The sequence below is a fragment of the Cannabis sativa genome, chromosome 6 (assembly GCF_029168945.1).
Source record: "Cannabis sativa cultivar Pink pepper isolate KNU-18-1 chromosome 6, ASM2916894v1, whole genome shotgun sequence".
Classification (NCBI taxonomy): Eukaryota; Viridiplantae; Streptophyta; class Magnoliopsida; order Rosales; family Cannabaceae; genus Cannabis; species Cannabis sativa.
In genome coordinates this window covers 56,115,145-56,187,233 of record NC_083606.1, presented here as the reverse complement: position 1 = coordinate 56,187,233, position 72,089 = coordinate 56,115,145, and the positions used below count along the sequence as shown (strand labels likewise).

The window sequence follows — 72,089 nt, the reverse complement described above, 5'->3', positions numbered from 1 at the left end:
CAATACTATAATCTTAGCAAATTCATATGTTCTGGACTTAAAAAGAATTCATACATTATATACATATAATTATGAAATAAATCATGTGAACCATGCAACATAAAATGTTATTTCTGATCTTTATTAATAAGTAATTCTGATTATATTGAAATGAGTTTTATTTAGGGCATAAAACCCAACATCAACATGATTGAGTAATGAGTTGATCTAACACAAATCATCACCCACTTAACAAACTTTACAAATCATCAGCTTCTTTTTTTCTTCTTTATTTTTTTATGTTTTTGAGGGAGAGAGAGAAAGTAAAACTTGGTTAATAAAAAGACAACTATATATATATACAAGTAAACACAAATCAAGGTGGCCAAATACAGTCTCACTCAAATGGCACACTTTATAGTTAGCAACTAATATTTTCATTAATTTATCACCATTCTTATACTTCCTAGGTGTGGTATAGATCCTACAAATGAAAAAGTCTACCCAATCGTCTTTTCTAGAAGTTTGTCGCACACGGATGCCAGTCTCGGAAGGAGTCTTCTAGGATGATAGTCGAGTCCAGAAGGGAGTTCCCGGATGTCTACTATGTCCTCTCTGGGTTCAGTCTTCAGGATAGCTAGCCTTCCCCTGGAAAGGAGTTCCAGATGGCTAGTTAGCCCTCCTGGAATGTGAGATCCAGATAGTCGACTCCAGCAGACTATATCCTATCTGGAAGCCTCATCGGCGAGTGTCCGTGGTCTGTGAGTCCGGGAGCTCATATACGTTTTCGGAGGCTCTGGTACTTAAGCTAACGAGTGTACTATGCTAAATGAGGAGTTGGTTAAGTTAGTCATTTCTAACTAACTTAACAACCTCATTTCTTGCAACCACCAACTTTAGGATCTTGATCCTAAAACTATAAATACCACCTTGACTAGTTATTTTGTAATAGAAGAACATGGACTGGAAATACACGATTGAGATACATGAGTTTGAGAATTTTGTTCAGATGAGATTAAGAGGTAGAGATAAAGGTGAAGAGAAAAGAGAGATCGGGTTTGGGTTTTGTAATAATAATCTTCTGTAGATGAAGAAGATTCTTGGGTGTAAAGTGTCAGAGTTGAAATAATTTGAGAGAACTCAACAGATAATCTCGTCTCGACTGTATTGTACCTATTCTTGCTTAATCAATAAAGGAAGATTACGGCGGTATTCTAGAACTGGAGTAGAGCCATAGATCATATCAATCTATAAGACTTGAACCAGTATATTTCTTAGTGTTGATTTCTTTATTTTATGCAGTTATTGTTTTTTGGTTTTTACATACTCTGTTTGCCCTTGTTTTACTGTCGGTTGTTGTTCTCGATTTGATAATCTTGTTATTGCTAATTGTTTGATTGTTTAATGTTTTGATCATCTTGTATCCGCACCATTAGTCATAATTTTTCCATAAATTAGAGCTTGGTAATCGATCAAGATCGCAGAATCAAGATTCTTTTGGCTGTAATTCTTGAAGAAACTTTGAATGTCATCAATGGCGAGATTCGAATTGGAGAAGTTCGTTGGAACTATGGACTTTGCACTATGGATAGAAAGTCTAAAAGGAATCGTAGTGTACTAGAAAGTTTCAAAGTTTCTTGGAGACGAAAAGTTGTCGGCAGAAAAGAAGCCAGAGGAAAGGCAGAAATAGAGGAGATGGCGTACTACACGATCATCATGTATCTATCAAACATTGTTCGAGGGAAAATCATCGCAGAGAAGACAACAAAAGGTGTTTGGAATAAACTAGAAGAATTATACTTGAAACCATCGATTGCTAGCAAGATTTATTTGCTACAAAGGTTATTCGATTTTAGAATGATTTCTTCCCTTTCTTTAGATGAGAATATTGATTGACTTAATGAGATTATTGTAGGTTTGGCTAACATAAATCACAAGGTTGATAAAGAAAGCAAGCCCATCATCTTGTTGAGATCACTTCTAATAGCATATTACGAAGTCAAGGCAGCCATCAAGTATGGCACTGATGTTATTGCTGCACTCTTGTCAATAGATTTCAAGTTACAATTGGAGAAGGAATCCAAGAAAGAAGAAGTGTACTTGGAAAGAGGAAGATCGCGCAAGAAAGGAAGTTCGAAGAGTAAACTGTTGGGTTTTATACCCTAAATAAAACTCCAATTCAATGTAATCCAATTCATTCAACATCAATAAAGAAACAGAAGTATTTTTCATTCATTTGTGTATGTTTTGGTTCACCTTATCAATTGTTTGTCTATTTGATTTATAAATTCATCTGATATCCTTTTCACATACTTGATCCTGTTTATTGTGTTGTCAACACATTGGAAAGTAAACATGACTATGTGAATAAAGATTCCTAGATTTATCAGAACACGGGGTTTTACTAATATGACAATATACAAAAGAGTTTACTTGCATTTGGTATAATGCTATGTTCTTTCCAGAGCATTGGTTAAAGTAAAGATCAAGTTGGGTGCATGGAGTATGTATCGGAAGGGACCGATATTGAACTTTGACTTAGATTTATTAAACTTACCGTAATATCTATTCAAGTCAATATCGCCTAGTTGATCCAAGATCAAATGATCTAAATCCTGATATGAATAGGCTCAATCTAAAGAGTGTTATTCGTGTTCTTTGATTTGTTAGTTAAGCCTACTTTTGGGTCAGGGTGATACGTACATTTTGGGAACACGGTAGTGCAATTGAGTGGGAGCGCTAACATAAATATAGAGTCTATCGCTTCTATCTGGCGAATAGAAAGTAAATGATGATTTCCTTCGAGCTTGACCAAACAAAAATAATGGTGGAGTACTCATTTCACATAGCTGAAATATCATTTATACGGGGTTAAGTGTTTTAAGGATAAAATACATTGTAAGGTGTCACGGTAATCTAATCCCTTTACAGTGTAGATCATTCAAACAGAGGATCATTGATCAAATTAGGATTATAACAATGGATAACTAATGACGTTTCTATATGGTGGAACATATAGAGCGTTCTATATACTGAGAGTGCAATTCTAAGTTCTATGGGTGGTTTCAACGAAGAATTAATAAGTCTGTGAATTTAGGTTATAAATTCTTGATCTGCTTATTGGAAGCTCGGTTATATAGACCCATGGTCCCCCAACTAGTTGAGATAATATTACTTATAAGACTCATTTAATTGGTTTTGATTAATCAATTATAATTCTCACATTAGACTATGTCTATTTGTGAATTTTTCACTAAGTAAGGGCGAAATTGTAAAGAAAGAGTTTTTAGGGCATATTTATTAATTATGATACTTTATATGGTTCAATTAATAAATATGATAAATGACAATATTATTTAATAATTATTTATAGTTATTAATGTTGGGTTTTATGCCCTAAATAAAACTCATTTCAATATAATCAGATTTACTTATTAATATAGATCAGAAATAACATTTAATGTTGCATGGTTCACATGATTTATTTCATGATTATATGTACATAATGTATAAATTCATCTGAAACCCTTTTCACATTCTTGATCCAGTTTATTGTGTCGTCAACACATTGGAAAGTAAACATGACTATGTGAATAAAGTTTCCTAGATTTATCAGACACAAGGTTTTACTGATATGATAATCTACAACAGAGTTTACTTGCATTTGGAGAAGTGCTATGTTCTTTCCAGAGCATTGGTTAAAGTAAAGCTCAGGTTGGATGCATGGAGTATGCATCGGAAGGGACCGATATTTAACTTTGACTTAGATTTATTAAACTTACCGTAATATCTATTCAAGTCAATATCGCCTAGTTGATCCTAGATCAAATGATCTTAATCCTGTTATGATTAGGCTCAATCTTGAAAGGCTATTCGTGTTCTTTGATTTGTTAATTAAGCCTACTTTTAGGTCAGGGTGATACGCACATTTTGGGAACACGATAGTGCAATTGAGTGGGAGCGCTAACATAAACATGGAATCCATAGCTTCTATCTGGCGAATAGTAAGCAAAGGGTGATCTCCTTCGAGCTTGACCAAACGAACATAAATGGTGGAGTACTCATTTCACATAAGCTGAAATATCATTTATACGGGGTCAAGTGTTTTAAGGAATAAATACATTGTAGGGTGTAACGGTAATTTAATCCCTTTTACAGTGTCGATCATTCATATAGAGGATCAGTGATCAAATTAGGATTATAACAATGGATAACTAATGATGTGTCTATATGGTGGAACATATAGAGCATTCTATATAACTGAGAGTGCAATTCTAAGTTCTATGCGTGGATTCAACGAAGAATTAATAAGTTACTAAATTTTAGTGCTAAATTCTTGATCTACTTATTGGAAGCTCGATTATATAGACCCATGGTCCCCGCACTAGTTATAATAATATTGCTTGTAAGACTCGTGTAATTGGTTTTGATTAATCAATTATAATTCTCAAATTAGACTATGTCTATTTGTGAATTTTTCACTAAGTAAGGGCGAAATTGTAAAGAAAGAGTTTATGGGGGCATATTTGTTAATTATGATACTTTTTATGGTTCAATTAATAAATATGATAAATGACAATATTATTTAATAATTATTTATAGTTATTAAATAGTTAGAATTGACATTTAAATGGTTGAATTAGAAAATTGGCATTTTTGAGAAAATCAGATGCAGAAAAGATAAAACTACAAAATTGCAAAAAGTGAGGCCCAAATCCACTAAGTAGGGCCGGCCACTTTTGTAGGGTTTTTCCCTCTGATATTTTCATTATTTTAATGCCAAATAATTCAAACCTAACCCTAGTGGAATGCTATAAATAGATAGTGAAGGCTTCAGGAAAATTACACTTTTCTTCTGACACTTCTGATTCAGAAAAAACAGAGCCTTCTCTCTCCCTATCTGGCCGACCACTCCCTCTCTCTTTCTTCCCTCTCAAATTTCGAAATTCTTAGTGTATGAGTAGTGCTCACACACAGCAAGTGATACCTCAACCATAGTGAGGAAGATCGTGAAGAAAGACTTTCAGCAAGAAGGAGTTTCAGCATCAAAGATTCAGAGAAAGAGATCCAAGTTCAGATATTGATAATGCTCTGCTACAGAAAGGAATCAAGGGCTAGATATCTGAACGGAAGGAGTCATATTATTCAGCTGCACCCAATGTAAGGTTTACTAAACTTTATACGTGTTTATTTCATCGTTTTAGAAAGTTCATATTTAGGATGTTAATCAACATACTTGTGATGTGAGTAGATCTAAGATCCTGGTAAAATAAATTCCAACAATTAAATAGTTAGAATTGGAATTTAAATGGTTGAATTTGAAAATTGGCGTTTTTGGGAAAAAGAGATGCAGAAATGATAAAACTTCAAAATTGCAAAAAGTGAGGCCGAAATCCATATAGCCATGGCCGGCCACTTTTATAGGCATTATCATCTGATATTTTCATTATTTTAATGCCAAATAATTCAAACCTAACCCTATGTGGAATGCTATAAATATATAGTGAAGGCTTCAGGAAATATAGACTTTCGCATCTTGTTTCCTTCAGAGAAAACCTGAGCCTTCTCTCTCTATACCGATCCGCCACCTTCTTCTCTCTCTTCTTCATTCTAAATTTTGAACCCCTTAATGATAGAGTAGTGTCCACACACAAGCAAGTGATACCTCAATCATAGTGAGGAAGATCGTGAAGAAAGACATTCAACAAGAAGGAGATTCAACACTAAAGAAAGGAGAGAAAGAGATCCAGGTTCGCATCTTGATAATACTCTGCGACAGAAAGGATACAAGGGTTAGAGATCTGAACAGAAGGAGACATTTTATTCTGCTGCACCCAATGTAAGGTTTCTCATACTTTATATGTGTTTAATTTATAATCATTTTAGAAGTTCATATTTAGGGTGTTAATAAGCATACTTGTGAGTAGATCTAAGATCCTGGTAAAATAATTTCCAACAACTGGCCTCAGAGCCATGGCAATTGATTTTCTTGCAAGAAATTTGGACTTAAAACGATTTGTTTGTGTTTTGGATGGAATCATGTTGTTTTGTGTTGTATGATGATTGGTTGATGTTTGTGAATTTTTTGTGAAAAACGATTGAATATCCGTTTTTGGAATTATTTTTATTCGATATTATGGAAAAAATTCAGCAATTTACTTTTTTACAGAACTCAATTTTGATTTAATTTGAATTAGTTATGATTTTTTGAAGTTTCGAAAAATATGAGGGAGGTGTCCCTCACCTACGCGCACGCATGAGGGGTTTCCCTCAAACAACACGCGCGCGGACAACATTTCTGTCTGAGAAACGCCCCTACGCGCGTGGAATAGGCTGCATGCAGCATCCTGCGCCGGCATTTCTCGGTCCATTCCCCTGATGAGCGCGCGTGGACAGTATGCAATGCATACTGTCCGTACAGCTCGCAATTTTTTCGTTTTTCTTCATTTTTTCATGTTATTTCATGGAATTAACTTCCGAATTTTTGTGTAGTTTTGTATTTTGATTTTTACTTTTCAATTTTCAAATCTAATATCAGAAATAAATTAATTTGAATTTTTTAAATTTAATTTTAGATATTAGTGTAATTTGAATTTGAAAACAAGTAAAAATCTTTCTTTTTGCTTGATTTTATATCTTATTTTTAAATTTGATTATTTTATCTTATTTTAAAATTTAAAGGTCAGATATTAAATTTTTTTAAATTAATTTTTTTAAGAAAATTATTTGACCTTATTTAAATTTAAAATAAGATTACTATAATCATGTAATTTTAAATAGAAGTAAGATATTTTGCTAACTTTTAAATTTTGTTATTTTTATTTAAATTAAATTATAAAACCTGAAAAATATTTGTTTTTTTTTATTTTATATTTAATTTATAAAATAACTTTAAAAATTCAAAAGGTGGTTAGCAATTTTTTTTGAAATAATATTTAGGTTTGTTGAAACCTATTTTTCAAAAATTGTAGGTTTAATTTTAATTTTTTTTTATTTTATTTCAATAAAACCGAAATTTTTTTAATATTTAAATATTTTCGAAAATCTTTATTTAAAATTAAATAATTCCTACATTTAACTATCCAATTTCATCTTGTTGCAGGAGTATGTGTTTTAGCTTGTTTGTAAGTTTTATAAAACCTATTATTGCTTGATCTGAATTGTCGTGGTTAACTTGTTGACAGATCCAATGATCTCATTTTAACCCATGGTTCAATTGTCAATAGGTCAAGTAAATAATTTGTAACAGGTAAATTTTACAATCTTCTTTCATCTGTGTATGACCTAGCAACATGATAGGATCCATCCAAATGTGTGCCTGTGTGAGCCTATATGTTTAATTTTGTTATAGATGCATATAGGTTGTTGCTAAATAAAATATCATAGTTTTTGATAGATTTTATTTAGGCCCATTTAGTTTTTTAATAACAGTTGTTCATTTTAAGGTTAAATTCCTCTCTTTTGGGCCTTGTGTGAGAGTTGGGGGCCATAGAAGTGGGTACGACATACTGAACCCAGCTCCCCCTCACATGAACTACCCCAATTGTGAAGGCCCATTTTCCTCATTTGGATAACTGTACTAGGTTAATTAAATTAGTTTAACCTAATAAAATTGATTAGCAACATAATTAATTTCATTTATTTTGAAGTTAATTTAAGAAAAACATAGTGTAATGAATTATATTCTAAGCTAAACTATATGTATTTTCTTGTATTTAATTAAATATAGAATTATAACCAACTAGATTCTTTCTGAAGCTTAATTTAAATTTTTCATTAAATATTCCGATTTAAGTTGAAAATTAGTTATCTCTAACTAATCAGCTTAAATCTGAATATCTTTTGAATTTCAAATTTCAAAATTAAGTTGAGGAATTTTAGGAATTGGTTATTAAGATTCTTTAGATATTTTTTTCAGTTGATATTTTTTTCAAATATTAACTTAAAATGGAATATTTTCAAATTAACTGGTTACAACTTAATTTTATATTTAATTAAATCTAATTTGAAAGATATTTAAGTTGATATTTTAAATTCTTCTAAACAACTTAAACAAGATTTTTTCAAATTTGTTCCATTATTTTCGAATTTATTTTTCGAATTTAAATAATAATTGAAATTTAATTAAAGTTGATGTTTTATTTAAACCAACTTTAATTTGTAATTTTTCATTATTATAATATAGAATAAATGATAAAATAAAATACATATTTTAAAATAATGAGCTTTAATCAAAAGATATTCGATCTCCATTGTTGGTCTCACAATAGTTAAATTTTTTCAATATAACCTCGAGACGCTAGACTTCGTCCCCCTTATGGATGGTTATTCGTTGAAAACTTTTAACACCGTAAGATCTCATTTGATAAGTGTTTTGTGAGTTTTCGTCTCTATTAGACTCTCCCCTACGGTGACTACTTAGAGATAAACTCATAAAACATGAAACAATGGTGGAAGCTCATAAAATGAGAATAACCTTGACTCTCGCCTACCAGGACAACGTTGGATTCTCATTTTGATCGAATAAAAGGTTGCTAAAATGGTTTTATTTTAGATGAGCTGACTACTCTATTCGAATAATGTTATCTTTGACTCTCGCCTACCGGGACACTGTATTTCATTATGTTGGAAACCTTGGAAAATAAATATGTTAAATTTAGTATTTTTATAACATAAGTGATTATTCGTTATTTTCTGAACTTGTGTATGAATTTGAACCAAAACCTTACTTGTGTTTTATTGATATATTGTAGTGCCAATAACCCTCATCCCAATCCACCCCTAGTTAATATCTTAGCAAATGAACTTGAAGATATGAATAAAACTCCTGGTCAGAGTAATACTTCAAATGTGCTCATGATGAACATGAAATTCCAGAAAGCAGGTAAGCTTGGAATTGTTCACTCTGAAGAGCAAATAGTTCATAACTCCATAAATCCTACTATTTCAAGCTTAGTTAAGAATATAAGAGAAAGTGATTCCACTTCCTCAAGTTATACTTCACAACAAAATGAACCAGCAAGAACAACAATTCACAAACGAATAAGCAATGATGCTTTAGTCTTCGAATCATGTGTTTTAGAGAATGATAAATCCATTTGGATTCTTGATTCTGGGTTTACAAACCATGTAAGTTGTTCATTGCAATTGCTTGAGAAATGGAATTATTTGAAATCTGGAGAGTTGCAACTTCAGGTTGGTAATGGCGAAATGGTTTTGGTTAGAGCTAGAGGAAAATCCAAACTCAAGTTTCAAAACAAAATTTTGGAATTAGACAATGTCTGATATATTCCAAATTTCAGTAGAAACTTGGTTTCTGTTTCATGCTTACAATTGCAACAATACAAATTAGATTTTTCGAGTTCTGGTTCTACTATTTCTCGAAATGACATTCATATTTGTGTTGCATCCATGGAACAGGGGCTTTATGTTCTTAGACCAGAAACATCATTTGCCCTACATAACAAACTTTTTAAAGAAGTTAAACCTAGAAACCACAAAAAGCAAAAGATTGATGATGATAATGAAACATATCTATGGCATTTACGTTTGGGTCACATAGGCTATGACCGACTAAATAGGCTAATGAAAGACGGTCCATTGAAAAATGTCGTCTTAGGTGAATTACCTGTTTGCGAGTCTTGCCTAGAAGGAAAGATGACCAAATGTTCTTTCTCTGCAAAGGGAGAGCGTGCCAAACAACCCCTAGGGTTAGTGCATTCAGATGTTTGCGGACCTTTGAATGTAAAAGCCCGAGGTGGTTATTAGTACTTTGTCACTTTCATTGATGATTACTCTAAATATAGACATATTTACCTTATGCATAAGAAATCTGAAACGTTTGAAAAGTTTCAAGAATTTCATGCTTTGGCTCAAAACCAATTAGGTAAAACATTAAAGATCTTGCGAACTGATAGGGGTGGAGAATATATGGATATGCAGTTCAAAGATCATTTAATTGAACTTGGAATTGAATCCCAATTTATCGCCCCTAGCACTCCACAGCAAAATGGAGTTGCAGAAAGACGGAATCGCACGCTTTTGGAAATGGTTAGGTCCATGCTTAGTTATTCAACTCTACCTACGTCCTTCTGGGGATATGCAATTCAGATGGCAACGGACATTCTAAATGTTGTTCCATCTAAATCAATCCCTAAGACACCTTTAGAACTATGGAATGGTCGTACACCTAGTATACGCCATTACAAAATCTGGGGTTGCCCTGCTCATGCCTTAAGAAAGAAAGACGACAAACTTGAATCACGAACCGAAGTTTAAATGTTTGTCGAAAATTCTAAAGAGACTAGGGGTGGACTATTTTATAGTCACAAGAATGATAAAGTGTTTGTTTCCACAAACGCCACTTTCCTTGAAGATGACTATATTAGGAATTTCAAACCACAAAGTAAAGTAGTGTTGGAGGAAATGCTTTCAGATATAATTCCTTCCAATGTTCCGTCCTCTTCCACTCGAGAAGAGGACAATCCCACTCCCTCAGTCGAACAAACTGAGAAAACTACTGCTAAAGTTCCTGTTCAGAAGATCACCGCTCCTCGTCGTAGTGGGAGGGTTTCAACAAAACCAGCTCGTTATGGCTTGGATGGTGAAATCAATATGGTCGTTGGTGACGGTATTGATGACGACCCATTTGTTGGGTTTTATGCCCTAAATAAAACTCATTTCATATAATCATATTTACTTATTAATAAAGATCAGAAATAACATTTTATGTTGCATGGTTCACATGATTTATTTCATGATTATAGGTATATAATGTATGAATTCTTTTTAAGTCCAGAACATATGAGTTGGTTAGAGATTATAGTGTTGTCAGCACAGTGGAATATAATCTTTATTATATGTTCAAAAGTTTATTCCCTGATTTGTCAGAACACTAAATTTAGACTGACATGGTATAATCAGCGATAGGTATTCTTACACCTTGGAAAAGTGTTATGTCCTTTCCAGAACATTGGCAAAGTTTACCAGTATCGGATGTATGGAGTATACATCGGAAGGGACCGATATTGAACTTTGATTAGATATGTTAAAATTTACTGTAATATCTATTCAATTCAATATCACCTGTTGATCCTAGATCACATGATCAAAATCCTGATATGGTTAGGCTCAATTTCAAGAGTGTTACTCGTGTTCTTTGATTTGTTAGTTAAGCCTAGTTTTGTATCAGGGTGATACGTACATTTTGGGAACACGGTAATGCAATTGAGTGGGAGCGCTAACATAAATATAGAATCTATAGCTTCTATTTGGCAAATAGAGGTAAAGGATGATTTCCTTTGAGCTTAACCAAACGAAGATAAATGGTGGAGATCTCATTTCACTTAGGTGAAATATCATTTATACAGGGTTAAGTGTTTTAAGGATAAAATACATTGTAGGGTGTTACGGTAATTTAATCCCTTTACAGTGTAAATCATCTATATAGAGGATCATTGATCACATTAGGGTTATAACAATGGATAACTAATGACGTGTCTATATCGTGGAACATATAAAGCGTTTCTATATGACTGAGAGTGCAATTCCAAGTTCTAAGTGTGGATTCAATGAGGAATTAATAAGTTGGAAGCTCGGTTATATAGACCCATGGTCCCCATACTAGTTGAGACCATACTTCTTGTAAGACTCAGTTAATTGATTTTAATTAATCAATTATAATTCTAAAAGTTAGACTATGTCTACTTTATGAATTCTCACAGTTTAAGGATGAAATCGTAAAGAAAAGGGTTTCTAGGTTTAATTATTAATTAAGAGACTTTGTATGTCTAATTAATAATTATTTTAAATGACAATATTATTTAATAATATATTTTAGTTATTAAATAATTAGTTTTAGCATTTAAATGATTAGAATTGGAAAAATGGCATTTTTGGAGAAATTGAAATAAAATTGAGGAAACTGCAAAATCCAAGTGAGGCCCATTTCACCCTATGGCCGGCACCTCTTTGTGTGTTTCCCAATTATTATTTTCAATTTTAATTGCCATGTGATTGCTAATCAAAGCCTAGCAAAAATAGAAGAGTGGTGGATCACACTAAATAAGGCAGTTAATTGATTACACAGTAATTAAGCAAACTGTTTTATTTGGAAAGTTGTGCTCTCCCTTCTCCCTATATAAAGCAACCTTTGTTCTCTTCTCTTGTAAGCCATAAGCCACGAAATTGAGAGAGAAAAATAGAGAGAAATTTCGAAATCCTTGTGAGATGAGTAGTGCCCACACACATCAAGTGGTATCTCAATCATAGTATGGAAGACTATGAAATTTCTGCATCAAAGAAGAAGAAAAGAAGATCCAGGTTCAGATCTTGGTGATGCTCTGCTACAGAAAGGAATCAAGGGCTAGAGATCTGAACGGAAGGAGTCATATTATTCCGCTGCACCCACTGTAAGGTATTCTAACTTTATATGTGTTTATTTTCATTGTTTTAGAATTCATATTAGGGTGTTAATCCACCATACTTGTTAGTAAATCTAGATCCTGGTAAAATAATTTCCAACAACTGGTATCAGAGCCATGGTAATGATTTACTTTCATGTAATATGAATTAAAACGATTATTGATATGTTCTGTGTTGATTTGGATGGTTTCATGTTGGTTTATATGTTAGTTGATGAATGTTGATGTTGTACAGTTTAGTTTTCCATGAAAAATATTTTTTCAATTTTTGAAAATATTTTATTTGGATTCTTTGTGAAAACTTGAGCAATTTTCGTTTTTACGGAACTCGATTTCGATGAAAAACGAAAAAGTTATGATTTTTGGAAAAATCGAATTTTGGGTATGCATGGGTGCTCAATCGCACGCGTGGGCTGTGCATCCAGCCCGTGTGCACCCTGCACCTCCGCCCGTGCGCACCCTGCAGCTGACCGAGTTTTCTCGGTCAGGCATGCTGCAGGCACCGAAGATCCTCGGCGTGAGCCCCTCCTCCGCGCGCGTAAGGGGCTGCTGGCAGCCTCCTGGGCTGCTGCATGCAGCCTCCTGGGTAGCAGTTTCCCAAAATTGCGATTTTTGGGGTTTCCCTCAAACAACACGCGCGCGGACAACATTTCTGTCTGAGAAACGCCCCTACGCGCGTGGAATAGGCTGCATGCAGCATCCTGCGCCGGCATTTCTCGGTCCATTCCCCTGATGAGCGCGCGTGGACAGTATGCAATGCATACTGTCCGTACAGCTCGCAATTTTTTCGTTTTTCTTCATTTTTTCATGTTATTTCATGGAATTAACTTCCGAATTTTTGTGTAGTTTTGTATTTTGATTTTTACTTTTCAATTTTCAAATCTAATATCAGAAATAAATTAATTTGAATTTTTTAAATTTAATTTTAGATATTAGTGTAATTTGAATTTGAAAACAAGTAAAAATCTTTCTTTTTGCTTGATTTTATATCTTATTTTTAAATTTGATTATTTTATCTTATTTTAAAATTTAAAGGTCAGATATTAAATTTTTTTAAATTAATTTTTTTAAGAAAATTATTTGACCTTATTTAAATTTAAAATAAGATTACTATAATCATGTAATTTTAAATAGAAGTAAGATATTTTGCTAACTTTTAAATTTTGTTATTTTTATTTAAATTAAATTATAAAACCTGAAAAATATTTGTTTTTTTTTATTTTATATTTAATTTATAAAATAACTTTAAAAATTCAAAAGGTGGTTAGCAATTTTTTTTGAAATAATATTTAGGTTTGTTGAAACCTATTTTTCAAAAATTGTAGGTTTAATTTTATTTTTTTTTTATTTTATTTCAATAAAACCGAAATTTTTTTAATATTTAAATATTTTCGAAAATCTTTATTTAAAATTAAATAATTCCTACATTTAACTATCCAATTTCATCTTGTTGCAGGAGTATGTGTTTTAGCTTGTTTGTAAGTTTTATAAAACCTATTATTGCTTGATCTGAATTGTCGTGGTTAACTTGTTGACAGATCCAATGATCTCATTTTAACCCATGGTTCAATTGTCAATAGGTCAAGTAAATAATTTGTAACAGGTAAATTTTACAATCTTCTTTCATCGGTGTATGACCTAGCAACATGATAGGATCCATCCAAATGTGTGCCTGTGTGAGCCTATATGTTTAATTTTGTTATAGATGCATATAGGTTGTTGCTAAATAAAATATCATAGTTTTTGATAGATTTTATTTAGGCCCATTTAGTTTTTTAATAACAGTTGTTCATTTTAAGGTTAAATTCCTCTCTTTTGGGCCTTGTGTGAGAGTTGGGGGCCATAGAAGTGGGTACGACATACTGAACCCAGCTCCCCCTCACATGAACTACCCCAATTGTGAAGGCCCATTTTCCTCATTTGGATAACTGTACTAGGTTAATTAAATTAGTTTAACCTAATAAAATTGATTAGCAACATAATTAATTTCATTTATTTTGAAGTTAATTTAAGAAAAACATAGTGTAATGAATTATATTCTAAGCTAAACTATATGTATTTTCTTGTATTTAATTAAATATAGAATTATAACCAACTAGATTCTTTCTGAAGCTTAATTTAAATTTTTCATTAAATATTCCGATTTAAGTTGAAAATTAGTTATCTCTAACTAATCAGCTTAAATCTGAATATCTTTTGAATTTCAAATTTCAAAATTAAGTTGAGGAATTTTAGGAATTGGTTATTAAGATTCTTTAGATATTTTTTTCAGTTGATATTTTTTTCAAATATTAACTTAAAATGGAATATTTTCAAATTAACTGGTTACAACTTAATTTTATATTTAATTAAATCTAATTTGAAAGATATTTAAGTTGATATTTTAGATTCTTCTAAACAACTTAAACAAGATTTTTTCAAATTTGTTCCATTATTTTCGAATTTATTTTTCGAATTTAAATAATAATTGAAATTTAATTAAAGTTGATGTTTTATTTAAACCAACTTTAATTTGTAATTTTTCATTATTATAATATAGAATAAATGATAAAATAAAATACATATTTTAAAATAATGAGCTTTAATCAAAAGATATTCGATCTCCATTGTTGGTCTTACAATAGTTAAATTTTTTCAATATAACCTCGAGACGCTAGACTTCGTCCCCCTTATGGATGGTTATTCGTTGAAAACTTTTAACACCGTAAGATCTCATTTGATAAGTGTTTTGTGAGTTTTCGTCTCTATTAGACTCTCCCCTACGGTGACTACTTAGAGATAAACTCATAAAACATGAAACAATGGTGGAAGCTCATAAAATGAGAATAACCTTGACTCTCGCCTACCAGGACAACGTTGGATTCTCATTTTGATCGAATAAAAGGTTGCTAAAATGGTTTTATTTTAGATGAGCTGACTACTCTATTCGAATAATGTTATCTTTGACTCTCGCCTACCGGGACACTGTATTTCATTATGTTGGAAACCTTGGAAAATAAATATGTTAAATTTAGTATTTTTATAACATAAGTGATTATTCGTTATTTTTTGAACTTGTGTATGAATTTGAACCAAAACCTTACTTGTGTTTTATTGATATATTGTAGTGCCAATAACCCTCATCCCAATCCACCCCTAGTTAATATCTTAACAAATGAACTTGAAGATATGAATAAAACTCCTGGTCAGAGTAATACTTCAAATGTGCTCATGATGAACATGAAATTCCAGAAAGCAGGTAAGCTTGGAATTGTTCACTCTGAAGAGCAAATAGTTCATAACTCCATAAATCCTACTATTTCAAGCTTAGTTAAGAATATAAGAGAAAGTGATTCCACTTCCTCAAGTTATACTTCACAACAAAATGAACCAGCAAGAACAACAATTCACAAACGAATAAGCAATGATGCTTTAGTCTTCGAATCATGTGTTTTAGAGAATGATAAATCCATTTGGATTCTTGATTCTGGGTTTACAAACCATGTAAGTTGTTCATTGCAATTGCTTGAGAAATGGAATTATTTGAAATCTGGAGAGTTGCAACTTCAGGTTGGTAATGGCGAAATGGTTTTGGTTAGAGCTAGAGGAAAATCCAAACTCAAGTTTCAAAACAAAATTTTGGAATTAGACAATGTCTGATATATTCCAAATTTCAGTAGAAACTTGGTTTCTGTTTCATGCTTACAATTGCAACAATACAAATTAGATTTTTCGAGTTCTGGTTCTACTATTTCTCGAAATGACATTCATATTTGTGTTGCATCCATGGAACAGGGGCTTTATGTTCTTAGACCAGAAACATCATTTGCCCTACATAACAAACTTTTTAAAGAAGTTAAACCTAGAAACCACAAAAAGCAAAAGATCGATGATGATAATGAAACATATCTATGGCATTTACGTTTGGGTCACATAGGCTATGACCGACTAAATAGGCTAATGAAAGACGGTCCATTGAAAAATGTCGTCTTAGGTGAATTACCTGTTTGCGAGTCTTGCCTAGAAGGAAAGATGACCAAACGTTCTTTCTCTGCAAAGGGAGAGCGTGCCAAACAACCCCTAGGGTTAGTGCATTCAGATGTTTGCGGACCTTTGAATGTAAAAGCCCGAGGTGGTTATTAGTACTTTGTCACTTTCATTGATGATTACTCTAAATATAGACATATTTACCTTATGCATAAGAAATCTGAAACGTTTGAAAAGTTTCAAGAATTTCATGCTTTGGCTCAAAACCAATTAGGTAAAACATTAAAGATCTTGCGAACTGATAGGGGTGGAGAATATATGGATATGCAGTTCAAAGATCATTTAATTGAACTTGGAATTGAATCCCAATTTATCGCCCCTAGCACTCCACAGCAAAATGGAGTTGCAGAAAGACGGAATCGCACGCTTTTGGAAATGGTTAGGTCCATGCTTAGTTATTCAACTCTACCTACGTCCTTCTGGGGATATGCAATTCAGATGGCAACGGACATTCTAAATGTTGTTCCATCTAAATCAATCCCTAAGACACCTTTAGAACTATGGAATGGTCGTACACCTAGTATACGCCATTACAAAATCTGGGGTTGCCCTGCTCATGCCTTAAGAAAGAAAGACGACAAACTTGAATCACGAACCGAAGTTTAAATGTTTGTCGAAAATTCTAAAGAGACTAGGGGTGGACTATTTTATAGTCACAAGAATGATAAAGTGTTTGTTTCCACAAACGCCACTTTCCTTGAAGATGACTATATTAGGAATTTCAAACCACAAAGTAAAGTAGTGTTGGAGGAAATGCTTTCAGATATAATTCCTTCCAATGTTCCGTCCTCTTCCACTCGAGAAGAGGACAATCCCACTCCCTCAGTCGAACAAACTGAGAAAATTACTGCTAAAGTTCCTGTTCAGAAGATCACCGCTCCTCGTCGTAGTGGGAGGGTTTCAACAAAACCAGCTCGTTATGGCTTGGATGGTGAAATCAATATGGTCGTTGGTGACGGTATTGATGACGACCCATTTGTTGGGTTTTATGCCCTAAATAAAACTCATTTCATATAATCATATTTACTTATTAATAAAGATCAGAAATAACATTTTATGTTGCATGGTTCACATGATTTATTTCATGATTATAGGTATATAATGTATGAATTCTTTTTAAGTCCAGAACATATGAGTTGGTTAGAGATTATAGTGTTGTCAGCACAGTGGAATATAATCTTTATTATATGTTCAAAAGTTTATTCCCTGATTTGTCAGAACACTAAATTTAGACTGACATGGTATAATCAGCGATAGGTATTCTTACACCTTGGAAAAGTGTTATGTCCTTTCCAGAACATTGGCAAAGTTTACCAGTATCGGATGTATGGAGTATACATCGGAAGGGACCGATATTGAACTTTGATTAGATATGTTAAAATTTACTGTAATATCTATTCAATTCAATATCACCTGTTGATCCTAGATCACATGATCAAAATCCTGATATGGTTAGGCTCAATTTCAAGAGTGTTACTCGTGTTCTTTGATTTGTTAGTTAAGCCTAGTTTTGTATCAGGGTGATACGTACATTTTGGGAACACGGTAATGCAATTGAGTGGGAGCGCTAACATAAATATAGAATCTATATCTTCTATTTGGCAAATAGAGGTAAAGGATGATTTCCTTTGAGCTTAACCAAACGAAGATAAATGGTGGAGATCTCATTTCACTTAGGTGAAATATCATTTATACAGGGTTAAGTGTTTTAAGGATAAAATACATTGTAGGGTGTTACGGTAATTTAATCCCTTTACAGTGTAAATCATCTATATAGAGGATCATTGATCACATTAGGGTTATAACAATGGATAACTAATGACGTGTCTATATCGTGGAACATATAAAGCGTTTCTATATGACTGAGAGTGCAATTCCAAGTTCTAAGTGTGGATTCAATGAGGAATTAATAAGTTGGAAGCTCGGTTATATAGACCCATGGTCCCCATACTAGTTGAGACCATACTTCTTGTAAGACTCAGTTAATTGATTTTAATTAATCAATTATAATTCTAAAAGTTAGACTATGTCTACTTTATGAATTCTCACAGTTTAAGGATGAAATCGTAAAGAAAAGGGTTTCTAGGTTTAATTATTAATTAAGAGACTTTGTATGTCTAATTAATAATTATTTTAAATGACAATATTATTTAATAATATATTTTAGTTATTAAATAATTAGTTTTAGCATTTAAATGATTAGAATTGGAAAAATGGCATTTTTGGAGAAATTGAAATAAAATTGAGGAAACTGCAAAATCCAAGTGAGGCCCATTTCACCCTATGGCCGGCACCTCTTTGTGTGTTTCCCAATTATTATTTTCAATTTTAATTGCCATGTGATTGCTAATCAAAGCCTAGCAAAAATAGAAGAGTGGTGGATCACACTAAATAAGGCAGTTAATTGATTACACAGTAATTAAGCAAACTGTTTTATTTGGAAAGTTGTGCTCTCCCTTCTCCCTATATAAAGCAACCTTTGTTCTCTTCTCTTGTAAGCCATAAGCCACGAAATTGAGAGAGAAAAATAGAGAGAAATTTCGAAATCCTTGTGAGATGAGTAGTGCCCACACACATCAAGTGGTATCTCAATCATAGTATGGAAGACTATGAAATTTCTGCATCAAAGAAGGAGAAAAGAAGATCCAGGTTCAGATCTTGGTGATGCTCTGCTACAGAAAGGAATCAAGGGCTAGAGATCTGAACGGAAGGAGTCATATTATTCCGCTGCACCCACTGTAAGGTATTCTAACTTTATATGTGTTTATTTTCATTGTTTTAGAATTCATATTAGGGTGTTAATCCACCATACTTGTTAGTAAATCTAGATCCTGGTAAAATAATTTCCAACAACTGGTATCAGAGCCATGGTAATGATTTACTTTCATGTAATATGAATTAAAACGATTATTGATATGTTCTGTGTTGATTTGGATGGTTTCATGTTGGTTTATGTGTTAGTTGATGAATGTTGATGTTGTACAGTTTAGTTTTCCATGAAAAATATTTTTTCAATTTTTGAAAATATTTTATTTGGATTCTTTGTGAAAACTTGAGCAATTTTCGTTTTTACGGAACTCGATTTCGATGAAAAACGAAAAAGTTATGATTTTTGGAAAAATCGAATTTTGGGTATGCATGGGTGCTCAATCGCACGCGTGGGCTGTGCATCCAGCCCGTGTGCACCCTGCACCTCCGCCCGTGCGCACCCTGCAGCTGACCGAGTTTTCTCGGTCAGGCATGCTGCAGGCACCGAAGATCCTCGGCGTGAGCCCCTCCTCCGCGCGCGTAAGGGGCTGCTGGCAGCCTCCTGGGCTGCTGCATGCAGCCTCCTGGGTAGCAGTTTCCCAAAATTGCGATTTTTGGGGTTTTTCCCCAAAAAATCCAATTTTTTCATGGGATTGTTCCCAAAATTCATTTTTCCTATTTTAAATATTTCTAAATTGAAATGTTTCCAATTTTAAATATTTTCAATTTGGAACTTTTCCAATTTTTAAATATTTCTATTTTGGAATGTTTCCAATTTTAAATATTTCCTATTATGGTCAGATTTAAAAATTTGTTAACTTTTTTAATATTTATTTATTATTTAATTATAAGATTAGATATTTTGATATTTAAGATATTTTAAATTAAAAGATAACTTTGTCTTTTTATTTAAAATATTATATTAAAATTATCTTATATGACAAATTAAATAATTAATAAATTTAAAATTAACATAGATATTTTTATAGATATACTTACCATTATGTTTTTCAAATTCAAAAATTTGTTATTTTGTTAAATATTTAATCATTTATAAATTATAAGTATAAAATGATATTTTTTCTATATATATATCATTTTTCCTTATTAGAAATTTATAAATCCTATCTTAAATATTTAAATAACATAGATATTTTTGTAGAGATTTGAATATTGTTTAATTTGAGATATTTTGACATATAATTATGGTAATTATTATTTATTTATTATTTTATTCCTAAAATAATAATTATCTAACCAAATCTATTTTAAAGTTGGTTTATTTTATTAAATTATAATATCTGAAAGTGATATTGAAGATTATTTCCTTTCAAATCATTGATCTTATTAGATATTTAATTTAATTTGATTCAAATAAACCTAGATATTTTAAAATTAGTTTCCTTTATTTGGTTAGTTTAAGAATAATAATTTAATTATATTAATATCTTATTTTCAAATCTGTTACATGAACAATGTTTGTTTATTTATATTGTTTATTCAAAACTTTTTAACAAACCTATTATTTATCTGATCTAAATTGATATGATTAACTTGTTGACAGATCATGATCCAATGATCTGATTTTAATCATATTCCAATTGACGATAGATCTTATAAATAATTTGTAACAGGTAAATTTTGTACTTCTTTCATCTGTGTAAACCTAGTAACATGATAGGGTCCATCCAAATCATTTGACCTGTGTGAGCCTATATGTTTGCTTTTGGGCTTAGATGCATATAGGAAGCCCATTTAAGTTTTAACTAAGTAAATGAACTAGGTTGCTAAAATAAATTTTGACATAAGGAAATTTATTTAGGCCCAATTAGAGTTGGGATTATTCAATGAATAACAATTGTTTATTTTAAGGGTAAATTCCTCTCTTTTGGGCCTTGTGTGAGAGTTGGGGGCCATAGAAGTGGGTACGACATACTGAACCCAGCTCCCCCTCACATGAACTACCCCAATTGTGAAGGCCCATTTGCCTTATTTAAATAATTGTATTAGGTTAATTATATTAGTCTAACCTAATTAAAATTGAATTAGCAACATAATTAACTTTTAAAATATATGAAATTTATTTTTCATGTAATATTTTAAAGTTAATTTTAGAAAAACACTTAGTCAATGATATATTCTAGATAGTTATTTCTAGTACTAGTTATTATTTCTAATATTAAATAGGAAAATATCATTGATTGTGAAATTAATTGTCTCATAATTAATTTTGGTACAATCTAAGTTTAGTATATTTTCCTAGTATTAAACTAGAATTGATAATTAAGTTTCCTCTTTACTTAATTATTTATTTCTTGAATTTAATACATTTAATTAAATTGAAAATTTCAATATCTAAGTTGATTTTCATCATGATACTTTAATATTGTTATTTTCATGTTATTTAATTAAAGTTGAAAATTATTTTAAGTTTGGAATCTTATTTCAGAATAACTTAAGTTTGAATAATTTTCAAAATATATTTTATTTTATTTTATTAATCATTTCCCAAAATTTTGAAATTGCATTTCTTTAATGCAGAAATTTTGAATTTTATTTGAAAAATAGATTAAAGTTGAAAATTATTTATTTAATTTTGGACCAACTTAAATCAATGACTTTTTCATTTAATGGTTAATTAAAATAAATGAACTAAAATATATTATAATTAGAAATTGAATTAATTAGTCTATGAAAGTCTAGATAGATATTATCTGTTTTGCTTGAAGTATTTTTCTAGTGTATTTAATTACATAGAAAATTAATATTTAAGTTGATTTTTAAACATGATACTTAAATATTTGAAATTTTTCTTAGATATTTAATTAAATAAGAGAATTATAATTTTTTGTTGAAAATTAATTTTTATTAATTTTGGGCCAACATAAAATTAGAGTAATTTTCCAGGATTTATTTTTATTTTATTTTAAAGCACTTTCGAAAGTAGTATTCTAATACAGTTCATTTTTCGAAAATGCAATATATATTTATAGAAAATTAAATTTAAGTTGTAAATTAATTCAAATTAATTTTGAAACAACTTAAATTGAATAATTTTCTAAATATTTATGGAAATTATTACTAAGATTGAAATAATTCACGTTATTTTCATATCCATCTAAGTATAATTTATAAATATTAAATTAAAATTTATATTTGGAATTTTTCATTCTAAATTGGAAATGTCAATTAAATAAATATATATTTAAAATAAATGGATTAAAATAAATATTAGAAGAAAATACAACCCTTCATTAAATATTGAGCTTTATTATTATTAGGATATTCGATCTCCATTGTTGGTTTTACATAGCTATTGTTTTAGTGAGTAATCCTCCCTAATGGAGGAACGTTCATTAGCAAGTTAGCACCGTTTAATCTCGAAAGATAAGTAATCTTGTAAGTTTTTTTTTATATAGTTTATGCTCACCCTAATGGTGGCGACTGTATAAGACTTGCAAGAATATGAAACAATGGTGGAAGCTCATAAGATAGAATAGCCTTGACTCTCGCCTAAACGGGACAACGCGGATTCACATCTTGATCGAATAAAAGGTTGCTAGAATGTTTGACATTTTAGATGAGCTGACAACTCGGTTCAATGAATGGTAGCTTTGACTCTCGCCTAAACGGGACACTGATATCAGTTTGTTGAAAACCTTGGAAATTATTTAGGATTGTATGTTTTAGTATTTTCACTTGTCATTCCTACTTGCTATGTGCTTGATAATTTCTGAATTGTGTAGGAATTTGTATTGAACTATGTTATTTTCTGTTATTAAATTGTAGTTTAATTTCGAATCTTCATTGTTGGTCTAACTTGACTTGTTTTTCTAATGAGATAAATCCCTAATGGATTTTCACCATTAGACTAACATAATAGTGTTAGATCTCGAAAGATAAATATTGTATATGCAACATCTAGCTGTTCATCAATTGATGACACCTTAGACTAGTGTTTTACAATATGAAACAAGAAGATTGTATAAATAAGATTACTTTGACTCTCGCTAATCGGAGCATCGTTGGATTCTTATTTAAAACGAAATTATCCTAATTCCTCTTAGCTTATTCATTTCGAATTAGCTTAATGACATATCATTGGATGAATGGTCTATAAATCATATAAAGTCTTATTTTCTCTTAAGAAATTAGATGATGCATATGATTACATTCCCTGAATTCTATCCCAAAATGATATAAATCCTCAATCTTAGATATCTCCTACTTGTATAGGCAAATCATAGAGTTAGATTAGAAGTGGTGGTCCAAGAAAGAATTACTAATTATACAGTTACACTTTCACAAGTGTTTCATGACCATTTTCTTTCAATAGATTCAAACTGTATGAGTTTAGTATTCTGTGACCAGAATCCACTTGCACTATTCTAAGAACTCTTTGATGTAACTAACCTAAGTCATCAAAAGATACAACCACATATTTTATAAATCTAAGGCATTTGTATCTTGTTCATAATGGTTTTGACAAGATCATTCTCTGCAAAGAGTTAATATGCCTATATCCACTGAAAGTAATTTCATCTCATTCGCAGATGGATGTACATTCAGGGGTGGATATGAGTTTTCGTTGTATTCTTAAAACGATCACTCTAGATTTTACCTTATGCAAAAGAAATTTGAAATGTTTGAAAAATTTCATAAATTTCTAGCAATGGTGAAGGTAAGTGGTTAAAGATCTTGCGAACTGATAGGGGTGGAGAAAAAGTTAGTAGATATGCAGTTCAAAGATCATTAATTTGATTTTGAATAATATCCAAACTTACCTCCCCAGAAATTCGAGTTGCATATTGATGATTAGTTACTAGTCGTTGCCTAAATCCTTCTATGGTAATAAAATTTCAAAATGATGCAATGGTTGTATACTTAATGTAAATCATTACTAGATTCATGGATGACCTAATCGAAATCTTAAGAAAAGCTAGAACTGCTAACCATGGTTTGCATGTTTGTTAGCTATTCTAAGTGATTAGGGGTGGAGCATCCCATAGTCATTAGATAAGAAAGTATTTGTTTAAACAAATACTACTTCTCTAAGAAAATGACTAAGTCTGAAAATAAAGTAGCAAATAAAAGAGATATTTTTTTTTCTTGATTCTAAAAGTGTTCTATCATCTTATTTTACATGATGATCCCACTGCCTCTGTTGTCTTAACACAACTGAAGTGGTCTATACCATTTAGTTTTCTTTGACATAGTTCACGGTACCTTGTTGTAGTGGGAGAGTTTCTAGGAACTCACCTTCTTATAACTTGGAAGACACTAGTGATTAAAATCCATTGTGAGTTTAAACAAGTAATGGATTGTCAAGATAAGAAACTAAGAAGAAAGCCAAGAGAACTATGGTTTGATCCATTCACATGGAGTAACCTAAAGTTTTCTATTACAAGGACATGAAAGGAAATTTTCGTTCATAAGTCTATTCAATGGACTTAACAAAATTTCCTGTTCCTAGTATTGTAGGTTCATAAGATGCTGAAGCATTTTCTTTCCAATGGAAATCTATAGAAGCTTCACAACTTCTTAGATACAGATTTTATTTATCTAAGGAAAAGTCTCAACTATTCCAGAGAAGATAAAGCCATGAAAGAATTTCTTAAATCAACAGTGAGAGGTCTTAGATATGCTTTTGTATGCCTTAGACCAGACACCTGCTGTTGAGTGGGAGTAATGAGTAAGTATCAGATTAATCCAGGAGAAGAACAATGGAAGACAATCAAGTAAATTTTAAGATTAAGAAGAGGAACTATATGTTAGTCAATAAGGGTGGTTTTGAAACTCTTAGACTACACCACATCAGTTTTCGAGACTTGCCTATGTGCTAGAAAGTCTGCTGATGAGATGGTGATTACTTTGGGGGTGGAGTAGTGATTTTGGAGAAGTGTAAAAACCTATCTGAAATCTCTTGGTCTACCAGAGAGAGACTGAATGTTAATAGTTGCAGGAAAGATACTTATTCAGTCTAAGGAAAGTTCTATACATTTGTGGCACTGTTCCAACTTGCCTTAACTACTAGGGTTACTTCTTGTATAACCAAAGAGTAGTTGCCCAAAAAGTATAGAATCCAGTATCCCAAGAGAGTAGACATATAGAGAGGAATTTCACATTATCATGGATTTTGTGATTAAGGAAGAGTAATGGTGGAGAAAAGGTTGTGTTTAATTCAACCTGTCAGATCCCATTACGAGGAGTTTACTACTATTACACTTGATTGGTGTATCAACGTGTTAATGATTATTTGAAATGCACTTTTTGTTTTATATTAGTGCAAGTGGGAGTTTGTTCGGTTTTATGCCCTAAATAAAACTCATTTCATATAATCAGATTTACTTATTAATAAAGATCAGAAATAACATTTTATATTGCATGGTTCACATGATTTATTTCATGATTATAGGTATATAATGTATGAATTATTTTTAAGTCCAGAACATATGAGTTGGTTAAAGATTATAGTGTTGTCAGCACAGTGGAATATAATCTTTATTATATGTTCAAAAGTTTATTCCCTGATTTGTCAGAACACTGGATTTAGACTAACATGGTATAATCAGTGATAGGTATTCTTACACCTTGGAAAAGTGTTATGTCCTTTCCAGGACATTGGCAAAGTTTACCAGTATCGGATGTATGGAGTATACATCGGAAGGGACCGATATTGAACTTTGATTAGATATGTTAAAATTTACCGTAATATCTATTCAATTCAATATCACCTGTTGATCCTAGATCCCATGATCGAAATCTTGATATGGTTAGGCTCAATTTCAAGAGTGTTACTCGTGTTCTTTGATTTGTTAGTTAAGCCTAGTTTTGTATCAGGGTGATACGTACATTTTGGGAACACGGTAATGCAATTGAGTGGGAGCGCTAACATAAATATGGAATCTATAGCTTTTATTTGGCAAATAGAAGTAAAGGATGATTTCCTTCGAGCTTAACCAAACGAAGATAAATGGTGGAGATCTCATTTCACTTAGGTGAAATATCATTTATACAGGGTTAAGTGTTTTAAGGATAAAATACATTGTAGGGTGTTACGGTAATTTAATCCCTTTACAGTGTAAATCATCTATATAGAGGATCCTTGATCACATTAGGGTTATAACAATGGATAACTAATGACGTGTCTATATCGTGGAACATATAGAGCGTTTCTATATGACTGAGAGTGCAATTCCAAGTTCTAAGTGTGGATTCAATGAGGAATTAATAAGTTAGGGAATTTACTTGGTAAATTCGGTTTGACTTATTGGAAACTCGGTTATATAGACCCATGGTCCCCATACTAGTTGAGACCATAGTGCTTGTAAGACTCAGTTAATTGATTTTAATTAATCAATTATAATTCTAAAAGTTAGACTATGTCTACTTTATGAATTCTCACAGTTTAAGGATGAAATCGTAAAGAAAAGGGTTTCTAGGTTTAATTATTAATTAAGAGACTTTGTATGTCTAATTAATAATTATTTTAAATGACAATATTATTTAATAATCTATTTTAGTTATTAAAGAATTAGTTTTGGCATTTACATGATTAGACTTGGAAAAATGGCATTTTTGGAGAATTTGAAATAAAATTGAGGAAACTGCAAAATCCAAGTGAGGCCCTTTTCACCCTATGGTCGGCACCTCTTTGTGTGTTTCCCAATTATTATTTTCAATTTTAATTGCCATGTGATTGCTAATCAAAGCCTAGCAAAAATAGAAGAGTGGTGGATCACACTAAATAAGGCAGTTAATTGATTACACAGTAATTAAGGAAACTGTTTTATTTGGAAATTTGTGCTCTCCCTTCTCCCTATATAAAGCAACCTTTGTTCTCTTCTCTTGTAAGCCATAAGCCACGAAATTGAGAGCGAAAAATAGAGAGAAATTTCGAAATCCTTGTGAGATGAGTATTGCCCACACACATCAAGTGGTATCTCAATCATAGTATGGAAGACTATGGAATTTTTGCATCAAAGAAGGAGAAAAGAAGATCTAGGTTCAGATCTTGGTGATGCTCTGCTACAGAAAGGAATCAAGGGCTAGAGATCTGAACGGAATGAACATATTATTCCGCTGCACCCACTGTAAGGTTTTCTAACTTTATATGTGTTTATTTTCATTGTTTTAGAATTCATATTAGGTTGTTAATCCAACATACTTGTTAGTAAATCTAGGTCCTGGTAAAATAATTTCCAACACCATTAACCTATAAACAGGCAATGGCTAGTCCGGAATGGAAACGATGGTCAGCCGGCATGGATTCAGAAATGGATTCCATGAAAAAGAACAAAGTCTGGGAATATGTAGACGCACCTGATGACTATCATCCAATCGGATATAAGTGGGTTTACAAGAAGAAAAGAGGCACTGGAGGCTAAGTCAAAACTTTTAAAGCTAGACTTGTAGCCAAGGGTTATGCCCAAAGAGAAGGTGTGTACTATGAGGAAACTTTTAGTCCTGTTGCCATGCTCAAATCCATCTGAATTCTTCTCTCCATAGCTGCTGCTTTCGATTATGAAATCTGGCAAATGGATGTCAAGACTGCCTTCCTTAATGGTACTGGAAGAAACCATCTATATGGAGCAACCGGAAGGCTATGTTCTTCCAGGGAAAGAAAAGAAAGTTTGCAAATTAAATAAGTCTATCTATGGACTAAAGCAAGCTTCTCGCTCATGGAACAAAAGGTTTGATGAAATCATCAAGACCTACGGCTTTCTGTAGAATGAAGATGAACTTTGTGTTTACTAACTCAAGGAAGACCAAGTAGTAGTATTCCTGGTCCTTTATGATTACAACATTTTTATTATTGGAAATAATATCAAGGAAATGACTAACATCAAGGAATGGCTTAACACTCAATTCGATATGAAAGATTTGGGTGAGGCAGCCTATGTTCTTGGTATTCAGATTATCAGAAACCGGAAGAACAGATCTCTTGCTCTCTCTCAAACAACCTATATTGACAAAGTCTTAGAGAGATTCTCCATGAACAACACTAATGGGGCGAACATGCCTTCTAGATATGGTATTCGTCTATCTAAGCAACAGTCTCCTACTGATCCTCAAGAGATAGAGGACATGGCAAAAATTCCTTATCCTTCTGCAGTTGAAAGTCTAATGTATGGAATGTTATGCACTAGACCTGACATCTGCTATGCAGTTGGAATCGTGAGCACATGTATCAATCAAATCCAGGACAACAACATTGGAATGCAGTTAAGTATATTCTGAAATACTTAAAGAGTACAAGAAATCTTGTATTAGTCTATAAGTGTGGTGCTTTAAATCCCATAGGCTATACTGATTCAGATTTCCAGGCATGTGTTCAAGACAGGAAATCTACATCTGGGATGGTGTTTACTCTTGGGGGTGGAGCAGCGGTTTGGAGAAGTGTTAAACAAACCGCGATATCGAACTCGAAGATGGAAGCAGAATACACAGCTGCAGCATAAGCTGCTAAAGAGCTTGTCTGGCTAAGAAAGTTCTTCACCAGTATCGGTGTCGTGCCTGGAATGGAAAAGCCTCTGGTCCTACTTTGTGATAATAATTGAGCAATAGCCAATAGTAAGGAACCTCGAAGTCACAAGAGAAGCAAACACATAGAAAGAAAGTATCACATCATCAGCGAATATGTAGCAAGAGGGGATGTACTGGTTGAGAAAGTGGACACAGAAGACAACTTAGCTGATCCATTCACCAAAGTCTTGGCCGTAACTGCATTTGAAAAGCACCGTCAGAATTTAGGATTAATTGATATGTACTGATTAGTTTTATATTAGTGCAAGTGGGAGTTCGTTGGGTTTTATGCCCTAAATAAAACTCAAATTCAATGTAATCCAATTCATTCAACATCAATAAAGAAACAGAAGTATTTTTCATTCATTTGTGTATGTTTTGGTTCACCTTATCAATTGCATGTCTATTTGATTTATAAATTCATCTGAAACCCTTTTCACATACTTGATCCTGTTTATTGTGTTGTCAACACATTGGAAAGTAAACATGACTATGTGAATAAAGATTCTTAGATTTATCAGAACACGGGGTTTTACTGATATGACAATCTACAACAGAGTTTACTTGCATTTGGTATAATGCTATGTTTTTACCAGACCATTGGTTAAAGTAAAGCTCAGGTTGGGTGCATGGAGTATGCATCGGAAGGGAACAATATTGAACTTTGACTTAGATTTATTAAACTTACCGTAATATTTATTCAAGTCAATATCGCCTAGTTGATCCTAGATCAAATGATCTAAATCCTCATATGATTAGGCTCAATCTCAAGAGTGTTATTCGTGTTCTTTGATTTGTTAGTTAAGCCTACTTTTGGGTCAGGGTGATACGTACATTTTGGGAACACGGTAGTGCAATTGAGTGGGAGCGCTAACATAAATATGGAGTCTATAGCTTCTATCTAGCGAGTAGAAAGTAAAGAATGATTTCCTTCGAGCTTGACCAAACGAAAATAAATGGTGGAGTACTCATTTCACATAGGTGAAATATCATTTATACGGGGTTAAGTGTTTTAAGGATAAATACATTGTATGGTGTCACGGTAATCTAATCCCTTTACCGTGTAGATCATTCATATAGAGGATCATTGATCAAATTAGGATTATAACAATGGATAACTAATGACGTGTCTCTCTGGTGCAACATATAGAGCGTTCTATATACTGAGAGTGCAATTCTAAGTTCTATGCGTGGATTCAACGAAGAATTAATAAGTCAGTGAATTTACGCTATAAATTCTTGATCTGCTTATTGGAAGCTCGGTTATATAGACCCATGGTCCCCCCACTAGTTGAGATAATATTACTTGTAAGACTCATTTAGTTGGTTTTGATTAATCAATTATAATTCTCAAATTAGACTATGTCTATCTGTGAATTTTTCACTAAGTAAGGGCGAAATTGTAAAGTAAGTGTTTTTAGGGCATATTTGTTAATTATGATACTTTATATGGTTCAATTAATAAATATGATAAATGACAATATTATTTAATAATTATTTATAGTTATTAAATAGTTAGAATTGGCATTTAAATGGTTGAATTTGAAAATTAGCGTTTTTGGGAAAATGAGATGCTGAAATGATAAAACTGCAAAATTGCAAAAAGTGAGCCCCAAATCCATATATCCATGGCCGACCACTTTTATAGGCATTATCATCTGATATTTTCATTATTTTGATGCCAAATAATTCAAACCTAACCTTATGTGGAGTGCTATAAATAGATAGTGAAGGCTTCAAGAAATATAGACTTTCGCATCTTGTTTCCTTCAGAGAAAACCTGAGCCTTCTCTCTCTATACCTAGCCGCCACCTTCTTCTCTCTCTTCTTCATTCTAAATTTCGAACCTCTTAGTGATAGAGTAGTGTCCACACACAGCAAGTGATAGCTCAATCATAGTGAGGAAGATTGTGAAGAAAGACATTCAACAAGAAGGAGATTCAACACTAAAGAAAGGAGAGAAAGAGATCCAGGTTCAGATCTTGATAATACTATGCGACAAAAAGGATACAAAGGTTAGAGATCTAAACAGAAGGAGACATTTTATTCCGCTGCACCCAATGTAAGGTTTCTAATACTTTATATGTGTTTAATTTATAATCGTTTTAGAAGTTCATATTTAGGGTGTTAATCAACATACTTGTGAGTAGATCTAAGATCCTGGTAAAATAATTTCCAACATAAACACCATGAATCTCAATCAAGATCGAAGTCCAAAAGGAAGGAAGGAAGGAAGTGTTACTTCTGTGGAAGGTCTGGACACTTGTAAAGATTTTGCAAGAAGCACAAGAAGCAACAAGGCTTTAACAAATCTCAAATTGAGATAGGAAAGAATTCTGGAACCATCACCACGGGAATGATTCTGTTGCAATCGCGAAAGATAGAGATGACTGTTCTACAGGCAGAGAATTATTCTCCATCTCAGAATCTTCAATGAAGAGTGAGTGGATTCCCGACTCCAGGTGCATTTATCATATGTGTCCAAGTCGATAGTCATTTTTTGAGTATAGGTCAATTTATAGAGGTAGGGTTCTGATCGGAAATGATCATTCTTGTAGGGTCATTAGAATCGGGAAGGTGGACATCAAAAAGTATTATGACAGAATCAAGGTGCTGACAAATGTAAGGGACATTCTGGACCTTAGATGAAACCTCATATCCCTGGGTGCGCTCAAAGATGAAGGATATAGATACAAATCCATGCATAGAAACTTGAGGATCACCAAAGATTCTTTGATTATTATGAAAGGAGAGAAGATTAATGGTTTATATGTTGTCTAAGGAAAAATTGTCCTAGCAGGAGGAGAAAGTATGGTGAAAGGACTAGAATTGGACATGAAGTTGTGGCATCACACACTTGGACATATCAATGAAAAAGGCCTCAAAGAACTACACAAACAAGGTATCATTAAAAATTTAAATTCATGTGCCTTACCATTTTGTGAAGCTTGTGTTTCAGGGAAACAACATAAGCTGAAGTTCACTCCAGCAAGGCACACAACTAAGACGATACTTGAATATGTGCATGCTGATCTTTGGGGGCCATACAAGGTGCCTAATCACTCCAAGAAGCAATATTTTCTTAGTTGATGATTACAATCGGTGTGTTTTGGACCTACTTGCTAACCACTAAGGATGAGTGTCTAGAAAGTTTAGAAATTTGAAAACTCAACTGAAAAACTAAACCGATGTCAAAGGTTATAAGAACCTTAGGACAAATAATGGTTTGGAGTTTGTTAACTCTGAGTTTGACAAAATGTGTCAAGGGTTCGGAATCACTAGGCATAGAAGCGTAGTGAAGACGCTAGAGAAAAATGGTGTTACTGAAAGGATGAACCGAACCTTGTTGAACTAATGTTAGATGTTTACTGTAAAGATTTGGGTTAGATAAACCATTTTAGTCACAGTTTAGTGTTAAGCAGTTGTTCCACTCAGGTTGACCGGTACATCTGAATTCGGAAACGAGGTAGGATTAGTATAATGATATGCATATGTGTTTACATGTTTAGTGTGCATGTTTGTTAAGCTTGTTAGGTTACATTGATAGCAGGATCAATATACGTAGAATTGTATTGGATACCGATAAATGTATGTTTGGCTCAAGTACTATTTGACACTATCACATCGGTACGACTATAGTATGACTAGAGTACCGAGTATAGGTTGATATTATTGTCAATAGTACTGTGTAGGTATATTCTAGACTCAGTACCACCTTGGGTGCAGAGGTAAGATTATAATTGGGTGTATGGGCACCTAATTGTAATTCTGGTTATATTTATGATTATGATTATGATTATGCTTTTCTTAGTGAATTTGTCGTCTCATAGTTATTGTTTGCATGTGTAGGTAAGGGCAAGGCTAAGGCTGAGCAGCCGTGAGAGCGAGCGGATGAAGATTGTACATGTCAGGGCGGTTAGGCCTGGAGCATATGATCTTGGGAACAACAAGCTGTATTTTGTGTGGCCATTAGGCGACAACTTTTGTATAGAACATTTTGAGTCAGTTGTAAATATTTAATACTTGGGATCTCGATTATATAAAAATTATTTATATTCATTATTTGTAATATCAAGATTAAAATAGTATTTAATTTTTTTTTAGAATATTAATGGTGCGAGGATAATTATCTCATTTATTTGTGTTGTTAGTGAGTAGAGACTATTGCTTAGAGTAGTTGTACCAATTTTCTAAAGAGAGTTAAAGTTGTATTAACTACGAAAGTAAAATATTATGGTATTTTCATCAGTACGTAATCGTTTAATTAAAACCCGATATGAAAGTCCATTAAGTTTTCTTTATAACATATTTATTTGATTTAAATAATTGTATAAGTGGTATTAAATAATATTATTATTTAATTAATGTGAGAAAATTCATAAGTTTAGAGAAATTCGCAGGTTTAGAAACTGTTTTACTAAAACAACAATATCTGGAGTTTTATAACTTCGATTGGGGTGATTCTAGTGGCGTTGGAAAGATAATTCAAAGATCTATAAATTTTGTAGAAATAGCTATATCATAATTCGTAATTTTTCTAGATCAAATTTAAGCCCTAAAGTTACGAGATTTAGAGCTTATAATTTAAACTTAAAAGTAAGATTTTTTATATTTAATAATTTATCATATTATTATTGCTATTATGTTAATATTATTATTATTCATAAAACTAAACCTAATAAGAGTCAGAATAGTATAGGTTTCATTAACCCTAAAATTATATCGTTCTATTCTCAAGACTAACCCTAAAATTTTCATGTCATCTTTTCATTACATCCTTAGCCAAATCTATACCACTCTTCACTCTCATCTTTGATCACCATCATCTTATGTCTATTGATCCAAGAAGCTTGATGTATTTGAGGTACTAGTGACGAGATAACAAGTCTTAAGCAGCGGGATTTAAGGTAAGAAAATTAGATAGTTTTATATGTGTTTATCTGCATAAATTTAGATTCTTTGTGTACAGAAAAATGAGTTATGATTTGTTATTATAAGTCTGTATATGGTACTGAGAATGTGTGGTATGGACACAAAATTCGTAAATTGATATATAAATTATGGTTGTTATGACTTGTATATGTTGTATGTTGTATGTTGTGTATTGTATGTTGTATGTTATATGTTGTATGCTAGCGTCTCAGGTAAAGTGAGGGACCATGGTGGGGTATGATACGGGATAAGGCCGTTGAATGTAGAGATACCCTACCCTACATTTTACTGAGTCGTGTATGAGATTGTTATGGTGGGTATGATACAGTGATGTTACTGTTGAATATAGAGATACCCTATCCTATAACAATGGTAGGCTGCATAGGCCCAGGTTATTATATGGGCAGATTAGGCCCAGGATACTGTAGGGCCAGGCTAGGCCCGGGTTATGTAAGTAATGACTATGATATGCCAATGTTATGGTAATTACATTATTATTTATAGTATTGATATGATTATGTGATGAATATGATACTGGAGTTATGATCTCTGTATATATGTATGGTGTGAACAATTATTATGGACCTATAGGATAAAGGTTTCTATGTATACAGTTATTTGGTTATGGTTATAAAATAAGGTGTATGATATTGCTAAAACTTAATAAATACATTAATGGTATGTGTGATATTATATGGTATTGTATGATAAGTATTTCCTTACTGAGCTTTTAGCTCACCCCCCTTACTTTCCCCCTACATGTATTAGACAGGGAAGTATGTATAGTGAGCAGGGTCAAATATGGTACGTATACTGTGAGCGGCTACGGACGGGCAAACGATCTAGAACGCCGGTGGTGCCTTAGTTTTATTTTAAGCAGTTGATAAATCTAACACAGTGGAAATGCATTATTTAAAATTATTTACTTAATGTATCTTGTTTTACAAATGAAGGATCCTTCTTTGTTGCATTTTGATTTTTTTAAAATCCACTGTTGTATTTAAATTTTTTTTTTTTCATCTTCTCAAATTATGCATGAAAATAGTATTTTTTTGTAAAATAAGGCAAAATATCGAGGCGCTACATTATTGATAGTATTTAAGTAAAATTTTAATTACTCACGACTTTTAATAAACTTGTTGATTAGTAACGAGCTGCACAGTTAATATAAAATAACGATAACACGCATAAACTAGTAGGGTGTTACAATATTATTTGTATTATATGTATATATATATTTACTTTTTATTATATTATATAATTTTTTCCTTTTTGACTCGATCAAAACTGAGTCTTACATGGACCATGCATTAACATTCTTTTTTCTTTAGCTATAAATTGCATGGAAACTCCCTTTCGAAAAAAAAACAAAAAGAGAAAATTGCATGGCATCTATCTAAAAAGAGAAATGCTAAAAGGCACTAGTGGTGTCTAGCACCATTCTATGTGTTAATATCGCTATTGGTCTAATTAAGTATCGGGTCCCACATAATTTAATAGAATAACTTTTAGGGAGTATCGCTAGGCAATCGTAAGGCGTCATGTCTAGAGGTGCTAGGCACCATGGTGCCCAATAACAATGCTCATCTAAATATATTGCTACTATCCATAAATTGCTTGTTTAGTAGATAAAATAGAAAACACTCACAAGTCTCCAAGGAAAGCTAACTTGTCCGATGTTGTTGCTGTTTGGTTTGGTAGAATTGAAATTGTACTTAACATGCTGTGGTGATAAACACCAAGAACACACATAATAGAATCAACTGTTTAGAAGAATGAATAACAAAGCAAACAAATGTTATTTAAGTGAAATGATAGAGCCAGAGTTTATGTGCTTAGGCAATTATAGTACTTACATCCACGCAGGACTGACCTTGAGTTGAAATGAATTATAGGCAAAACAAAAAACATTTAAGCTTTAACTATCAAAATGTTGTTTTCAATTTTTAAAAACAATTTTTTTGTCTAACATATTATATTTTATATTTTGCTCACAAACTCGAATCCTAGACCCGAAACCATACCCGAACCTAGACCCGGATGAGTTAATGTTATGGTATGGTGCTAAAATATTGATTTTTTTTTTTATAAGAAAAAAATCTAAAAACAGTTTTTAAAAATTTGTGCCAAACACAATTAAATTTTTAAAATGACAAAAAACTGTTTTTTATTCTCACTTTTAAAAACACAATTTCAAAAACTGAAAATTGAAAACACAGCCAAACAAATGGTCTGTAAAACTCTTTCCCATACCAAATATTAACTTGATAGTCGTAGGTGCGTATATTTACAGTGATGGTGTACATTAGTTGGGTTTACAATATAGATGTTAAACATGAGATAAGAATGGCAAGAAAATGATTGTGTTGGCAAAATACAATAATGTCCTTATAAAACAGCTAAAGCAAAGGTTGTAAAAGTAAAATAAGCAGGGGTGATAAAGATTATATTATAATACAAGATAAGATAAGAAATTAAAAAAAAAAAAGGGGATATTATATATCAAAGATAATAAAGAGGATGAACCCACAACGTTAAGACAAATTAAGTAAAGAAAGTGCCATGCTCACTCTGATAAATGTTTGGTCCGTGAGATCACAGTACTACCGCCCACGGATCTACATACACGCCAACACATCATGTCTTCACGGGCTGCACCTACCTAATTCACACCCACACACATCTACCCTCTCTCTCATATCCATGTGTATATATATCGTGTCATTCTTAGTATAAATCTCAAATCTCAGCAACCAATAAGTATAGGAGTGAGCACGAAGATTGCTTAAATGAAGATGGGCATTGCAAAGTTTGTAATAGTAGCATTGCTAGTGGCTAGCATTATTAACTTTGAGTTGAGTAGTGCCCAAACCATATGCAATGTGTCGATGAATGGTCTGATGGAGTGCAAGCCGGCGGTGACTAAACCAAACCCGAAATCGCCTACGTCCGCTTGTTGCTCGGCGCTGACGCATGCTGACTTCAAGTGCCTATGCTCCTACAAGAACTCCCAGATTCTGCCTTCCCTCGGCATCGATCCCGTTCTTGCGATGCAGCTCCCTCAGAAATGCAAACTTCCTCACCCTCCCAACTGTTAATATATAAAATATAGGTATATATATTTTATATAAGAAACTCGTCTATGTATCCATCAAACTTCAATCATTATGATGAAGTGCCCATAGTAACTTTCAAATGCTTTTTTATAAAACCTTTCGAAGTTTCTTTTTAATTTAGCGTTTGTTATCTTAATTTTCAGTCTTGGATTTGTTGTAGTACTTCAATTAATAGTATTACGTACCTCCTCAATATATATATGATATATCTATATGCAGCAGCAGTGTTTAAAATAAATTATGTTGAACGTGACCTTACATAGACTTGCTTTTAAATATTATTATTACTCTGTGTCTTTTATACATCAAATAGTAATTTAAATTTGATTAAGATGATTCTAGGTCCATGTTCATGCAAAACAAGAATGGAAAGTCTTGCATTGCACTAGAATAAATGAGAACTTAGAAAATAAAGAAACTTGAGATCAAGGAACACTACTAGAGAAAGGGCCTTTATCTTCGGTTTTTAGGCCAGTTTATCTTCGGATTTTATTAAAAATCGCAACCGAAGTCATTTGAGGTGATGACATATGTTTTAAAATACCGAAGTTAAAGGTGAGGCTACGTCTTCGGTTATTATATAAAAACCGAAGATAAAAGTAACCTTCGTCTTCGGTTATTATATAAAAACCGAAGAGAAAGGTAATCTATGTCTTCGGTTTTTATATAATAACCGAAGACGTAGGTTACTTTTATCTTCAATTTTTATATAATAACCGAAGACATATGCTTCGAATATCAGAAGAGAAAATAGACCTATATCTTCGGTTATTGTTAAATATATTTTCGGTTATTATTTAAATATTTTAAATATATATTAATTTTTATTAAATAATTAATTATATATTAATTTTTTTTTGAAATAATTATAAATTAATTATTAAAATAAATATTATTTCAATTATATAACAAAATTAAGTACAAAAGATATTGTAATTATATTATAACAAAGTTAAAGTATACATTACAAAATATGTTAAGTCCTTACTAATAAAAAAAATAAACAAAATAAGTATTGCCTAAAATTAAAAGTCTAAAGTTAACTAGTACAAGTATCGTGTCAATTTCGATAACCATTGATGTTGCAGTGGTAGCAACATCGTCTCCACATCGTATGTGTCCATCTTTCCAAACTGTAAAATTAAAGTGTAAATAGTTATATGTATCACTTATTTATAAGTATAGTATCCTATTTACGGGTATACATAAATGAACTAATTATAGCTTAATTACCTTTTCTCTTATAATAACGAATGAATTTAGAGCTTTCACAATGTCATTAATGTACCTAAGTACATAAAAACCACATTCAATTCCCAATGTTTGTTTTGGACACGCTGCAACGGTTACTCCTGGAAATGTTCCAAGTAACTCGTTGGAACCTCCGAGCAGTTCATATGCCCTAATTAAATTCAATGATTTATATTGATTTAATTAGCAATAGTTGGTATAAATTTATAGAAAATTAAAATTATAATTTTAAAATGAAAATTGAAAAGTACCTTTGGAGTGTGAGGTCAATAGTCATCTTAGGGCGTTTATGTCTAAGCCAAGGGTCCAAGTGAATGATCTTCCCAGCACAAACGATCTCAAGCATCCAATGACGTCTAATAAGAAATTAATAAGAAAATATTAACTAGCAGGAAGAGTTGATATCTGTTTCCCTTTATTCGGTGATCTGTGAGGGGTTGCTATCTGCTTCCCCTTTGACGATGATTTATGGGTGGATGCGACATCCGGGAATATGGGAACCTGTAAAATATTAATTATAGCATCAATATACAATAAATATGCATTAATCATATATGACAATAAATAAATATTTTTTACCTTATCCAAATTTAAAATTAAATGTTTTGGCCAAGGAAGGAATGTGTCCTTTGTCTCATAGACATATCGGATATTTTCGATAGGATGAGCAATTTCAGCCTCCTCTTGAAGTTGTTCTGTAATTAAAACTCGTGCAATCCCTTCTTCATACTCCACGGTATGAATTGTTACTGGACTAACAAATTCCAGAAGCACACCTTTGGCCACTATATTATGGATGTTGTCTGAACACAAAAGTACTTCGTTATTATTAGTGGATGAGAAGTTGTACATGACAGGAGGTGTCTGATTATCATCTTCGTACCCTCCAAACTCCTGTATGATTATGTTGTATGATCACATAGTGTACTATTTATTGATAATTAATGAATCAAATACAATATATAGCTAAAGAAATATAGTACTTTCTATTGATGATTGGCCATGTGACCATAACAATTTGATAAAGGTAAAGTGGGGACCATTGCACAAGACAAAGACAAATAATAGGCGGCTAAGAAGCTTAAGAAAATGCATCATTTAACACTTAATCAAATAAAAGTTAAAACCTACTGAGTACCACTATTCGCTTCTGTGTGTTATGCTAATTATGTAAGGATTGTGAGAGTGAGCTGATGTAAAATGACATGATATTGATTCTTAGAAAAAATAAAACTAGCTCTCTGATTCTGCGATTCTCTCTCAGCTCTCGAGCTGACACCATGGCAAAGACGAGGTCCAAGAATTTGGGGAAGAAACCTGCTGCAACGAAAACAACCAAACCAGTGAAGAAACGAGGTCCGACATCCTCTGGTGATGTTAAGAAAACAAAATCAATGGCAGCTGTCCTGGGAATTGAACCTATCGATTTCTCTGATGTGGAGGAAGACGAAGAACAAGAAGCTTTTCCAGCTTTATCACCGAGATCCTCTCTCCGTGAGATACAGAGACAGGAAGATGTTCGATTGGATTTTTTGCATTTCATGGAAGCTAACAGGCAATGTAACAGTAATCTTGGCCAAGGTAAGAATTCTATTCCTCCGATTCTTAGGTCAGGATCTGTTGTAAGGAGTTTAGACTCTTCTTTTCAATCTGTGGGAAAACCTAAAGTGAAAATAACAATGGATGACATTGAAGAGGAGGTTTCGTACTGGAATTCTGAAATTGTTTGTTATGTGTTAGGAGCTAATCCTCCTTTGGAGGTATTGGAAGGTTTTGTTAGGAGAATTTGGAAAGAAAAAGTAGATAAGGTTGGGCTTATTTAATATGGAATTTTCTTGATTAGATTTACAACTTCTGAGGACAGGGACTCTGTTCTGAATGGGGGCTATACCTTTTTCAACAAAAGGCCAGTGATTATGAAGGCTTGGCATCCTGACCTGAATTTCAGAAAGGAGGATATACGCAAAGTCCCTATATGGATTCAGCTTGAAAATCTTGATTTGAAGCATTGGGGACAAAACACTCTATTCAAATTGGTAGGAGAGATTGGTGAACCAATTTTGGTAGATGAAGTAACCAAGCATAGGCAGAAACTAACCTTCCCAAGAGTGTTATTTGAAGTGTCTATGACTCAAGAACTTGTGGAAAAGATCGAATTTGAAGATGAGCATGGCTTTATTGCTTCTGTGGGAGTTAAATACGAGTGGAAACAAACTTTGTGCACACACTGTTAAGGACTGGGACATACTGCTGAAGCTTGCAGGAAAAAATCTGGGGTGCAAACACAGCAACAATGGGTGATGAAAACGAAAAAAGTTGAGGAGAAAAAGCAATTGGCAGCAGATTCTGATGGTTTCAAACCAGTAACTAATGGATGGAAACCAAAAGAAAATGAACAACAAGAGCAAACTAGTATTGAGAATGCCTTTGATATACTGCAGGAACACACAGAAGAGAATGGGGCTGGGGTTCCAGTCCAAAGTCCAGGAATGGATAAGAAAAGAGGAGGGGGAGTACCTCCTCTCCAAAATGGATAGAATCCTAGCTTGGAATGTCCGGGGGGCCAACAACCAACAAAAACAAAACTTAATCAAGCAATTGATTCGTTCTCAAAGTGTTGGTCTTGTTGGGCTCCTCGAGACAAGAGTAAAGGCTGCCAAGCTTGGAGCCTTGTACTTGAATGTTTTTAATGGTTGGTGTTTTACGAGTAATATTGCATGGCATAAAGGTGGGCGAATGATCATTGCTTGGAATCCAAATACTTTCAGCATCAACATACTCAAATGCACAAGTCAATTAATCCATCTCCAAGTCTCCAATTCTGATGGTAAGATTTTCCTTGTAACATTTGTTTATGCTTTTAATGATGAGGAAGGTAGAAAGATACTGTGGACAGATTGAGAAGGCCTAAATACTCAGGAAGCATGGGTTGTATTGGGAGATTTTAATGACATTTTGAATCAAGAGGAAAGAGTTGGGGATCGGGTTAAAGATAAACAATCTCATCTGTTCAAAGACTGTGTTAATTATTGTCAGCTTGAAGATATTAGAAGCAGTGGAAAGTTTTTCACTTGGTGTAATAAGCAACAAGGGAGGGACCGAATATACTCAAAGATAGATAGGATTTTGGCCAATTCAAAATGGTCTGATTTGTTTCCTGGTGCAGAAGCAATTTTTATGAACGAAGGGATGTTTGATCACTCACCAACCCTCCTCACTTTTCACCAGTTATCACAGATGGGGAAGAAGCCTTTCAGATATTTCAGGATGTGGAGTTCACATCCTGATTATGCACAACAGGTGAATCGTGTTTGGAAGCAGGTTGTTCATGGTACTCTGATGTATCAAATAGTTGCCAAGCTCAAAGCTCTAAAACCTGTGCTAAAACAAATCAACCGAGAAGGTTTTTCTGACCTACAGGCAGCATCAATTCAAGCACAGGAAGTACTTAATGAGTGCCAAAATAAACTCACTGTGGAGCCACTAAACCAGCAAGTACAAATTGCAGAAGCAGAAGCTAGAAATAAATTCATTCAAGCTCACAAAAAGTACCAATCTTTCCTACATCAAAAAGCTAAAATCAATTGGGTCAAGGAGGGTGATGATAACACAGCAATCTTTCACGCGAGTATCAAAGCCTGAAACAACAAAAATAGAATCCTCTCCATATTGGATTCTCAGGGGAATAGAGTCAATGAACCAAGCAGAATATCTGAGATTTTTTCAGATTATCACAAACATTTGCTAGGCACAAGCATGCCAAACAGAAGGAGAGTTATAGCAGGAGTAATGGAAAATGGGCCAACAATTTCTAATCAACAAAGAGAAAGCTTGCTACAGCCTATCACTGATGAAGAGATAAAAAAAAGCTATGTTTGACATACCTGGAGCTAAAGCACCAGGTCCGGATGGATACTCTAGCTACTTCTTCCAAGATAATTGGAATTTAGTTGGAGAGGACATATGCAATGCAGTAAGGTCTTTCCTCCATTCTGTGAAGATATTAAGGGAAATAAACTGCACAGCTCTCACTATCATCCCCAAAGTCAGATGCCCCAATAATCAAGGTGACTATAGACCAATTGCATGCTGCAATGTGATCTATAAAGTTGCAACTAAAGTAATTTGCTCCAGATTAAAGCATATCCTTCCTGACATTGTGGCCCAAAATCAGGGAGGATTTGTCCAAGGAAGATTTATTGCGCACAATATCCTTATCTGTCAATACTTGGTTAGACACTATGGAAGACATTCAAAAAAGGCTAATTGCATAATCAAACTTGATTTGCAAAAAGCGTACGACACTATTGAGTGGGATTTCCTTGAAGAAGTCCTAAAAGGATTACTCTTCCCTGATCAATTCATTTCCCTCATAATGAATTGTATCAGAACACCAAAATTCTCTCTTTTTTCAATGGATCCCTCCATGGATTTTTTGAATCAAAGAGAGGATTAAGGCAAGGAGACCCACTATCCCCTCTCCTTTTTGTAATTGGAATGGAATATTTGACAAGAATCATGAAGAAAGTGGGATGCAAGAAGGATTTCGCCTTCCATGAGAGATGTGATGGTCTCAAACTTAACCACTTATGTTTTGCAGATGATGTACTACTATTCTGCAGAGGAGATTTCAAGAGTATTATCCTTTTGCTACAAGGATTGAAACTCTTCTCAGCAACCTCTGGATTGCAGCGTAATAAAGCTAAATCGGCCATTTACTGTAGCAACATGGAAGAATATGAGATAGGAAGAGTCCTAGAATCCTCTGGATTCACAAGGCAACAAACTCCATTCAGATATCTTGGTGTTCCTATTTGCACCAAAAAAAATTCAAAGCAGGAATGCAATGTTCTGATTAAAAAGATGATTGCAAGAATTCGAACATGGAGCACCAGACATATCTCTTTTGCAGGTAGAGAAGTACTCATCAATTCAGTACTTTCAGCTATACACTCTTATTGTTGCCAAATACTCAAGCTCCCAAAGAAGGTAATACACGAGATAGAAGCTATTTGTAGAGCTTTTTCATGGAAAGGCCAATTCATGATGCAAGGAGCAGGTTTACTAGCCTGGGATAAGGTATGCCAATCAAGAACAGAAGGAGGCTCGGGGATTGCTGAATGGAATGTGGCTGCCCTTTTCAAATATGTGTGGGCTCTTGCTAATAAAGAGGATAACTTGTGGGTCAAATGGATACACAATGTGTACCTTAAAGAGGAAGAATGGTGGGAATACCAAGCTCCTAGTAATGGGAGTTGGTATTGGAAGCAAATCGTGGCAGCAAAGAATCAATTAAGAAACTTGGTGGACACACAGAATTTCTCCCAAACCAGGTACACAATTTCACTTGGTTATGAACTGCTATGTCCCATTCAAAATAGGGTGACTTGGAGTAACGAAGTATGGAATAGGTTTAACACACCTAAACATAGTTTTATACTATGGTTTTCCATACAAGATAGATTGAAAACTAAGGAAAGGCTACAAAAATTGGAAGTGCTAAGTGTCTCGGATTGCAGCTTCTGCTCACACCAGTTGGAGACTACAAAGCATCTGTTCTTCACCTGCTTATTTTCCCTTGAGTGCTTACAGAAAATCAAAGATTGGCTGAATTGGGGGGGCTCGAACCAATGAGCTAACATAGCTGTTAAAATGGATTCACAAAGCAAAAATCAGCAAGTTTAAGAAGCAAGTTTTGGCAGCAGCAACAACAAGCTTAGTCTACTCGATTTGGTTTGCTAGAAATGAAAAATTGTGGAATAATCAAGTAGAAAACATTGATGTAACTGTACAGAAAGTTAAACATAGTGTTAAACATAGAATAGAGTTGTTTTGGCCTAAAAAGGTAGGACAACAAGATAGAGATTGGTTTCACATGTTGTGAATACCCTTTACTGTTTTCATGAGATCTTTTGATTAAAAGATGCTCAGATAATTGTATTTGATTGTACATGATTGTGGAATATCAATAAACTTGCTGATTTATCAAAAAAAAAAATTATGTAAGGATTCCGAATATGAAAATCCTCACCATCAAACAAGCTCTAAAATGTTATTTGTTTAGTAGTTTGATTTTGTGGAACCAAAGTTGCCTCTTATTTAAATATTATCTATGTAATTAAGTCATCATTGATGCCTCGCAGAGTTTTTTTTTTTTTTTTCTAAATACTTTGATATAATAGTAGAGTGATACTCAAAATTCTAGAAAAGAAATTGTTTAAAGTAACCAAATCAAAAAAAGAAAAAAAGAGAATTAAAATAGTCACATATTTTTACACAAATGCTAAAGAAAATTATTCATTCTTAACAGTAAGATGATATATAGTTTAAGCATAAGTATATTTGTTGAAATATACAGCCCCAACTAAAAAATAAAAGACATAACAAGAGATACATGAGATATGTTACCAAGAGTAAATCTATAAATCTCTTTTAGAGCCTTTATTAATGGTCCCCAAATAGCTCTAAATTGGATTTGCAACTATAAATCCATGGAAATGAACTTTCCATCTCCATGATAAGACCCGACTATCCTTACCATCACAATTAATCTCAATAGCAATAGAACAGTAGCCCAACGTTAAAGAATTATAGCGATACAGAAACCCAGATAACTTTTTATTTACTATATTCTAGCACACCATATTAATCCTAGAGCCTAAGAGCTGTTTGGATGTGGCAAAACAGGATGGTAGGAGTGGATAGGATTGTTTCATCAGGTAGAAAATACACACCTAAAGCCGAAAATTTAACTGTAATATATTATTGAAAAAATGACAGAATATAAAGAAAATCAAACAACAAACTAGAAAATCAAACCAGAAAATGCTTCTTTGGCCTGCGTCTTTTCTCTGCCTCGCTATGGTTCTTCAAAGACTCAATGGAAGAGCGTACTCGTCGTCGTCAGAGGAAGAGTAACTGAAGGGGTCGTCGTCGTCAGTTGAGGAAGAGTTGGGGGTAGCTGTAGCGATCAGAGAGAGGGTTTGAGGGTCGTGGGTTTTTAGGGTTTGAGCTAGCGGGTTGAGAGTTTTGAGGGTCGTGCGTAAGTCATGGGTTAAGGGTTTCGACAAAAGGGCTGAGGGTGTGTAATAAACTGCCAGGTCGACTGATTTCCGCGGTGTGATGATACACACCTTTGTCTTCGGTAGGTACCAAATTACCGAAAACAAAGGGCTCCACGTGGAGCCCTTTGTTTTCGGTAATTTGTTACTTACCGAAGACAAAGGTCCTCCTCCAAAATCCCCTCCCTTTTACGACAATTAAACCCTTTTTAACTTTGTTTATTAACAAATACCGGAAATATAATTAATATTTCACTAAATAAGCGATGATAGGGCCATTAAAATAGTTTTATCTTCCGATTTTTAATTTATTAAAGAAAAAAAAACGAAAATAAAAGATATGTTTGTAGTAGTGAAAGTATTTTTTTACAAGTTTTTTCTCTTGCGCCTAAAGAACCTTACTTCTCAATTCTTTATCTCAGAAACCAATTTCTAACCCTTTGCATGAAGGAATTATGTTCTATTTATAAGGTACAATCGGGTATGGGCATACTTAAACCTAGTAGGGTGTAAAGATATAAAATAGGCCCACTTATATGGTAAAATACAATATATATTAACTTTAGGTCGCTTAGGTGAGGCCCAATTCACAAGGTGGAGATTGTCCATACAAGTAGGGACCATTTTATGATTCCAAGAGTCATGCGCATCCACATTTGTGCCAAGAATGTCAGAGAATATGACATTGGACAAAAAGGCGATCTTCTATTGGTAGTGTGTATACTTTACGATTTTGACGTAGGGGTAATCCCTGACACTGTTGGGTGATATCCGGGATCTATATGAGTGACTCTTCGATTACCTTCTTCCAAATTACCTAAAGAAGGCATCTAAATTGGTCTTGACAAACCATTCGATTCTGGGCCGAATGGCCATTCCTGGACATGGGTGGTCCGACCTTATTGGGTTAGCAAGTTGGGCTCATATCCAGATCTAAACTATAGTGTGACTTGGTCACTGGGCTGAATGATTAACCTGATTGGGCACAGGTTTGGGCCTGCCTTAGCTAATATTGGGCTTGGAAATTATACACGTCATCATTTTGAAAATTGGATATCATTTATTCCCAAGCCGTCAAAGCTCAAGAGTCACGGAGGCTCACAACCTTTCTCTAGATTTATTGATGAATTCAGAACCTTGAACAGAGAAAGTAAGCCATTATGACCATATACACTACATTGTTGTTAACCCCGAAAATTAGGGATGTTGATTTCTAAAGTTAGTTGACTAGTCTCAGAGCGATTAGAGCAAGTGCGTTCAATAGGTTTACCCACTCGGTATGTACTTCGCAACGCCGTTGTCAATTCTTGTAATTCCCCGGAGACACCTGTGTGATTCGATGTTTAGTCCCTTAGTAATCCAATGATGAGAACGCAAGCAAAAGAAAGAGGTTGTGCATGTGTGGATGGGTGCCATGTGCATGGGTGTGCTGGGAAAATGTTGGAGCATGTGCACGAGGGCTCGCGTGCAGCCCACGGGGGGCTTGCATGCGAGCCGAGGTTGCGAGGTGTGGTGTGCGAGTCGTGGTTATGGGGGAAGGAGGGAGCATGAGTCTTGGAGTGAGCCATGAGTGTGTGCGTGACTTGGTTTAAAGGGATAGGGACTCGCATGAAAGCCCATAGGGGGCTTGCACGCGAGCTTTGAAGGGGTGTTGTGGTGTGATTTGGCATGGAGCAAGGGGATGGGTGCCTTCCATGCGAGCCGTGTGTGTGTTGTGTGTCGGGGGTTTGAGCTCGGATGCGAGCCTTGGTATGCATCGTGTGAGTATGTTTTGGGTGTGTGAGGAGAAGGGGATAGGTGAATGCATGTTCACAAGAATGACAATGGGAAGGAATCAAAGGACAAGGCATGCAAGGGAAGAACATACAACCACACCTTCTAAAAACTGAGAGCAACGAGGTATGAGCAGCGGTGACAACGGACCTACGAGACCTGAGGACCCGACCAAGGGTACGCTACAACCACTCTCCTGTAGCCTGCAATTGGGAACCATGTGCCAGCAACCACCCTCCTACTATTGAAATCACCTGACACTAGTCAAGGGTATGAGGTACAAGGTCATCCTCAGTACCTAGAACATGTAGCGTCAAAGCGACATTTTATCCCCTTAGGGACCACTTTGTAGTTCAGGCCACAAGAGCCTATAAATAATGGTTAGTTATTGCAGATCTTTCATAACATCCAAACCTCCAAAAAAGACTGGAGGTGCTTGCTTACAGAACCTTTCATATAATTGTTACACTTGTTTGGAAATTGTTATTGGCCCTATTTGCATAATAGGGGTCGAGCCATCTACACATTGGGAGCAGGCATTACAGGAACACCTTGCTGTCTTAGTCGCCATATTTTTAGATCTTGTTCTTTGACATTGGCTTGCATTTTAGAAAATATATGTTTCCAATCCTAGGCAGCTTGCAGTGGGTTAACATCACTAGCTCTTAGGCCTTTGCCTCGGTAACAAATATTAGGGGGAAACTGAACTCCTTCACCCCCACTTGATCCAATTGAATTACACTAGATCATGATCACGATCAAGATTAAATTCTATTTACCGCTTACTTGAGAAGATAAAACATGTGCCTATTAAGTTATTAGGCTACTAACATGCTTCCTATCATGCTTTTCTTATAACTTACAAATAAAACAAGCTACTAAAGCATAAAAGACTTACTTAACCGTGAATCAAGCTTATTTATGATAATAATTGTACATATCGTGATGATCATTAGAAGCAACGTAGAAGCTCTGATACAAAGTTGTAACAACCTACTAGTTTAGGTAAGTTATCACGATTTTAATACTTACTATGCATTCTATTGCTAGTCAACAAGTTTATTGAAAAGCTTGATCTATTTAAACTTTTATAATTAAATATTAAACTTGAATAAAATGTTTATACGGGGCTAAGTGTTTTAAGGATAAAATACATTGAATGGTGTAACGGTAATTTAATCCCTATACAATGAAAATCATCTATAGAGGATCATTGATTATTGGGATTATAACAATGGATAATTGATAGCATATCTATATGGTGGAACATATAGAGCGTTCTACATAGCCGAGAGTGCAATTCCAAGTTCTATCCGTGGATGCAACAAGGAATTAATAAGTCAATGAATTTACTTGGTAAATTTTTGGTCTGCTTATTAGAAGCTCGGATATATAGGCCCATGGTCCCCATACTAGTTGAGACAATACTACTTGTAAGACTCAGTTAATTGATTTTGATTAATCAATTATAATTCTAAAATTAGACTATGTCTAGTTTATGAATTTTCACTAAGCAAGGGCTTAATTATGAAGAAAGAGTTTCTAGGGTTCATTTGTTAATTAAGAGACTTTGGTTAGTCTAATTAGTAAATATATTAAATGACAATATTATTTAATAATTAATTTTTAGTTATTTAATAATTGGAATTGACATTTAAATGGTTAAATTAGAAAATTGGCATTTTTGATCGAAAATGAGATGTAGAAATGATAAAATGGCAAATTTGCAAAAGTAGGGTCCATTATCCTAAACCATGGCCGGCCACTTATGTATGTCATTTATCATTTATTTTTCATTATTTTAATGCCAAATAAATCTAACCTATGGCTTCAGGAAAAAGATGATGCATCTCATTCCTTCAGAGAAATCTCAAAGCCTTCTTCCTAAACCTAGCCGCTACCTTCTCTCCCTCTTCTTCACTTCTAAAAACTGAAGCCCATAGTGAGTGAGTGAGTGCCCACACACATCAAGTGGTACCTCAATCATAGTGTGGAAGATTGTGAAGAATCCAGATTCGAGAGAAGGACATTCGGGCTCAGATCTTGGTGATATGCTGCGACAGAAAGGATACAAAGGTTAGAGATCTGAGTGGAAGGAGACATTATATTCCTCTAAAACCATTGTAAGGTTTCTCATAATTTATATGTAACACCCTAACTTGCATAGGCGTGTTATTGTGATTTTAAACGAACTGTGCAGCTCGTTGCTAATCAACGAGGTTATTGAAAATCGTGAATAATTAAAATTTGCTTATTTAATTAAAAACTTAAAGTATTACATATATAACATTTCATGATCCCGTTTACAAAATACTTTAAAAAAATTTCTATACATATAATCAAAAGTTTGTCGCCTAGCGACTATACAGCAAAAGCCTCGATGTCCCAAAGATCGTTCGCTCCAGGCCTAACAGCCCCAACATGTACAATCTTCACCTGGTCGTACTCACGGCTCCTCAACTTTAGCCTTGCCTTTACCTACATATAAAGATAGCACTGTGATTCGACAAACTCAGCAAGAAAAGCATAACATATTACATACAAATAACTCGGTTATAACTTGGCGCCCATAAACCCGATCATAACCTTAATCCCTGTGTCCCACACGGTACTGAGTCTAGAACGTTCATAAGATAACACTATCGACCATAATGTTAGCCTATACTCAATACGCTAGTCATACTCTAGCCATATTAATGTGATAGCATCGATCCGTATTTTAGCCAACATACATTTATCAGTAATCAGTACAACTCTATGTATACTATTACTACTATCAATGTAATCTAACAGGCAATAACACATGTAGGCTAAACATGTAATAACATATGCATGATATTATACTAATCTTACCTCAATTCCGAATTAAGGTGTGCCGGTCAACCTGAGTGGAAAAACTGCTCGGCGAATTATAGGCTCCTAAATCACATCGATAACATCACGCATTAGTAACTCACTAAATCACAATCGGGACTTAGTTTTTAAACCAAAAACCTATCTACTGCAACTTAACATGGTAATACCCTAAACTAGCAGGGAGTCAACCAACTAGAAACCCGAAATTGACACGAAACGACAAGCTAAAAAACGGGTTTTCCCTGCTGCAAAATTCGGGTAATCGGCTTTACAAGCAGTGTAAAACCGGTTAGCTTGCTTTACCCAGAAAACCAACAAAATTTCAAACCCTAACAAATTCGTTTCCAAACTCAACCAAACTTTCCAGACCTGCATAATACACCCAAAAAAACATTTTCCAAGTGATAAAACAACTACCCATACACCGAATTCAAAATCACCATTGATGAGCCAAGCTTGAGTTCAAAAACTCAAAGCTTGCTCATCCAACAAACTACCCATCAAAACCTGCTCAAATCACCCTATCAAAACATAATTTCACTACGAAAAATATAACCCAACAAGAACAACAAGTAAAACATAAAAAACATGCATAATTCACTTTCTTTAAAATCAAGAAACTAAAAGGGAGTTGCTTGAGATCTTACCTAGAGCTTGGATTCACCAATAATTTGCTTACTATACTTGAAATGCTGAAGAACAATTGAATCCCTAGCTGGTTTCTAGGGTTCACGAGAGAGAGAGAGAGAGAGAGAGAGAGAGAGAGAGAGAGAGAGAGAGAGAGAGAGAGAGAGAGAGAGAGAGAGAGAGAGAGAGAGAGAGAGAGAGAGAGAGAGAGAGAGAGAGAGAGAGAGAGAGCGCTTCTTTCTTTCAATTTTTTTTCTTATTTTGGAAAATGAAATAAAACTTAGCTTTTCTAAAAACAATTTCAGCTAAATCAACTAATAAAAATCAAATCATTAACAATAAATTTAATTCACTAAAGACAAAAAGACTAGTGGCCAAAATGACAATTTTACCCTTTCCCCACAAAAAAACATAAAAGAGCACTTAGGGGTATTTTGGGAAACTCTGAAATCCCGACTATTCCCGACATTCCCAGTGTCTAAAATATTGTCCCGTTAAACTAAATATACTAAGATGTGACTCTAATAGCCATTCACCGCATTCCAATGTTGCCGGGCACAAAAATATGCAAAATTACGAAATTTCTATATGTGACTTAAAAATGCATTCTGAATTTAAATAATCATCATAAATAATTAATTCAGTATTAATAAATAATTTTCATAATAAAGCCCTAATTATCTGCTAATTTCCAAATTAAAGTGAAGCGGTCTTTACAATTATCCACCCTTAAAAGGATTTCGTCCTCGAAATCTAACCTGAACAACTCTGCATATTGAGCTCTCATATCTGATTCTAACTCCCATGTGGCTTCCTCAACCTTGCTATTTCTCTAGAGTACTTTGACCAGAGCTATGGTCTTGTTCCGAAGAACCTTATCATTTCTGTCAAGGATCTGTACTGGTTGTTCTTCATAAGACATATCTTGTTGCAGCTCAAGATTCTTGTAGCCAAGTACATGAGTCGTGTCTGAAACGTATTTTCTCAACATCGAGACATGGAATACGTTTTGAATTGCCTAAAGTGCTTGAAGCAATGCTAATCGATATGCCACTTGTCCAACCTTCTCGAGAATCTCGAAATGTCCTATAAATCTAGGGCATAACTTGCCTATCTTCCCGAAATGCTTGATCTCCTTCATAGGAGACACCCGTAGAAACACATGACCCCTACTTGAATTTCTACATCTCTACGTTTCGGATCTGTATAACACTTTTGTATGCTTTGAGAAGCAAGCATTTTGGCTTTAATCTTCTCAATTGCTTCATTGGTCCGCTGTACTGATTCTGGACCTAGGTATTTTCTCTCCCCTGTTTCATCCCAATGGATGGGACATCTATAATTTCGGCCATATAATAGTTCATAAGGAGCCATTCCTATAATACTCTGATAACTGTTATTGTACAAAAATTCTATCAACGGTAGATACTTACTCTAGGATCCCTCGAAATCCATAACACAGGCACAATAAATCTTTCAGTATCTGAATTGTCCTTTCGGAGTATCCATCAGTCTGAGGATTGAAGGCTATACTAAAATTCAGTTTGGTACCCATAGCTCGTTGCAAACTCTGCCAAAATTCTGAAGTGAACTTCAGATATCTATCCGAAACGATGGATTTTGGCACACCATGCAGTCTTACAATCTCTTTAACGTACAGATCTGCATATTGATCCACTGAGAAGGTTGTTTTAACTAGTAGAAAGTGAGCAAACTTCGTGAATCGATCCACCACAACCCAAATAGAATCAAACAAACCCGTGCTTCTAGGTAACTCAACCACAAAGTCCATCATGATATCTTCCCATTTCCATTCAGGTAGGGTTAAAGGCTGCAATAACCCTGCCGGTCTCTGATGTTCAGCCTTGATCTGCTGACAGGTTAAGCATCTCGATACGAATTCGACCACATTCTTCTACATTCCGCTCCACCTGAAGTAAGGTTTAAGATCTTGATACATCCTGGTGGTGCCGGGATGTAGGGAATATGGAGTGGTATGAGCCTTTTTGAGAAATTCATTTCTAAGTTCCACACTATTAGGAATACAGACTGTGGTCTTAAACAACAATATTCCTCTATCTGACACTTTGAAGTCTTTAGCTTTACCAGCCGAAACCTCTTCTCTGACTTTTACGAACTCTGAATCAGTTAGTTGAGCTCCTTTAATACGTTCTAACAGATCAGATTGCAACGTCAATTTATGAAGTTTTCCTACAACAAACTCGATGCTTGATCTGACCATATCTTTTGCTAACTGAGATGAAATTTGAATCATGTTAGCTACCTGCCCGGCACCCTTTCAGCTCAGGGCATCAGCCACTACATTGGCTTTCCCAGGATGGTAAAGGATCTCACAATCATAATCCTGAACAAATTCTAACCAACGCCTCTGTCTCATATTCAAATCTTTCTAAGTAAAGAAGTATTTGACACTTTTATGGTCATTGTAAATTTCACATCTCTTTCCGTAGAGATCATGCCGCAAAATCTTTAGAGCAAACACTACTGCGGTAAGTTCTAGGTCATGAGTCAGGTATCACTGTTCATAATCTTTCAACTGACGGGAGGCATAGGCAATAATCCGATCGGCTTGCATCAAAACACACCCCAGGACCCTGTCTCGATGCATTGCAATAAACAATAAACTTCTCTTTGTTATAAGGCAGAGCTAACACTAGAGCTGTAATTAACCTCTGTTTTAGCTCTTGAAAACTTGATTCACACTTATCCGTCCATACAAAACGCTGATTCTTTTCTGTGAGCTCGGTTAAGGGTGTTGAAATTTTAGAGAACCCTTCTCGGAACCGACGATAATATCCAGCAAGACCCAAGAAGCTTCTAACTTCTATCACTGTTTTCTGTCATGGCCAATCCCTGATGGATTCTATCTTTACCGGATCCACCTTGATCCTATCTTTGCTAACAATGTGTCCAAGAAAAGACACCTGAGACAGCCAAAATTTTCCCTTCTTGAACTTGGCATACAACTTATGTTCCCGAAGTCACTGCAGCACCATCCGGAGATGTTGCTCATGCTCCGCTTCTGAGTGAGAGTACACAAGGATGTCGTCGATAAATACAATAACACAAATATCGAGGAAATCCTTGAATACTCTATTCATCAAATCCATAAAAGTTGCAGGAGCATTGGTCAGTCCAAAAGACATAACCAGAAACTCATAATATCCATACCTAGTGCGGAAAGCTGTCTTTGGCATATCCTCCTCTCGAATTCTCAACTAATGATAGCCCGATCAGAGATCAATCTTTGAGAAGAGTGTCTTCCCCTGAAGTTGATCAAAAAGGTCGTCGATCCTAGGTAAAGGATATTTATTCTTGATTGTTAGATTATTCATTTCCCGGTAGTCAATGCACATCCGCAAAGATCCATCTTTCTTCTTAACAAACAATACTATAGCTCCCAGGGTGACACACTGGGCGGGGAAAACCCTATAACAAGCAACCGCTGGAGTTGAATTTTCAATTCTTTAAGTTCAACGGAGCCATTCTCTAGAGAGCTTTAGAAACCGGTTCTGCTCCAGGTGCCAAGTCAATAACAAAATCAATTTCTCTCTGAGGAGGTAAACGCGAAAGTTCGTCGGGAAAAACATCAAGAAATTCCCGAACCACTTTGATGTCTTTTGGCCGAACAGAGTTAGGCCGAGTGGTATCCAATACCACGGCCAAAAACCCTAGACATCCCTCTCGTAACAATTCCCTAGCTGTTAGCACTAAAATTACTGGGATCCGAGATCCCTGAACCGAACCGACAAAGACAAACGGTTCTTCACACTCTGGTTGGAAGATTACCATATTTCTCTTACAGTCAATACAGGCTGAGTACTTGGACTAGAAATCCATTCCCAGTATAATATCAAAATCCACTAAATTCATCTCTATTAAATCAACACTCAAGTCTCTATCCTCTATTCTGATCGGCATAGACCTAATCCACCTTTTAGAGATAATTAACTCTCCGCTAGGCAGCAGGTTCCAAACCCTATTTCATAGCTATCATGTGGTCTATCTAATTTACTAAATATTCTGGCCGCCACATAAGAATGAGTTGCCCCAGAGTTAAACAACACAGAGAAATAAGAGTTGTTGATCGAGAGCTGACCTGTTACCACTAAAGGGCTGGCTTCTGCATCAGCCTGAGTTATTGCGAACACCCTAACTGGAGTGGGTTTCGCTCCAGTCTTCGGTGCCTCAGTTCTAAGCTAGGGACAATCTCTCTTGTAATGCCTTGGCATGCCACACTGAAAGCACCCTAGCCCTTTACACTCCCCCAGATGGTGCTTTTTACAACTGGGGCACTCTGGTAAGTGTATCGGGTTTCGGTGCCACTCTGATGATTGCCTCGACCCTGGTTCCCCCGAAACCTCTTGTTCTGACCTAAGCCACAAGTTGCAGTGGATGCCTTTCTTTTCTGATCTATGGCTGAACTACTACCACCCTTGCTAAAACCTGATGCAGGAGGGGCAGGAGCCCTGCCAACAGCCGGAGTCCCACCAGACTCAACCATACATCCCACTGCGCCCTCATCTCGCAATGCCTTATCCACCATTTCAGCATAAGTGGTTCTGTCATCATTAGTGATCATCAAGTCATGTCTAATCTTCACGTTTAACCCATCCAGGTATTTCTCTTTCTTACTGAAATCAGTCGGCCAAATTCCCACGGCCAACCTCGCCAAATGGTCAAATTGTTGTATACTCAGTAACACTCATATTTTCTTTCTGAGTCAGTTGAGTGAATTCCTTTCTCTTAGCAATTCTGACTGCTTCATTGTAGTACTTAGCATTGAAAAGTTCCTGGAACTTTTCCCAGGTCATTGTCGTAACATCGTGAATCATGAACACTATGTCCCACCAGACCAGTGCATTTTCTTGAAACTAGAAAGTGGCATAGACCACTCAATCATTACCAGTGACGCCCATAAAGTTAAAGATTCTAGCAATCACTGCTAGCCATTGCTCGGCTTTCATGACATCCGGACCTCCCAAAAAAACTAGAGGTGCTTGCTGGCGGAACCTTTCATACAGAGGTTCCATCCGATTCACTGCCGCCACTTGTTCGGCCTGGACAGTAGGGGCAGGTGCCACTGGAATTTTTGGAGCACGCACTGCAGGATCACCCTGCTTTCTCAACTGTCGAATCTCATTATCTTGTTCATTGATCTTGGCTTGCATTGCTGCAAACTGATTTTCCCAATTTTAGGCATCCTGAGCATCTTCGGCAGCTTGGGCAACCTGTGGCGGATTAACATCATCCCGGCCACGTGCCCTGCCCTTGGGACCTCTACATCGGCCATGAACATTTAGGGGAATCTGAGCTCCCTGACAAGCATAAGATCCAACCGAGTTCCCCTGGCTCCGGGTATTTCGCCTGGCGTCCATGCTAATCTGAACAGCCTGCGTAACCAAGAGCTAGTCTGGTCAGATTATAATCAAAGAGAGACTTACTAATGTCGCTTATTTGGAAATTAAAAGCATGCGCCTATTCTACTATCAGGCTACTAACATGCTTCCTAACAGGCTTTTCTTAAATCATACTATAGAAAATAACTACTAAAGCAATAAAAGCTTACTAAATTGTAAAACGAGCTGACTGCTGATGATAATTATACATGTCCTAACGATATTCAGAAGACAACCTGGCGGCTCTGATACCAAATTGTAACACCCTAACTAGCATATGCGTGTTATCGTAATTTTAAACGTGCTGTGCAGCTCGTTGGTAATCAACGAGGTTATTGAAAATCATGAATAATTAAAATTTGCTTATTTAATTAAAAACTTAAAGTATTACATATATAATATTTAGGGATCCCGTTGACAAAATACTTTAAAAAAGTTTACTATACATATAATCAAAAGTTTGTCGCCTAGCGACTATACAGCAAAAGCCTCGATGTCCCAAAGATCGTACGCTCCAAGCCTAACCGCCCCGACATGTACAATCTTCACCTGGTCGTACATACGGCTCCTTAACTTTAGCCTTGCCCTTACCTACACATAAAGATAGCACTGTAAGTCGACAGACTCAGCAAGAAAAGCATAACATATTACATACAAATAACCCGGGTTATAACCTGGCGCCCATACACCCGATCATAACCCTAATCCCCGTGTCCCACACAGTACTAAGTCTAGAAAGTTCATAAGACAATACTATCAACCATAATGTCAGCCTATACTCAATATGCTAGTCATAGTCTAGCCATGTTGATGTGACAGCATGGATCAGTATTTTAGCCAACATACATTTATCAGTAATCAATACAACTCTATGTATGTTATTACTACTATCAATGTAATCTAACAGGCAATAACACATGTACGCTAAACATGTAATAATATATGCATGATATTATACTAATCTTACCTCAATTCCGAATTCAGGTGTGCCGATCAACCTGAGTGGAACGACTGCTCGGTGAATTATAGGCTCCTAAATCACATCGATAACATCACGCATAAGTGACTCACTAATTCACAACCGGGACTTAGGTTTTAAACCAAAAACCTATCTACTGCAACTTAACATCGTAATAGCCTGAAATAGGAGGGAGTCAACCAACTAGAAACCTGAAACTGACATGAAATGACAAGCTGAAAAACGGGTTTTCCCTGCTGCAAAATCTGGGTAACCGGTTTTACCAGCAGTGTAAAACCGGTTAGTTGGTTTTACCCAGAAAACCAACAAAATTTCAAACCCTAACCAATTCGTTTCCAAACTCAACCAAACTTTCCAGACCTGCATAATAAACCCCAATAAATATTTTCCAAGTGATAAAACAACTACCCATACACAAAATTCAAAATCACCATTGATGATCCAAGCTTGAGTTCAAAAACTCAAAGCTTGCTCATCCAATAAGCTACCTATCAAAAATGCTCAAATCACTCTATAAAAACATAATTTAACTACTGAAAACGTAACCCAACAAGAGCAACAAGCAAAACATCAAAAACATGCATAATTCACTTTCTTTAAAATCAAAAAACTAAAATGGAGTTGCTTGAGATCTTACCTAGAGCTTGGATTCACAAAAAATCTGCTTACTATGCTTGAAATGCTGAAGAACAATTGAATCCCTAGCTGGTTTCTAGGGTTCACGAGAGAGAGAGAGAGAGAGAGAGAGAGAGAGAGAGAGAGAGAGAGAGAGAGAGAGAGAGAGAGAGAGAGAGAAAGAACTTGGAGAGAGAGAGAGAGCTTCTTTCTTTCAATTTTTTTTCTTATTTTGGAAAATGAAATAAAACTTAGCTTTTCTAAAAACAATTTCAGCTAAATTCACTAATAAAAATCAGATCATTAACAATAAATTTAATTCACTAAAGACAAAAAGACTAGTGGCCAAAATGACCATTTTACCCTTTCTCCACAAAACAACATAAAAGAGAACTTAGGGGTATTTTGGGAAACTCTAAAATCGCGACTATTCCCGATATTCCCAATGTCTAAAATATATTCCCGTTAAACTAAAAATACTAAGATGTGATTCTAATAGCCATTCACCGCGTTCCAATGTTGTCGGGCACAAAAAGATGCAAAATTACGAAATTTCTATATGTGACCTAAAAATGCATTCTGAATTGAAATAAATCATCATAAATAACTCATTCAGTATTAATAAATGATTTTCATAATAAGCGGTCTTCACATTATATGTGTTTATTTCATATTATTTTAGAAGTTCATATTTAGGATGTTAAATAACATACTTCTTAGTAAATCTAAGATCCTTGTAAAATATTTCCAACATAAACATACTTTACATAATCTGGGATCCCGTTATTTTATAAAGTTACTACCTTTTTAAAAAATACTTAAATACAAAGGTTGTCGCCTATCAACTATCAAAATAAAGTCTGTTGTCATTAAGATTGAATACTCCAGGTCTAATCACCCCGATATGTACAATCTTCATCCGTCATGCTCACTGCTGTTCGGGCTTAGCTTTGCCTTTACCTACACATATAAATAATATATGTGTGTCGACAGACTCAGTAAAAAAAGTATAATCATAACATAAATATAAATTGAATTATAACTAGGCACGCATACACCCAATCATAACCATATCCCAAGTCCCATGCATACCGTGTCTAGAACGTTCGTACAACAGTACTATTGACCATAATATTAACCTATACTCGATACTTTAGTAGTACTATTGTGATAGTATCAATTTGTACCATGCTAAACATATATCTATAGGTATTTAGTGTAACTCTATGCACACTAATACAGTCATTACTGATATATTATCTAACAGACATTGATAAACATGCATGCTAAACATGTAATCACATATGATATGATTATCCTAGTCTTACCTTGCTTCCAAATTCAGGTGTATCGGTCAACCGGAGTAAAAACTATTGTTCAATGATTTATAGTCCCCTGAGTCACAATATACGTAAAACTGATAAGTGGTACACTAAATCACGTTGCAGGGACATATATTTAAAACTAGGAGTTTCACTATCGATAGATAGCGTGGTAATAACCTAAATATCGATAAAACATGAAAAACTAGGGTTCCAAAATTACTAGAACTGGGAAATCAGATTACTAAAATAGTAAACTGTTTTCTAGGGCTGCCTGGGAAACTAGTTAACCATTTCTCTGTAGTAAACCCAAAAAAATTCACTACATGCTCAATACTTCCTCAAATCGCACCGAGCTCTTTTAAATACATAATTCAACATCCATAAACATAAAATAACCAGAAATTGCAAGAAAAACCCCTAGAAAAAGAATCCACCATTATAGACAAAAGTTTAAGCTTAAAAGCTCAAACATTGATCTTTCTCCACAATAACTACTAAAATCAATAAGAATCAACACAAATAATTCAAATTTAATACAAGAAAGAAATTATAAACATTACCAAACAAAATAGCAACCCAAATTCTAAAACATGCATAAAAATAAGATTTTCTACTAGAAATCCAAAGGGAAAAAGAGAGAGCAAATTACTTTGAGCTAACCCTCACTCAAATTATTAAAACCCTAATTGAATTCTCTTGATTTGGTCTAAAAATGGAAGGAAAAATCTTATTTTTTCTGGGGTTTCTACTTGGTCAAACACAAGAGGAGAGAGAGAGAGAGAGAGAGAGAGAAAGAGCTGGTGTTTAACTTAGTTTTATTTTTGGATAAGATTTTATTTAATAAAATAAATTTACTTCAGTATAAAACATAACTTTAATAATCAAATAACAATATTAATAATAATAGTTTCTACATAATTAACTAATGACAAATCTAGGGCAAAATTACAAATTTCCTTCTTTCTTCACCATGAAATAATTTTAAAACCTAAAGGTAATATGGTCCAAAACTATAACCCCACAATAACCTGACATTATAAATGCTTAACAAGATCATTGCCTCGCTATTTTTAAGGTACCAAACTGTATCTAAGTTACTCTACAAGCCACATGTCGCATTCTATTGTTACTGGACATAAACTATAAAAATCATAAAATTTCACATATATCATATTTAATACACCGAGAATATAAATATATCTTTATAACTGTGAAAATAATAATTAAAAGTCTATTATAAAATTAATCATTAATTATCTGCTAATTCTCATAATAAAGCTAAACGATCATTACAGGTTTACTATTGGGTATTACACATCACAAGCTCATACCTAATAATATGTTTACTGCGCTGTTTTTATTAGATCACTTAATTACCCTAATTTTAAATATTAACTCAAATCATTTTTCTTAATTTGTAAGCCCACATATTGGACTATTAAAAATATTCTAACAATCTCCCTTTTGGGCTACAGATTAATTCCAATAATAATTATATTTGATAACCTTATGTGCACACAAACTTGTTAGTTTTCTCAAAATATCTCCTTAGACAATTTGGTCCATCTCTAATACCACTTGTTTGAAATTAGATCTAAAATATGTATGGATCTTAAACTCATGTCAAATTATTAAGATTACTCTATGAATCAACATGATGGAAGAGATACCTAATTGCATGATATTGGATACGAGATGAGATTATGGGTACATAGTCTTCCATAGACTAATCTTTTCTCTATGGGTTTTCTCACTCAATTGATAAGAATGAAGGAGAAGAGTGGTTGAGATTAACCTTGGGGACCAAACCTTTATGTTCTTTATATGGTAAACTAATTGGAGCCCCATAAACACTAATTAGGTTTACTATTATAGCTATTACACATTACAAAGCCCATACTAAATAAGAAATTCATTGGGCTCATTTAATGAGATCACTTATTTAACCTTAGAATATTAGCTCAAATAAATTATCTTTATTTATGGGATAATATTTTGATTATTAAAAATGATCAAACAATTTAAGAGGTAAAATTTCGTGTTCATCATTTTTCGTTAGTCACAGGAAATTTTCAAAAATACCATTTTTTTTATGTTTTATTTACAATTTTACGGCCTAAATTTTTAATTACAAACATACTCTTGTAAAGTTTTAAAGTTACAAAAACACACTTTGTTCAGCAAAAATTAAAACAAAAACTAAAAAATAACGTGAAATCAATCCCACGACAACCACAAATCAACTATGAAACTGTTGGGCTTTATGCCCTAAATAAAACTCATTTCAATATAATCAGATTTACTTATTAATATAGATCAGAAATAACATTTAATGTTGCATGGTTCACATGATTTATTTCATGATTATATGTACATAATGTATAAATTCATCTGAAACCCTTTTCACATACTTGATCCTGTTTATTGTGTCGTCAACACATTGGAAAGTAAACATGACTATGTGAATAAAGTTTCCTAGATTTATCAGACATAGGGTTTTACTGATATGATAATCTACAACAAGAGTTTACTTGTATTTGGAGAAATACTATGTTCTTTCCAGAACATTGGTTAAAGTAAAGCTCAGGTTGGATGCATGGAGTATGCATCGGAAGGGACCGATATTGAACTTTGACTTAGATTTAATTAAACTTACCGTAGAATCTATTCAAGTCAATATCGCCAAGTTGATCCTAGATCAAATGATCTTAATCCTGTTATGTTTAGGCTCAATCTTGAAAGGCTATTCGTGTTCTTTGATTTGTTAGTTAAACCTACTTTTAGGTCAGGGTGATACGTACATTTTGGGAACACGGTAGTGCAATTGAGTGGGAGCGCTAGCATAAACATGGAATCTATAGCTTCTATCTGGCGAATAGTAAGCAAAGGATGATCTCCTTCGAGCTTGACCAAACGAACATAAATGGTAGAGTACTCATTTCACATAAGCTGAAATATCATTTATACGGGGTCAAGTGCTTTAAGGAATAAATACATTGTAGGGTGTAACGGTAATTTAATCCCTTTACAGTGTAGATCATTCATATAGAGGATCATTGATCACATTAGGATTGTAACAATGGATAACTAATGATGTGTCTATATGGTGGAACATATAGAGCATTCTATATACTGAGAGTGCAATTCTAAGTTCTATGCGTGGATTCAACGAAGAATTAATAAGTTAGTGAATTTTAGTGCTAAATTCTTGATCTACTTAATGGAAGCTCGGTTATATAGACCCATGGTCCCCCCACTAGTTGAGATAATATTTCTTGTAAGACTCATGTAATTGGTTTTGATTAATCAATTATAATTCTCAAATTAGACTATGTCTATTTGTGAATTTTTCACTAAGTAAGGGCGAAATTGTAAAGAAAGAGTTTATAGGGGCATATTTGTTAATTATGATACTTTGTATGGTTCAATTAATAAATATGATAAATGACAATATTATTTAATAATTATTTATAGTTATTAAATAGTTAGAATTGGCATTTAAATGGTTGAATTAGAAAATTGGCGTTTTTGAGAAAATCAGATGCAGAAAAGGTAAAACTGCAAAATTGCAAAAAGTGAGGCCCAAATCCACTAGTATAGGGCCAGCCACTTTTGTAGGAAATTTAAACTGATATTTTCATTATTTTAATGCCAAATAATTCAAACCTAACCCTAGTGGAATGCTATAAATAGATAGTGAAGGCTTCAGGAAAATTACACTTAAATTTTCTATTTTTCCTTCAGAGAAAAACCTGAGCCTTTCTCTCTCCCTATCTTTAGCTGCCAGTTCTTCTTTCTCTTCCCTCTTGAATTTTGAAATCCTTAGTGTATGAGTAGTGCCCACACACAGCAAGTGATACCTCAATCATAGTGAGGAAGATCGTGAAGAAAGATCATCAGCAAAGGAGATTCAGCATCAAAGAATCAGAGAAAGAGATCCAGGTTCAGATATTGATCATGCTCTGCTACAGAAAGGAATCAAGGGCTAGATATCTGAACGGAAGGAGTCATATTATTCCGATGCACCCAATGTAAGGTTTCTTAAACTTTATATTTGTTTAATTTATCGTTTTAGAAAGTTCTTATTTAGGATGTTAATAAACATACTTGTGAGTAGATCTAAGATCCTGGTAAAATAATTTCCAACAACTGGCCTCAGAGCCATGGTAATTGATTTACTTTCAAGAAATTTGGACTTTAAAACGATTGTTTGTATGTTCTTTGGATGGTATCATGTTGTATTGAGTGTTATTTGATGATTGATTGATGTTTGTGAAATTTTCGTGAAAAATAATTGAGATTTTATCTCTGGAATTATTTTTATTTGATAGTATGGAAAAAATTAAGCAAGTTAGCCTTTTACAGAACTTAATTTGGATTTTATTTGAATTAGTTATGATTTTTTGAAGATTTGGAAAAATCGGGGCTGTGCTGATTTTTTCCTGCGATCGCAAATCTGTGCGTACAGTTTCGAATTTTTTCGTTTTTCTTCGATTTTTCATGCTTTTTCATGGAATTAACTTCTAGTTTTTTGTATAGTTTTGTATTTATACTATTACTATTCCTAATTCAATTCTAATTATCATTTTGAATTAATTTAATATTTTTTTTAATTTAATTCAAGATATTAGTGTAATTTGAATTTGAATAGAATTAGTATCTATCTTCTTGCTTAAAAATCTATCTTATTTTTAAATTTGATTATATCTTATTTTTTTTTAAATTTAAGGTCAGATTTTATAAGATATTTATAAAATTTTTTAAGATATTTTTAAGATATCTTATCTTTTAAGATATTTTTAATTATATCTTATCTTTTAAGATTTTTTTTAAATTAAATCTTTTTAGATATTTTGACCTTATTTAAATTTAAAATAAGATATTTATAATCATGTAATTTTAAATAGATGTAAGATATTTTGCTAACTTTTAAATTTTGTTATTTTATTTATTTAAATTAAATTTAAAATCTGAAAAGATATTTTATTTATCTTTTCTAATTTTATTTAATTTTTATTTTTTAAAATAACATTTAATTTTTAAAAGTAGTTAGCAAATTTTGAAATGATATTTAGGTTTGTTGAAACCTAATTTTTCAAAAAGTAGGTTTAATTTTAAATATTTTTTTTTTTTAAATTTCGAAATTTAAATTTTATTTTCGAAATTAAATTTTTTTTTTTTAAATTTTATTTTATTTTTCGAATATTAAAATATTTTTTAATTATTTATTTTTCAAAATTATTTATTTAAAATTAAATAAATCCTACATCCAACTATCCAGCTAACCTTGTTGCAGGAGTATGTGGTTTTAGCTTGTATGTAAGTTTTTAAAACCTATTATTACTTGATTGCAAATAGTCATGGTTACCTTTTGCCAGATCTAATGATCTGATGGCTCCCTTGGTCAAGATAATAATTTGTAACAGGTATATTTACAATCTTCTTTCATCTGTGTATGACCTAGCAACATGATAGGACCCATTCAAAGTGTGCATGTGTGAGCCTATGTGTTTAATTTTATTATAGATGCATATAGGTTAATGTTGCTAAAATAAATTATCATAGTTTTTGATAGAATTTATTTAGGCCCATTTAGTTTTTGGGCCTATTCAATTAATAACAGTTGTTCTTATTAAGGTTAAATTCCTCTCTTTTGGGCCTTGTGTGAGAGTTGGGAGCCATAGAAGTGGGTACGACATACTGAACCCAGCACCCCATCACACAAACCACCCCAATTGTGAAGGCCCATTTGCCTGATTTGAATGACTGTACTAGGTTAATTACACTAGTTTAACCTAATTAAAATTGATTAGCAACATAATTAATTTCATTTATTTTGAAATTAATTTAGAAAATCATAGTTTAAAGAATTTTATATTCTAAGCTAAACTATATGTATTTTCTTGTATTTAATTAAATATAGAATTATAACCATCTAGATTCTTTCTGGAACTTAATTTAAATTGTTCATTAAATATTCCTATTTAAGTTGATATTTAGTTATCTTCAACTAACCAACTTAAATCTGAATATCTTTTGAATTCAAAATTTCAAAATTAAGTTGAGGAATTTTAGGCATTGGTTTAAGATTCTTTAGATATTTTTTAAGTTAATATCTTTTCGAATATTAACTTAAAATGGAATATTTTCAAATTAAGTGGTTACAACTTAATTTTTGATATTTAATTAAATTTAAATTTGAAAAATATTTAAGTTCTAGATTTTTTCTAATACAACTTAAATTAGATATTTTTTTCAAATTTTGTGGAAAAGATACTTAGTCAAATAAGATATTTTCTAGATAGTTATTTCTAGACTACTTATTATTTCTAATATTACAATAGGAAAATATTATAAATTGTGAAATTAATTATTTATATAATTAATTTTGGTACAATTTATTTTAAGTATATTTTTCCTAGTATTAAACTAGAGACTAATAATTAAGCCTTCTCTACACTTAATTATTTATTTCTTGAATTTAATACATTTAATTAATTTGAAAATTGAATATCTAAGTTAATTTTTATCATCATACTTAAATATTTCTTTTTCATGACATTTAATTAAATAGAAAATTATTTTTAGTTGAAATTTATTTTTTCAACTAAATTTAAATAATTTTCAAAATATATTTTTTCTTTATTTTATTAATCAATTTTCGAAATTGCATTTCTTAAATGCTAGAATTTCGAATTTTATCTTGAAAAATAGATTAAGTTGTAAATTAATTATTTATTTTAATTAATTCTTGGATCAACTTAAATCAATGATTTTTTCATTTATTGATTAATTTAAAATAAATTGAATTAAAGTATATTATTAGAAATTGAATTAATTAGTCAAAGGAAAATCTAGATAGATGATATTTTTGCTTGAAGTATTTTTCTAGTGTATTTAATTAAATAGAAAATTAATATTTAAGTTGATTTTCATCATCATACTTAAATATTTGAAATTTTTCTTATATATTTAATTAAATAGGAAAATTATATTTTTTTGTTGTAAATTAATTTTATTAATTAATTTTGGGCCAACATTAAATTAGAATCATTTTTCCAGGATTAATTTTTTATTTTAGCATGCATTTTCGAAAATTGTATTCTTAAATACTTTAATTTTTCGAAATGCAATATATATTTATAGAAAATTAAATTTGAGTTGTAAATTAATTTATATTAATTTTGTAACAACTTAAATTGAATATTTTTCTAAATATTTATTGGAAATTATTACTAAGATGGAAATAATTCATGTTATTTTCATATCCATCTAAGTAAAATTTATAAATATTAAATTAAAATTTATATTTAGAATTTTTCATTCTAAATTGGAAATTTTAAATAAATATATATTTAAAATAAATAAATTAAATAAAGAGAATCAAAGAAAATACAACTCACTTTAAATAATGAGCTTGATTATTATTAAGATATTCGATCTCCATTGTTGGTCTTACAAAAGTTAAATGTTTTCAATATAACCTTGAGACGCTAGACTTCGTCCCCCTATGGATGGTTATTCGTTGAACGCATTTAACACCGTAAGATTTCATTTGATAAGTGTTTTGTAAGTTTTTGTCTCTATTAGACTCTCCCCTACGGTGACTACTTAGAGATAAACTTATGAAACATGAAACAATGGTAGAAGCTCATAAAATGAGAATAACCTTGACTCTCGCCTACCGGGACAACGTTGGATTCTTATTTTGATCGAATAAAAGGTTGCTAGAATGGTTTCTATTTTAGATGAGCTGACAACTCTATTCAATAAATGATGCTTTGACTCTCGCCTACCGGGACACTGTATCAGTTTATTGAAAACCTTGGAAATTATTTAGGATTGTATGTTTTAGTATTTTCACTAGTCATTCCTACTTGCTATATGTTTATAATTTCTGAATTGTGTATGAATTTATATTGAACCATGTTATTTTGTGTTATTAAGTTGTAGTTTAATTTCGAATCTTCATTGTTGGTCCAACATGTTTGTTTATCTAATGAGTAAATCCCTAGTGAATTTTCACCATTAGACATACATAATAGTGTAAGATCTCGAAAGATAAGTATTGTATATGCGACATCTAACTGTTCATCAATTGATGACACCTTAGACTAGTATTTTTACAATATGAAACAAGAAGATTACATAAATAAGATTACTTTGTCTTTCGCTAATCGAAGCATCGTTGGATTCTTATTTATAAACGAAATTATCCTAATTCCTCTTAGCTTATTCATTTCGAATTAGCTTTAAAAATATATCATTGGATGAATGGTCTATAAATCATTTCATGTCATTATATTTTCTCTTAAGAAATTAAATGACGCATATGATTATAATCCCGAAATTCTATTCCCAATTGATATAAATCCTCAATCTTAGAAATCTCCTACTTGTATGGGCAAATCTGACTTAGAGTTTGTATTAGTATTGCTGGTCCAAGAAAGAATTACTCATTATATTTGGTTGAATTTAAGTCTTTGACTTTAATTTTAGAATCCAAATAGAAATTTTCTTATATTTCTAATTCCAAAATACAATACAGTTACACTTTCTCAAGTGTTTAATATCCATCTTCTATTAATGGATTCAAACTGTATGGAATATGAGTTAGGTATTCTGTGACCAGGATCCACTTGAAGTATTCTAAGAACTCTTTGATGTAACTAAACCTATGTCATCAAAAGACACTACCATTTTTTTAATCTATGGCCTTTGTATCTTGTTCATAGTGGTTTTGACAAGATCAATCTCTGCAAAGAGTTAATATGCCTATATCCACTGAAATTAGTTCATCTCATTCGCAGATGGATGTACATTCAGGGGTGGATATGAGTTTTTCGTTGTATTCTTAAAACGATAACTCTAGATTATACCTTTTAGCAAGAAATTTGAAATGTTTGAAAAATTTCATTAATTTTTAGCAATGGTTAAACACCATTAAGGTATGTGGTTAAAGATCTTGCGAACTGATAGGGGTGGATAAATAGTTAGTAGATATGTAGTTCAAAGATCATTAAATTGATTTTTGAATTATATACAAACTTACCTCCCCAGAAATTTCGAGTTGCATGTTGATGATTAGTTACTAGTCGTTGCCTAATTCCTTCTATGGTAATACAATTTCAGAATGATGTAATGATTGTATACTTAATATAAATCATTACTAGATTCATGGATGACCAAATTAAAATCTTAAGAAAAGCTAGAACTGTTAACCATGGTTTCTTAGCTATTCTAAGTGATTAGGGGTGGACCATCCCATTGTCAATAGATAAGAAAGTGTTTGTTCAAACAAATACTACTTTTCTAAGATAATGACTAAGTCTGAAAACAAGTAGCAAATAAAGGAGATATTTTTCTTGATTCCAAAAGTGTTCTATCATCTTATATAACATATGATGATCCCACTGCCTCTGGTGTCTTGTCACAACCGAAGAGATTAATACCGTTTAGTTTTCTTAGACATAATTCACGGTACCTTGTCGTAGTGGGAGAGTTTCTAGGAACTCACCTTCTCATGACTTGGGAGACACTAGTGATTAAAATCCATTGTGAGTTTAAACAAGTAATGGATTGTCAAGATAAGAAAATAAGAAGAAAGCCAATAGAACTATGGTTTAATCCATTCACGTGGAATAACCTAAAGCTTTCTATTACAAGGACATAAAAGGAAATTTTCGTTTATAAGTCCATTCAATGGACTTAACAAAACTTCATGTTCCTAGTATTATAGGTTTGAGTTTATCTAAACCTATGGCTTGTGGTATACCTGGTAATTACTTACTCTAATGCAAGCAACTTACTTTAGTAAGATGCTGAAGCATTCTCTTTCTAATGGCAATCTATAGAAGCTTCACAACTTCTTAGGCATAGATTTTATTTATCTAAGGAAAAGTCTTAACTATTCCAGAAAAGATAAAGCCATGAAAGAATTTCTTATATCAACAGTGAGAGGTCTTAGATATGCTTTTGTATGCCTTAGACCAGACACTTGCTGTTGAGTGGGAGTAATGAGTAGGTATCAGATTAATCCAGGAGAAGAACATTGGAAGACGATCAAGTAAATCCTAAGATAAAGAAGAGGAACTATATGTTAGTCTATAAGGGTGTGTTTAAAACTCTTAGACTACACCATATCAGATTTCGAAATTTGCCTATGTGCTAGTAAATATTTCTGATAAGATGGTGGTTACTCTGGGGGTGGAATAGTGATTTTGGAGAAGTGTAAAAACCTATCTGAAGTCTCTAGGTCTACCAGAGAGGGACTGAATGTTAAGGTCAGATTTACTTATTAATATAATCAGATTTACTTGTTAATATAGATCAGAAATAACATTTAATGTTGCATGGTTCACATGATTTATTTCATGATTATATGTACATAATGTATAAATTCATCTGAAACCCTTTTCACATACTTGATCCTGTTTATTGTGCCGTCAACACATTGGAAAGTAAACATGACTATGTGAATAAAGTTTCCTAGATTTATGAGACATAGGGTTTTACTGATATGATAATCTACAACAAGAGTTTACTTGTATTTGGAGAAATACTATGTTCTTTCCAGAACATTGGTTAAAGTAAAGCTCAGGTTGGATGCATGGAGTATGCATCGGAAGGGACCGATATTGAACTTTGAATTAGATTTAATTAAACTTACCGTAAAATCTATTCAAGTCAATATCGCCTAGTTGATCCTAGATCAAATGATCTTAATCCTGTTATGTTTAGGCTCAATCTTGAAAGGCTATTCGTGTTCTTTGATTTGTTAGTTAAGCCTACTTTTAGGTCAGGGTGATACGTACATTTTAGGAACACGGTAGTGCAATTGAGTGGGAGCGCTAGCATAAACATGGAATCTATAGCTTCTATCTGGCGAATAGTAAGCAAAGGATGATCTCCTTCGAGCTTGACCAAACGAACATAAATGGTGGAGTACTCATTTCACATAAGCTGAAATATCATTTATACGGGGTCAAGTGCTTTAAGGAATAAATACATTGTAGGGTGTAACGGTAATTTAATCCCTTTACAGTGTAGATCATTCATATAGAGGATCATTGATCACATTAGGATTGTAACAATGGATAACTAATGATGTGTCTATATGGTGGAACATATAGAGCATTCTATATACTGAGAGTGCAATTCTAAGTTCTATGCGTGGATTCAACGAAGAATTAATAAGTTAGTGAATTTTAGTGCTAAATTCTTGATCTACTTATTGGAAGCTCGGTTATATAGACCCATGGTCCCCCCACTAGTTGAGATAATATTGCTTGTAAGACTCATGTAATTGGTTTTGATTAATCAATTATAATTCTCAAATTAGACTATGTCTATTTGTGAATTTTTCACTAAGTAAGGGCGAAATTGTAAAGAAAGAGTTTATAGGGGCATATTTGTTAATTATGATACTTTGTATGGTTCAATTAATAAATATGATAAATCACAATATTATTTAATAATTATTTATAGTTATTAAATAGTTAGAATTGGCATTTAAATGGTTGAATTAGAAAATTGGCGTTTTTGAGAAAATCAGATGCAGAAAAGGTAAAACTGCAAAATTGCAAAAAGTGAGGCCCAAATCCACTAGTATAGGGCCAGCCACTTTTGTAGGAAATTTAAACTGATATTTTCATTATTTTAATGCCAAATAATTCAAACCTAACCCTAGTGGAATGCTATAAATAGATAGTGAAGGCTTTAGGAAAATTACACTTAAATTTTCTATTTTTCCTTCAGAGAAAAACCTGAGCCTTTCTCTCTCCCTATCTTTAGCTGCCACTTCTTCTTTCGCTTCCCTCTTGAATTTCGAAATCCTTAGTGTATGAGTAGTGCCCACACACAGTAAGTGATACCTCAATCATAGTGAGGAAGATCGTGAAGAAAGATCATCAGCAAAGGAGATTCAGCATCAAAGAATCAGAGAAAGAGATCCAGGTTCAGATATTGATAATGCTCTGCTACAGAAAGGAATCAAGGGCTAGATATCTGAACGGAAGGAGTCATATTATTCCGATGCACCCAATGTAAGGTTCTTAAACTTTATATGTGTTTAATTTATCGTTTTAGAAAGTTCTTATTTAGGATGTTAATAAACATACTTGTGAGTAGATCTAAGATCCTGGTAAAATAATTTCCAACAGAAACAACCAATTAAGAAAAAAAATCTCATGACAACTATAATACAACTCTAAATAAACTATCAAACAACTAATTAAAACACACTTGATTATTTTCAGTGAAGAAGTATTTTTGTAAATAATAAAGTTCAAATTAAGAGTAAAAAAAAAATTCAATGTTGATGTATTTTTGTAATTTTTTTTTAAAAAAATTTTGATCAATTATGTAAATTTTTTAAAATTTTGTATCTATTATTTAAATTTTTCTTATATAAATATATAGATATGAATATCCTTAGGAGTGATAAAATTATAATTATCATAAAAATTCACAGAAAAGAGTGGACCATTTCTGAGCATATAGTGTTTCAAAGCATTTTCCATATTTTGTTTACTTGGGGGCATACAATAAACCAATATTTTATCCAATATAGAGTTTCCCATGATCTACTCTTACAAACTGTGGATAATGATAAAATTATTCCCGTAGGTGTACTGTGTATATGGTAAATCTGCACATGTATCTAACTCACTTTTAATTGTACGAAATTCATTGGATAATCATAATTTTTTTTGTCGGTATCTATATATAAGTAGAATTTCATCAACCAATTAATTGGAGATGCCAATTCTACTATCCTTAAGGAAGAGATCTTAAATTATGAATTTATGCATTATTTTCCACAAGTCAAAAAGTGCAGAACAAATTCTTACAACTTTGATAAATGATAATTAAGCTGTTTGAATTTTGATCAAGATTATGATATACAAAATTGTAAGCCCTTCTTGAAGGGTCTCTATCTCTTTTAAGAGATTCTTGTTTCCTCCCACATTATTAAGCTAGAATCAAATAAACTTTTCTCAATTCTCATATTTTTGGATTAAAGATTAGAAGCATAATATTGGTCGAGAACTATATCGCAAGTTGACAGATATAAGATTACCCTATCACTTCATGAGTGATATTTTTATATTATTCGTAAAATATATATATTTCACGGTGTACAAATTAACTAAAAGGCAAATAATATAAAAGTGAATTTTATGAATCCCCAAAAGTCAACTGGGCAGCCTATAAATACATGAATAATTATAAGTTACAGCTGCATTGTATAGAAGATGTTGAGAAAGGTGTGGGGTTCATGAGTTAATATATTTTTAGGTTTTGAGTTTCTTGCATGAGGATAACAGAGAGTGAACATGAGCCAAGAATGACTTGCTGGCTGAGTCTTTTTATGTGTTGATTTAAATTATATCGACAATAAGTGGCTCTTAAACCGGCAAGCTTCTGGCTCTG

The 72,089-nt window shown here is 33.2% G+C and overlaps 5 protein-coding genes across 5 annotated transcripts; 3 read left to right on the top strand and 2 right to left on the bottom strand.

The window, feature by feature from the left end:
• Nucleotides 1-36,362: 36,362 nt before the first annotated feature.
• On the top strand, nucleotides 36,363-36,866 carry LOC115724464 (putative lipid-transfer protein DIR1). The gene has a single exon (XM_030653755.2). It carries the CDS (start codon nucleotides 36,422-36,424, stop codon nucleotides 36,728-36,730), a length of 309 nt encoding a protein of 102 aa, XP_030509615.1. The 5' UTR covers nucleotides 36,363-36,421; the 3' UTR covers nucleotides 36,731-36,866.
• An 801-nt stretch (nucleotides 36,867-37,667) lies between these two features.
• LOC115695676 (uncharacterized) lies at nucleotides 37,668-38,352 on the bottom strand. The gene is made up of 3 exons (XM_030622737.2): nucleotides 38,251-38,352; nucleotides 37,982-38,150; nucleotides 37,668-37,881 (listed from the first exon to the last, which is right to left on the bottom strand). Exons 1-3 carry the CDS (start codon nucleotides 38,343-38,345, stop codon nucleotides 37,792-37,794), a joined length of 354 nt encoding a protein of 117 aa, XP_030478597.1. The 5' UTR covers nucleotides 38,346-38,352; the 3' UTR covers nucleotides 37,668-37,791.
• Nucleotides 38,353-38,380: 28 nt separating this feature from the next.
• LOC133039305 (uncharacterized) lies at nucleotides 38,381-39,281 on the bottom strand. The gene is made up of 3 exons (XM_061118166.1): nucleotides 39,234-39,281; nucleotides 38,579-38,893; nucleotides 38,381-38,500 (listed from the first exon to the last, which is right to left on the bottom strand). Exons 1-3 carry the CDS (start codon nucleotides 39,279-39,281, stop codon nucleotides 38,381-38,383), a joined length of 483 nt encoding a protein of 160 aa, XP_060974149.1.
• A 1,088-nt stretch (nucleotides 39,282-40,369) lies between these two features.
• LOC115695256 (uncharacterized) lies at nucleotides 40,370-41,641 on the top strand. The gene is made up of 2 exons (XM_030622335.1): nucleotides 40,370-40,874; nucleotides 40,965-41,641. Exons 1-2 carry the CDS (start codon nucleotides 40,370-40,372, stop codon nucleotides 41,639-41,641), a joined length of 1,182 nt encoding a protein of 393 aa, XP_030478195.1.
• Nucleotides 41,642-41,870: 229 nt separating this feature from the next.
• On the top strand, nucleotides 41,871-43,883 carry LOC115695257 (uncharacterized). Its single transcript, XM_030622336.2, has 3 exons — nucleotides 41,871-42,381; nucleotides 42,600-43,332; nucleotides 43,676-43,883. Exons 1-3 carry the CDS (start codon nucleotides 41,871-41,873, stop codon nucleotides 43,881-43,883), a joined length of 1,452 nt encoding a protein of 483 aa, XP_030478196.2.
• Nucleotides 43,884-72,089: the final 28,206 nt, after the last annotated feature.

Bases quoted from the DNA above. Each gene is read 5' to 3' on its own strand.
- LOC115724464 (XM_030653755.2), top strand. From the start codon at position 36,422: ATGAAGATGGGCATTGCAAAGTTTGTAATAGTAGCATTGCTAGTGGCT.
- LOC115695256 (XM_030622335.1), top strand. From the start codon at position 40,370: ATGGATGGAAACCAAAAGAAAATGAACAACAAGAGCAAACTAGTATTG. The intron at 40,875-40,964 runs GTAGAAAGATAC...TTTTGAATCAAG, and splicing joins TGCTTTTAATGATGAGGAAG to AGGAAAGAGTTGGGGATCGG.
- LOC115695257 (XM_030622336.2), top strand. From the start codon at position 41,871: ATGTTTGACATACCTGGAGCTAAAGCACCAGGTCCGGATGGATACTCT. The intron at 42,382-42,599 runs GTATCAGAACAC...TATGTTTTGCAG, and splicing joins CATTTCCCTCATAATGAATT to ATGATGTACTACTATTCTGC. The intron at 43,333-43,675 runs GTACACAATTTC...AGCAAAAATCAG, and splicing joins CAGAATTTCTCCCAAACCAG to CAAGTTTAAGAAGCAAGTTT.
- LOC115695676 (XM_030622737.2), bottom strand. From the start codon at position 38,345: ATGCTTGAGATCGTTTGTGCTGGGAAGATCATTCACTTGGACCCTTGG. The intron at 38,151-38,250 runs GTACTTTTCAAT...GAATTTAATTAG, and splicing joins ATTGACCTCACACTCCAAAG to GGCATATGAACTGCTCGGAG. The intron at 37,882-37,981 runs GTAATTAAGCTA...TTAATTTTACAG, and splicing joins TCGTTATTATAAGAGAAAAG to TTTGGAAAGATGGACACATA.
- LOC133039305 (XM_061118166.1), bottom strand. From the start codon at position 39,281: ATGGTGTCAGCTCGAGAGCTGAGAGAGAATCGCAGAATCAGAGAGCTA. The intron at 38,894-39,233 runs GTTTTATTTTTT...ATAATCATACAG, and splicing joins ATCGCAGAATCAGAGAGCTA to GAGTTTGGAGGGTACGAAGA. The intron at 38,501-38,578 runs GTAAAAAATATT...AATATTTTACAG, and splicing joins TAATTTTAAATTTGGATAAG to GTTCCCATATTCCCGGATGT.